This window comes from Barbus barbus (genome assembly GCF_936440315.1).
Source record: "Barbus barbus genome assembly, chromosome: 1".
Taxonomy (NCBI): Eukaryota; Metazoa; Chordata; class Actinopteri; order Cypriniformes; family Cyprinidae; genus Barbus; species Barbus barbus.
The window spans coordinates 44,328,135-44,400,223 of record NC_136729.1 but is presented as its reverse complement, the minus strand read 5'-3'; the positions used below and the strand labels follow the sequence as shown (position 1 = coordinate 44,400,223).

The 72,089-nt window shown below is 38.7% G+C and overlaps 1 protein-coding gene across 1 annotated transcript; it reads left to right on the top strand.

The window, feature by feature from the left end:
• The first annotated feature begins 26,378 nt into the window (after window positions 1-26,378).
• LOC306868788 (peroxisome proliferator-activated receptor gamma coactivator 1-alpha-like) lies at window positions 26,379-65,046 on the top strand. Its single transcript, XM_079415160.1, has 13 exons — window positions 26,379-26,542; window positions 29,814-29,993; window positions 45,892-46,086; window positions 47,023-47,145; window positions 47,854-48,190; window positions 49,843-49,888; window positions 50,065-50,138; window positions 52,892-53,930; window positions 54,998-55,090; window positions 56,214-56,334; window positions 59,658-59,779; window positions 61,357-61,508; window positions 64,043-65,046. Exons 1-13 carry the CDS (start codon window positions 26,495-26,497, stop codon window positions 64,144-64,146), a joined length of 2,634 nt encoding a protein of 877 aa, XP_079271286.1. The 5' UTR covers window positions 26,379-26,494; the 3' UTR covers window positions 64,147-65,046.
• Window positions 65,047-72,089: the final 7,043 nt, after the last annotated feature.

The window sequence follows — 72,089 nt, the reverse complement described above, 5'->3', positions numbered from 1 at the left end:
TACAAAGAAATGAACGTGATTCAAACTACTTACTGGAATTTCTCGAGATTTCAAGCAAAAGCTACTGAAATGGACTACACTTCCCAGAACTGTGTTTTTGCAAAGCTGCTTTAATCCTTGGTAGTGGTTCTTAGAACCTATGCAGAGCGAATTCCTGATTGAAAAGTTAATGTGTTAAATGTGTTAAAGTTAATTTGCTTGAGATGTGCGTTTGATTGAAATGTGAAGTTATTAAAAATATTATATATAGTTTTCACTATATTTAAAAGGCTAGTTTAGAAAAGAATTGTCATGGTTTCATCACCACTGTAAAAAGGAATTGACAACAAAAGCTAATGATTAACTGCAAGTTAAGTTTTAATGATCCAATAAACAGCTTTAATGAGTAATTAAGAGTGCCATGTTAAAGCGTTAAAATATAAGAGGCAGAAACTTTGTTCTTGCGATCCATGCAGAAGTTGGCGTCTCAACACGGTGTTGCTTTTCTCACCAATTACTCAGCCTTTATCATTAGCAATGGCTTGTTTGAAACTCAGGAACCAGAGTATTAGAAGTCATTATTAGGAGCGTCTGGGCTGGTGTGTGGTCATGACACCGTCTAGGAGATACAGAAGATGAGGTGTCATCCGTCCCAAGTATCAAACAGTAGCTAATGGGGATGATCTGAGGGTGGTCTCAGGCAAATGGGGCTCTGAGAACCAGATCTTCCCCAGTTTTCCTTCTCATAGCCAAAACTCTTCTTCAAATGGCCAATGTTGCATTGCTACAACACAGCAAACATAAATCTGAGGCCAAAGACAAGCGTTGGAGAATTGCATTAGGTATATACTGTAACTATCCCATGCCATAGAAGAACCATTTCTGTTTCCTCAAAGAACCTTTCAGTGAACAGTATAAGACCTTTATCATATTAGATGATTTTAAGAATCTTAAGAACTTCTTTCCACTATAACGAACTTTATTTATTTTTATTTTTATTTTTTTCTGCAATGGAAAGATTCCATTGATGTTAAAGCCTCTTCATGGAACCATAAATGCCAATGAAGAACCTTTATTTTAAGAGTGTAGTATTATGTAGTATTATGAACTAGTGAATGAACTAGCACATAGTCCACACTTTATCTTTTTACAAGATGCCAGTTCTGTTTTAGCCCTCATTTCCATTTCTGTGTCCAAATGACTTCAGATTTTTTTTTTAATCAGTTCTAACAATCATTCATTTCACATTCTTTCCGACTTCTGACAATGCACTGATTGTGAGTTGGCATGGTGTTGTGCATAAATAATTAATCTGCTGTTACAATGGCAGTGTTTTCCTTGTTTAAAATGGTATGCATACTTGTATTGCATGTTCCCTTATAGTGTACTTCAAATCTTAAAAGTATATATATATATATATATATATATATATATATATAAAATAAAATAAAATAAAAATGTACTTGCAGACTTTCATGGATATGTTTCTTAAAAAACTTAAGTATGCTTAAAAGGTGCACTTTGTAAGTTTTACTTTGAAGTACATTTTACATCATTGTGTTTTAATATGTGTTGTGTTTTAAAGAAGTACACTAATTTTGATGCATTAACTAACATACTAAAGCACATGTAAAGTACTTAATTCTAATATTAACTGCAGTGTGTTATTCAATATTACATTTAAAGTTAATATATTTTAAAGTTGCAACTTGATCATTGCAAATGTGTCATTTCAAATATATTTAAATATGAAGCTTCAACAGAAATTACATTAATATACAGTATATAAATATATATATTTTTTTGTTACACAAATGCTCGTCAGTACATTCAGCAGTACTTCAACCACATTTCAAAGACAATAGAATTATGAAATTACATACATCCTACTTAAGTGGATCAAAAAAAGTAGTCTAAAGTTCAGCTAACTGCATTTAATAACAATTAAATGTATGATACATTTTGCAGATAAAATGTAGTTAAATGTCCAAAGACATTATATTCAGTCCACAATTAAGTATATTCTTTTAAAGTATATTATTTCTGTAACAAGTACTCATTTTAAAAGTATGCTAAAGTGTACTTCTTTTTCACAAGGTTTGGCACAGTGCATTGAAGGCAAGGAGCCATAAGTCACATCGAAATCAAAGCCGGGATTCATTAATCTTTGTATATTAACAAATTTCCTATTGCACTTGTAAAACCACTCATGTGCAGGCTTCACATGACGGCTCCAAATAAGTTATTCAGACAAACCTCTAAACCAGTGCAATCATTTAAGCTCTCTATGTGCAAACCCAGCTCTCAGAAATATATGAAGGATGTTCCAAGTGCAATGCTATCAAATCCAAATCTGATAGCGTGGCATAGGCCAGAGTTTCAGGTCAGTGCTCAGGCTAAACTGTACAAACAAACGGCTCTCGCCTACACTGGATCATTACTCATGAAAAATATGTGCATGTGACATTTTCTTCATTGATGGGGGAGGGGAAGCCATGCAAATATGGTGCATGCGGGCCATCAATTGCATTGCGTGTAAAAGGGCTTTCACTTCAAGCACATTAAATCTGTTGTGTATGAAAGACTGAGTTATGTGGACATGATGCCTACAAAGCTCTGAATCATGATGTCTGTATGAATGTTTTCATTGCATTTGACTGGAAGTGCAACATGCAACATCAGACGTTTGCTGCTCATGTGGAATATTTCAGCCTGTTTGTGTGTCAGAAAAGACAGGAAGCGAAAGGGACATTGCATAAACTGTTTTGACATAAACTCATATCACTGTTTTCCACAATCTTTCTTCTCTTGGCCGTTGCCAAGACAGACTGAAGCTCACCTTACAGATGCAAGTTCAAGGAAGCCATATTGTGACATTAACAATTAGTGTTGCTGCTTAAGGCTAATAAAAGAAGTCCCACTCGACCTTGAAATGTCAAGTTTCTAGATTAATTTGTGTGAAAGCGACACACTATGAGTCACTGTGAGAACAAAAAACGCCTTGACTGTTTTTGTAAAATAAGCATGTTAAACGCATTTGCTGGAGTAACTTAATCTTGGTGGCATGAAATGGTGTTTTGGGGATAGGAAGCAAGGCAATTTGCATGTCAGAATGATGCGTTTAATAGGGACTGTAAATGAGGTTACTTGATATTGGACAAGTCCGCAAATCTGGTTTCCTAGCAATCTTGCATGAAAAAGCATGCACGACTTAAAATAGCCAGTGGAGAGCCAATCATAATACTTTATTTTGAGAATGTAATTTTCTCAAGCCTCGCCAGTAATTAACCTCACTACAAAAAAGGTATTGGAAGCATCGCACTCGCAATTCCAGCTTCGGCACAGTAAAGGAGTGGCCATATGATAGGGAGGAATGAGAGGGAGACAAAGCGAGTGAAAAGGGCTCTGGATTCGGCTTTATCTGTGAATGTCGGCTCTTTTTTGCTCCGATTTTATTTAAAACTTATTTCTTTGGCTTTGCTGAATTGGGGGTTTTGTTCAGCGTTAATTCACTTCCAGCTCATTCTAAGCCTTCTCCGAGCTGCTGGGATCGCTTATAATGACGGCGGTCAAACACCTCGGCAGATAATTGACTGCAAGTGGTCCGACTTGTTTTGCGAAGGCCTAACAATGGAGACAAAGACTATTGAGGGGTAAAAGAGAGAAGATCTGAATCTTGAAGCTCATTGCACAGGCAAAGTGAGAAGAATGTGCCCACCTGTGCCAAATTGCCTCCTTTTGCTCGGTGCCAAACTAGAGATCTGTTCCAAAACCCAGTGAGCTGCTCACTGCCTAACAAAGGAATCATCCTAACTGGCACAAAACTTAGAAGTGAACACTCTCACCACACAAACGTTCTAAGAAGAAAACCTGAGAAAATGTTGGTAGACTTTAACATGAGCTTGTCACCAAATGCTGCAATAATCATTGACTTAAATATTAAATATTGTAAAAGATAATTGACAAAATTCTGTATAATTATTTTATAATGTGTAAAGCATCCTAAAATACTACTAGTAGTATAATTTTAAGTGTACTAATTTGATACTTCTTTGGGTTGAACTGGCTCACTTTTTAAACTATAGTTTTCTTTAAGAGAACTTCACATTATACTTCTAGTTTACTCACATCGTGGAAGAATTGTCAATAAAAACAGCCAAATGTTTACCTGTTTCTGTGTGGGTTGAACACTTGCGTACAAAAAAGATCAGGTTCATTTCTATGTTTACTCCAAGATATTACAGCTCAAAGCTGACTTGTTGCTATAAACTTGAACATGTAAGTATATAAATGAAACATATTCTGTAGTACTACCAAAAAAAAAGCAATTTTAAAGTATTTAATAGGCCATACTTGTACAAGTAGGCTTTGCTGTATACATAATTTTATTATCTCTGAAAAGTACATAAAAAGTAGACTGAAAGTGTACATATTATATTTAGCACACTTGAAAAAACTTGAATAAACGTTTTTTAAGGGGTTAAAATATTCATGTGCATGTATGAATATATATTGCAAAGAATCCTCAATTTTTTTTTACCAAACCAAAGAAAAAGCCAAATACAAAACTAGCAGCCTTTCTGGTTAACAGTTGCAAATCATAACAATCTGTCTTTCTAAGAAGGCTTTGCTTGGCATATCCATATTGCATAAGTGTATTCAACTTTACTTTAATAAATAATCAAGTGAACAGCAATGCTACTGAATGTTATGACAGTAAGCTTCCATTTGAATGAGATAACATGTTTCTGGAATCCTAGTCCCACTTATTTCTTTCTGAACAGACACTGTTCTGAACTGCTGCTCAAATGTTCCCAGAATTATCATCCTCAGAGTTTGCAGATATAAACGGGTTCAGACGCAGTGCTGTGAGAGTTAGACAGTGACCTGATGGCAGACTGATCTCACAGTGGGCAGCCAGCCACTATCTGGAATCTAATGTTGTACTCTTTATACAGCAAGGGTTATTTTTAATGGCCAGCATGCCTCACGGTCTCCTGATGTGGCATCACTGAGTGTTGGCTCATTGGGAGTCACACCGCTGCCATTTAAACCGAGGGAATTCGGTGGTCTAAGCATACTAACCTTCCATACTAAGGGTTACTAGAGTTAGGTAAAACTAAAACCATAGAAAAAACAAAACAAAACAAAAAACATTGTTGTTACTTAAAATTAAATATGTTAATTGAAATTAAAAAAATAACAATAATAATAATAAACACTTTTATTTCAGACAATTCACATGTAATTCACAATTCTGATTAACTTGAGATAAGGTAATTGCCTAGGAAACATCTAATTTTGATAAATATGTATGAATAATTTAGTATATTTAAGTTTAGTGTATATCTCCTGTACATTGATGCAAAAAACAAACAAAACATTAACCATATTTCAAAAACAATTTAAGTCATCATTATGTAATTACACAAAGTACATGCGTAACCTTTTACTTATTTCCAATTATGCAGTTGTGTCCACAAAATTTAAATTCAGTGCACTTTAGTATATTATTTTAAATTACATTAATTCCATAATAAGCACAAAATATATGCTAAAGTGTATTTGTGTTACATGTTGGGTTTTTTTGTGACTGTTCCATGTCGGGTTTTCTGTTTTCCCCTGTGTCCTAGTTCAGTTTAATTAGTCATTGTGTGCACCTGTCCATCCTCGTTATCTGTCCCTTTATAAGTTCCTGTGTTAGTATGTCTGATTGTCGGTTATTGTTTCTGTTATGTTGTGTGTGCACTCCTGTGTCTGTATCTGCTCCTGGATCTCTGATTAAAAGAGAAGGTAATTGTTTATACTTGTCGTGTGTTCGTTGTTCCGCACAGCACCGTAACATAATAACCGACCAAAACAGCAAGTTCGCGGCGTTTTCCCCCCGTTTTATTTTCCCGGTTTTTGACAAGTTTTTTATTTTTTATTATGGATCCCGCTGCCCTCGTCATCCTGCTGGAGCAGGGGGACCGCTCTCTCGAGGACCACACCGAGGATTTTTTGTTCCTGGCCAATTTAACACACTTCCCGGACTACTGCCTCTGCTCGTTCTACAAAGCTGGACTGAACAACACCACACGTGGGCAGTTGTCCGGGGACGGTCCTCGAGAGAGCCTCGCCGCCTTTATCGAGTGGGTGCTGGTGTCTTGCAAATCGCAACTCACCGTGGACCTCGCAGAGAATGACACCAGCCCCACTCGGGACCCAGCGCCCAGTCCACTACCACCCCGCAGCGCGGAGCTGCCCGAGCCCACCGCAGACGGAGAGCCAGAGCCTGCCGCGGTCGTTGAGCCATCGCCATCAGGAGCGACAGAGCTGCCGATCGTCCCGGAGCCCGAGCCCCAAACGTCTGACCAGGTGCGAGAGCCGGCAGTGCATCCGACGGTGGAGAAAGTTGTGGAGATCGCGGGGGCTATGGAGCGCCCCGCCCACGGCGCCACCGCTGAGGGTGAGCATGAACTGGACCTGGGTAACCTCATTGACTTCCACTCTGACACGATCATCCTTAAGCCAGCTCCTGTATTGAACTTCTGGGAAATTATGCCACCCGACCTCCCTCTCCCACCGCCTCTCATTGATCTAGTTCCTACTCCAACACCCTCATCACTGGAGTTCGTCAGCCCCTCTGCTCACCCTCAGCACACCATCTGTGGCGTGGGCTCGCCGCGGGTCTGCCGACCTCCAGCTCTGTTGGCGTTGAGTCTGGAGGATCCCTCGTCTCCGCCCTCAGCCTCCGAGACCCAGACTCCGCCTCAGTCCGGCGACCCTGCGGCTCCACCATGCCTTCAAGCTCCCTCGGCTCCACCGGATCCCGTCTGTCCACCAGCTCCACCGGGCTCCCTCGTCCTTCCGGCTCCGCATTGGTCAGTCGTCCCCCTACCTGCACCTCAGGACTACTCTCCTTGGGCTGCGCCCCGTCCCTTCGTCCCTCCGGCTCCGTTGGGCTCCTCCTTCCCTCCTGCTCCACCTAGGTCCTCTGTCGCTCCGGCTCCGCCGCGGCCTTCCGGATCTCCGCCTGCGCCGAGGTCGCCGAAGACATCTGCTCCGCCTTGGACCTCCGGATCTTCGGCGTCACCCTGGCTCTTCGGCTCTCCGTCTCCACCTCGGGCTCCACCTCCACCTGCTCCGCCGCCGTGGGTCGGTCCCATGGAGTCGGCGGTCACTCCTCCACCATGGCTCCTCCCTCCGTCGGCTCCCCCGTGGACCACCATCCTGACTGTGGCCTGGGTCGTCATCTGGCTCCTCCTGTTCCTGGCTCCCCCTTGGCTCCTCCCACCCTCCACTCCCCCATGGACTTATTGTTTGGACTCCATGTCTTGTCTCTGTCACCCTCCTGTTCCACATCCTCCTCCAGAACCCCCACCCGCCCTCCTCAGTTGTTACGGTACGGCGTGAGGCCACGCCTTGCGGGGAGGGGGCGATATGTTACATGTTGGGTTTTTTTGTGACTGTTCCATGTCGGGTTTTCTGTTTTCCCCTGTGTCCTAGTTCAGTTTAATTAGTCATTGTGTGCACCTGTCCATCCTCGTTATCTGTCCCTTTATAAGTTCCTGTGTTAGTATGTCTGATTGTCGGTTATTGTTTCTGTTATGTTGTGTGTGCACTCCTGTGTCTGTATCTGCTCCTGGATCTCTGATTAAAAGAGAAGGTAATTGTTTATACTTGTCGTGTGTTCGTTGTTCCGCACAGCACCGTAACAATTTGTTTATTTTTTTATATTTATTTCAAATTGCATTTTCTGTATACATTAAACATTTTAGTCTATGGATGTAATGTAAGGGTGGCATTGGTCCCAGTGAATTAATTTCATAAGGTTAACTTGTTTCTGCTTTATATATATATATATATAAATAAACAACTTAACTAGTGTCACACTTGTGTTCATGCTTATAGTTGCAGTACTGAACAACAACAGTCACATTACTCTGTAATGTTTAAGTGCAAAGAACATTCAGTGCGACAACAGTTTTGACATCACACAAACCGTGTCCTCTTTTCTGTGACTGTATTTAGGCAGTTTTGCTATTTCTGGTTGGGGGAAGAGTACAGTGGCTGCATATGACTCATAAGCCAATGAGCAAACTCTTTTTTTCCCCCCAGTCACTAAACTGTGAAACGATGAATCATACTCATTTCTGAGGCAGGCGGAGGATATTAGCGTATTATCGTGGTATCACACTGGCGTGCTGTTTTTACAGTCATTTTCAATGGGGAATGCAAACATAATTAGCAAGCGAAGGCCTCGAGAAGATCGGCAAGGCAAAGAATAGTAGCAGCTTGTCGCCGGGTGTATTTGAATTATTCCTTTCTCCTGTATGACAAAATACGATATCCCACACCCTCCCTTTCTTCTGGCTCCTAAAAGGGAAGTTACTTCCCTAAAAACTTCCATTTACATTGACCTATTTATGGCACGGTGTAAGAGGAGGACAATGGTGGGCTGGTATATCTGACAGTTTTCAAGGCTGCGTGCCGTCACAAGGTTGCCTTAGTTGAAAGGCAACATTCCATCCTTTGCCCTTTCGCTGAGCCCACCTGTTGGAGTCATAAGTGGGTGTCAGGAGAGGCTGCGTTCAGACCGGCCCTGGCGTTTAGTGCACTAGTGAGAATGTCACAATGAGCCCACAAACAGTTGTTGTTTTATGGCCATTAAGAGTCACAATGAATAATATTGTTGGCAGGATGAATATGTAATAATGACAGCCTAGAGGTTTTAACGGGATGAGGGCCTGAAAGAAGTAATTAAGGTATCAACCAGGGAAAAGAAGAAAGACATTTAAGAGTCTGAGGAGGGAGTGAAGCTGAATGATTGGAGCACATTTGCGAGCGGAAGAGTAGATTTAGTTGATATATTAGCTTTGTGCTGCAAATACATTTAATTTTACATTTATGTGGGATAGTCAGTGTAAATTTAATATCACAGAGTTTTTATTAATAATTTGCGTTTGGTTTTAATGTAATATTTTCTGTTTTCGCTTTCATTTTTGTTGTGTTTTGTCAATTTCTCCACCAATACCGATAGCGATTATTCAGAATGATATATGCCGATATCGATAGTTAGATTTTTCTAAGGGAAAAAAAAAAGTCTTTCCTAACAAATGCTGTAAACCAGGGGTAGGCAACATCGGTCCTGGTGTCACGAATCTGGTCTGTGGACTTCCGCTTACTCACCACCAGAGGTCACTCCTCCATCACATTGACTTTTGCAGCACACTACTGTTGCTCTTCACCCACGAACTACAATTCCCATCATCCATTGCACTGACGACACAGCTGTCACCAATCTCGCATTGCTCTGATCACACAGCTGATTGCACCGATTACACAGCTTTATAAGCCTTGAACTTCCTCTCTGTCTTTGCTGAGTATTGTTCTGCGTATAACACGCTCCTAGTGTTAGCTGCCTTACTGAGCCATTCTGTGTTTTCTAAGTTTAGTTTGTTTGGTTTATAGTCTCGTTTCCTGTTTCCCGCCCTTGTATCGTGGATTTACCCTTGTCTCACCATTTTGGACCCTGTGTATACCTCGTTTGGATTATTGCTCAGGTTATCAGACTACCCCTCTTCTCAAGCCCTCTGGATATTGTTCGCCGATCGAGGACCCACACATGCCCTTGGATTACTCTTGTGTCTTGCCCGTGCCATACCCATTTGCTAGTGTTTTGACCCTGCCTGTTATTTTTCTATGTTTATTAATAAAAGCTTGCAAATGGATCCGCAAGTCTCACGTCTCATTCACCCCGTTACACCTGGAGTGCCGGTGTCCTGCAGAGTTTAGCTCCAACCCTGAAAAAAAACTCACCTGCCTGTAGCCCTAGTACTTCTGAAGACCTTGATTAGCTTGTTCAGGTGTATTTGATTAGGGTTGGAGCTAAACTCTACAAGACAGCGGAACCCCCGGACTATAGTTTCCTACCCCTGCTGTAAACTATATAAGGAGCCCTCTCAATCGGTACATTATTATATTTTTAGAGGTTAAAATGAACAACAAAACTATTATACTCAGCTGCTATTATTGCTATATTTTTATTTAACTGCTACATTTTCAGATATAATAGTCACACTCAAATAAAAACTGAAGTGTTTAATTAAAAGTGAATAAGCTCTTCTTCAGTGTTTTTGTTATAGCCAACTAACCAACTGTGAACACTGGATAACTTTCCTCAGGTAAAACATCAACATACCTTCTGATGTTCATTCATGTTTTTTCATGCTACATTTTTTTATTAAAGTGGAAGAAAAACTGCAGCTTGAACTGAGGTGCTACAGCAATATGTTACCTTATATTTAAAAGCGTCAACATGCCATTTATTGTTTAAATGTTGTGATGGAATGGACAAGATTTGAAAAAAAACTTTGTTTCTTATCAGAAGTAACAAAGCACAAAGCTCTTTGAGATTATTGGATGGGAGGCATGCTACAAATGATGTTTGGTGTAGAGGGAAAACCATGGATCTGGCAACCCTGTCTTGAACTACGGTTGATTTTTAGGGTCAAACTGTTATTGTGTTATTGTTATTTTAACTTCAACAGCCCAAAATTCACCATGAGATTTCTGCACACTCTGTATGAGTAGGATATAATTGGCTGTTTTTGAACATCGGACAATGACCGATAGTGAACATAATTGCTTTTATTGGCTGATACCGATTATTGGTCGATACATTGGCGCATCCCTAAAAGGTAATTTATTAATATTATATCATTTGTCAGTACAGTTTTTTTTTGTTTGTTTGTTTTTTACTTTAAGGATCTGAAGTACACTACAACTGAACATTAAATACACTTGTTTTTCACAAGGGAATACAAAAATAAATAGCAACAATGTGCAAGTAAGCTGAAGTTATCTTTGTTAAACTTCTTGCCTTTTCTACACGATTATCCAGCTGATAGGTTGGAAGGCAAGCATGACCCATGGCAATGATGTATGCGTTGTCGATTATTTCCTTGTCCTGGCTGTTTGAATGAGCTCAGATATGGAACAGAGAGTTCAGATTTGAGCCCAGTCCAATTGTATTATCAATGCTTCGCACAGAAATGGAAGATGGAAAAGTGTTGTTTCTGAAGGCGCAATTGCTGAACTTTATGCCGGTGATATCTAATAACAGGCTAAATGAACTTTCAGGCATCCAAAATATTAAACTGACAATCTATTCTGTCACTCTCTCACATTAGCCATTTCTTTTAATTGCCAATCACTTTATACGCACAACACCGTGTCCAGCCCAGAAAGGCTTAATGTGGCTGTTTTCATTGCCTGGGTTTATAGACTGTACAAGGCAAAGATCACTAAATAGAACAATCACTCAAGGCACTGGTATTTTTATAATGGGGTTTGAAGCTGCCAGGTAACTCTCATATAGGTTAAGGTTCTGTTCCCCACAGGTTTTTAGTGACTGGCACAGAATGAGATGCCAGCTGGCTCCCACATCACGTGGGTCAAGTATACTGGCATGCCCAGTAAAGCTCTGCTGGCCATGCAGTGCCTCTTCATATGCACCGCAACGTTTCAATGGAAAGAATCTGTCTGTCTCGATTTGCAATATGTCACTACACACACGTGATATTCCTTCATTTTCCTAAGGACAACACTTCACGTAATCATTATGATATGGATGACATGATGGCCCTCATGGACATTAGTGGCATGTGTTTTGTAGTGAAACTGGTACAGATTGAGTGCTCGTGATTTTCTGCTTTCTTTGTCTGGAAATGGCTGCTGTTTGATGAACAGAAAATAAATTTCCGCCATGAAGTTTTCAAAAGCAGCTTTTCAAATATAGATGCAAAGTACAAACATACAGGTGCATCTCAATAAATTAGAATGTCATGGAAAAGTTTTATTTCAGTAATTCAACTCAAATTGTGAAACTCGTGTATTAAATTAATTCAATGCAAACAGACTGAAGTAGTCTTTGGTTCTTTTAATTGTGATGATTTAGGCTCACGTTTAAAAAAAAACACCAATTCACTCTCAACAAATGGCCTCCTGGAAAGTATGTTCATTTACTGTATATGTACTCAATACTTGGTAGGGGCTTCTTTTGCTTTAATTACTGCCTCAATTCGGCTTGGCTTGGAGGTGAACAGTTTGTTGCACTGCTGAGGTGGTATAAGCCCAGGTTGCTTTTCTCTACGGGGTTCAGGTCAGGCGACTTTGCTGGCCAATCAAGCACAGTAACACCATGGTCATTGAACCAGCTTTTGGTACTTTTGGCAGTGTGGGCAGATACCAAGTCCTGCTGGAAAATGAAGTCAGCATCTCCATAAAGCTTGTCAGCAGAAGGAAGCATGAAGTGCTCTAACATTTCCTGGTACATGGCTGCGTTGACTGTGGACTTCAGAAAACACAGTGGACCAACACCAGCCCAAATCATCACTGACTGTGGAAACTTCACACTGGACTTCAAGCAACATGAATTCTGTGCCTCTCCAGTCTTCCTCCAGACTCTGGGACCTTGATTTCCAAATGAAATGCAAAATTTACTTTCATCTGAAAAGAGGACTTTGGACCACTGAGCAACAGTCTGGTTCTTTTTCTCCACAGCCCAGGTAAGACGCTTCTGAAGTTGTTTCTGTTTCAGAAGTGGCTTGGTAGCCCTTTTCCTGAAGACGTCTGAGCGTGGTGACTCTTGATGCACTGACTCCAGCTTCAGTCCACTCCTTGTGAAGCTCTCACAAGTGTTTGAATCAGCTTTGCTTGACAGTATTCTCAAGCTTGCGGTCATCCCTGTTGCTTGTGCACCTTTTCCTACCCAAATTCTTCCTTCCAGTCAACTTTGAATGTAATATGCTTTGATACAGCACTCAGTAAACAGCCACACCTTTCAGTAATGACCCTCTGTGAGTTACCCTCTTTGTGGAGGGCGTCAATGTTCGTCTTCTGGATCATTGCCAAGTCATCAGTCTTCTCCATTATTGTGGTTTCAAAGAACAAGAGATACCCTGAATTTATACTGTAGGGATGGTCATTAATTGAAACTCAAATGTAAATATTCTAATGTTTTGAGATACAGATTTTTGACTTTCATGAGCTGTAAGCTCTAATCATCAAAATTTAAAAAAAAAAAAAAAACTGTTTTACGTTACATGCAATGAATCTAAAATATATGAAAATTTCACTTTTTTAAATAATTTACAAGAAAAAAAATAACTTTTTCACGACATTCTAATTTATTGAGATGCACCTGTACTTTATAGGGGAAAAGTGCACTTAATTGTATTGAATGTGCACTTGTAGTGTACTTCGATTCTTAAAAGTTATTTTTTATTTTTTTTAAAGCGTACATGCAGATAAAATTAATTTAATAAAAGGCCACTTAAGTGTATACTTAAAGAGTGTATCACTTTAAAAAAGTGTACTTTACAATTATCAAAAGTTTAACTTTAAAGTACATTTTAGGTCATCTTGTTTTAATAATCCGGTCATACTTTAAAGAAGTACACTTATTTTGAAATGTTGACTAATATACTAAAGCACATATAAAGCACTTTATTATAATTTGAACTCTAGTCTTTAATAGAATACTTATCGCAGCTTGTTTCAGTGATGGGATAAAAAATTTATAAAATAAAGTAATTTCAACTTTTAATGCTGTGACTTTTTTGTGAATTTAAATATCGCAATTCTGAATTTTTCTCACAATTCTGATGGACAAAAATCAGAATTGGGAGACATAAAGTCAGAATTGCAAAATAAAATGAGAAAAGTTGGAATTGTGAGATGTAAAAATTACTGCAATTACCTTTTTTCATTTTTTTTTATTCCATAAAACAGCATTCAGCATACATGTCGCAATTCTGAATTCTCACAATTTTGAGGAAAACTGTCAGAATTAAGATTTATAAAGTCAGAATTACAAGATATAATAAGCAAAGTCAGAACTGTGAAATAAAAAGTCATATTATTTTTTATTCCGTTGCAGAAACAAGAAATAGCATTGTGTGAGGAAAAAAAAAAAAGATTTGCGAGATGTAAATTCATAATTCTCAGAATTCTGACATTTGTTCTAAGAATTGTAAGTTTATATCTCGCAGTTAATATAAGATATATGATGAAAAATATGATTCTGAATTGAGATATAAAATAAACTTTTTTTTTTTTTTTTTTTTATCCCGTGGCAGAAACAGACTGCCATAGCTACTATATATGAAGTTAATATACTGTATATTGGAAAATCAGCTGACGGTCAGCAGTAGAAGTCAAAAAGACCCAACGCGTCCACTGGCTCAGAATATGTATGGACCCTGCTGACGTCCAAATGAATTAGGCAGCATTAACATAAAAGAGTTTAGTAAAGAAAGTGGCCCCATGATGGCTGAAATCTGCATATTGCTCTTATATTCACCTTTTTTGTCTTGTCACCATCCTCTGAATCAGAACCATTGTATAGTCTAGAGATATTTTCGCTGGCTTTGCATTTACTATTCATTTCAAAATGACTGTATCCTGAATAGGAGATTAACTTAAGATTCAGCCTTCAACATGACAGGCGTTCAAATCTCTCCACTATTATTTGATAGTATTTCTTGAATAGGGATGACTTTCTATCAACTCTCTCTCACTTTATCTTTATTTATTTAATTGTGACAAGTTAAAGCACTCTAAAAGTGTACATTTTCAGCTTGAACCTTTCACAAGAAATTAGGTTATTTGATCCTTCGACTTCAAAAGGAGTGTATGTGTGAGTGTTACATCCACTGAATTATAACACTATCCTGTGTAGCTCAGAAGAAAAAAATCCCATAAATATATTGTATTATGAATTATTTAAGGACTCATTGATGATGTCCTGTGAGGGTGGATGGGGAGCTTGATTTTTTTGTTGCTAACTAATGTCTATATGCTTATAAGGTGTAATAAAAATCCAATTACGTAAAATACCTGTGTCATTAACCTAACAGTGTTCATACAGGAGTCAGCGGGAATTAATAAACAAACGCAGTAGTGCCTTCCACATGTGGGCTTATTAAAAATGTGCCATCATTATTTTAGCAGCACACCACTTTTTAATGCAATACATAGGGGGCCTTTTGTGGGAGGAAAATGGTATAAGTTTGTTATTGTAATATAGTTTTTAACTGAGCCCACATAAAATTCAGTTGAAATTATTAACTCTTTTGATTATGCCTTTAGATACTAATATGAGTAAAATAAGCTCAGCCCAGTTTTACATATTTAAATCCATTCCATGTATTATTCTACATTCTGAAACAAATCTGCAGCTTCCGTCTGGATTTATGCCATTTTATTGACAGCCTTTTCTTCTAACCAACACATCTCCATCACTATCGTACAAATATATACACTTTCTTTGCCTGTAAATGGTAGTAGCTGCTATTTGATGAACAGAAAACAACTGTGAACTGTGAAAAAAATAAAATAAAATAAAAATTCCTGAGGCTATTTTTGAAGAAGAGTTCAAAAGCAGCTTTTGAGTGCATACATCCCTTGTGAAATAGAAGTGTGCTTAATTGTATTGAATGTGTACTTGTATAGTGTACTTCAAATCTTAAACTATATATTATTTTATATGTACTTGCAGTAAATATAATATTAATGAAATAAAAGCCCACTTATATGTCTTAAGAAACATAGTCATGAAAATGTACTCTCTTTAACACACTTTTAAAAAGTGCACTTTGTAATATTCTGAATAATTTAGCATTTTTAGCTGTTCTTGATGATAAACTTAAAATAAAAGGCCACTTAAGTGCACTTTTAAAAAGTGCACTTATGTGATGTCAATTAAAAAAGACTTTTACTTTAAAGTACATTTTAAGTCATCATTTTTTAATATTCTTGCTTTAAAGTGTTATTGAAGTGTAATTTGATATCACATCGTTAATATATTTTAAATGTACTAAATTGCAATATAATGTGTATTTACAAACATATTTAAATACATGACAAGTTTCAGTAGAAATTAAATTAAAGTAGTCTACCATAAATGCATGTCAGTACATTTGCAAGAACACTTTATTCATATTATCCTTAAAAGACAATTGGCATAATTATGAAATTACATATAAAGATACACTTAAGTCCTACTTAAGTGAGTAAAAAAAATCTAATTGCATTTAATATTTTAAACTATAGTACAGTTTCATTTAATTACAATTGATATTACGTGTCTGAAAACCTTACATTCAGTTTGCCCTTAAGTATACTGCTTTACAGTATATGATTTACATAATAAATACTCTTTTTTTAAAGTATACTAGTGTACTTCCTTATCACCAGGGATCCACTGAACTTGCAAGACCTTTTACAGACCTGATGGTATCAAGTGACAGTCAGTGAAAGGGAAAACTTTGGACTCAGGCGAGGGTGAGATGAGGGGATCACGAGAGTTTGTGATGCCATTGAAGAGGAACATGGCATGATTCCATGCATGGCATGACAGATTCTCCCAAAGATATGATGCGTCTAGCTGCTAAAAATAGCCAGGAAAAATGCCCTCGCGTAAGGTATTTATTTTTCCACGCTGTCAAGGAATGACGACACGGTTTCCATATGCACAGACAAAAAGATATAATGTCCCTTGGGTAGATTCACAAGCTTCATTTCACTTCACCTTTAAATTACGGTTCCTCGCCTGGAATTGGGTGGAATTCATTTATCGTTCCAGTTTAACATTCTAATGCTAAATAAATATGCCGAAATAGAAAGGAAAAGTGAAATGGGATGTTTTGCGTCGCAATGCTTCCAGTAAATATCAAGAAGCCCTGACCTAGTTTGTCCCTCACCAGCACATATGCATACACACTTTTTTTCTAGGTCTCTCTCGCACTGACTCACGCACCGCTATCTCTTTCCCCCTCACACGCACAAACCCAACCACTGATGGGCTCTGAGTAAAGAATTATTCCTTCTTTTCCCTTCCCCCTCGTCTTCTGCCGTCTCACACTGCAAGGTTAAAAAGCGGCCCTGAAACCAAGTATTCTTTCGCTCTTAATCCCCAAACTCCCTGCTTTCCATCCTTCTCTTGACTGATGTAATGAAAAAAACAACCGGCCTATCTCTGCCAGCCATTTACCGCACCATCACGACTATGTGGCCTGCGCCCCAGCACGTCCCTGGACCTCCGCTGTGATGGGGAACCCGGTGCAAATTACCCCGTCGCTATCATAGGTTATCAGCACCTCACAACGATGACCCCCTTCCCGAAAATCTGCCCTGAGCCTCCAGAGTTCTGTTGTCCAGGCTTTGCTGCTTTGGCTTCAGTGAAGTAGGAACACTTTTTAAATTTTTCCCTCAGACTGTCTGAGTATTTCTCAGATCTGTTTGATCCAGGGCTCACCTTTTGACTCCCTCGAGAGAACAGAACAGGATCTGACCTAAAACATAGTCCTAGTAATGCTAGGGTGATATATATTATATAGCAAATCTCAACTGCTTGGTTGCTTGTAGCATTGCAAATAGTGAACTATATTATCAATCAGCTCTGTTTTCTTAAATGCAACTATAAGGCTTGTAAATAAATAGATATTTTACATTTTAGATATTGTAAAATTGCTAATGTTTTTTTTTTTACTTGTTTAATTTACTGTAAAGCTGCTTTGAATCAATGCATATTGTGAAAAGTGCTTTGTGCTTTCAATGCATATTTGTGAAAAAAATAATAATTAAAATGTGTACACTAAGCAATATGTAAATAAAATATGATATTGCTTTTTACACTTATCTTATTGACCCAGATGCTTTGAATTAAAGTAAATAAATAAGTTACACAAAGCTGTCACCTGAGCTGTTAGCATGATGTTTCAAAGTTGTCAACAAAACAAAGATTACCGAAAAATGTTTAAATAATAATTTAAATTTTTATACTTCAAAATTTATGTTTAAGTAATTGAGTAACTTGCTGTTTCTTGCAATTTTGCAAAAAACTAGCAATTTCTGAGCAATTTCTTTTTTTTTTTTTTTTTCTTCAGTGTATTTCATGTACAATAAAATGTGACTATAAATGTCCAGAGCTGTGTAGCTGGTGCCCTATGGTCGGTTTTTCCTGATTAACACCATGTTCACAGTCAGACTGAACCGCTTGTGGCTCTACTCTTATATGCTAATTCACTGTCGCACCCCTTGCCCTCAACTGGAGGCCATCTGAGGTTTGCTCTAATGAACTATTGTTTTAAGAGCCGTATGAGCCACGAGGCACGAGGGGACGTGGCTAAATAAGTGGGTAAATAACTAAGCTGGCAATTAAGAATACCCAACAAGTTACTGCAAGGAAAAGTGTCATTTAGTATGCAAATTAGAGCACAAGTAAGTGACCAGGAGCGTAAGTGAATTAGAATGGAAATAGATGAAGAGATAAATGAATAAAAATGTTATGTAAGTGGGTTTGTATGTAAATGGGTGCACAATTGTGCAGGGGGGAGTAAATAAATAGCTTAGTATGTAAATAAATGAATAAATGTATGGGACAGAGCCAGAGAGGGAGCGAGTGAATGAGTAATGAGCGAGTGAATGAGTTATAAGATGAACTACTTATTGCATTTCAAAGGAGTGAGAGATTACCGATTAGTTCTAGACCCAACAGCTTTGAAATGAATCAAGCAAAACAAACTAGAGTTCACATTTTTGGAAGAAAATGTAAGTGCTCGCCCATGCAAAACACGCTGCTACGATACTATATGGTTGCTGAAGTGTTTCGAGAGGTTTTTAGCAGTTACTTAATTGTCCTGAAAACATCTCCATCTGGAACATTTTTGCACTTTAAAAGTAACACTTTCTAATAAGCTTTCTGTGTTATATATAACATACTGCTCATTGACGTTAACAAATTGCATTGATGTTAACAAATCTGACCTGTTAAAGCGCTACCATTGTTTTCTGTGTTCGCTAGTCATTGTAACTGTTTTTGCATATCTTTGCTGAACATATATCATCTTTCCTCGTGTCCAGATGATGTGCCAATTACTCTCTAATTACATGCGTCATCTGGCTGATAAATCCTGTTTACCGTACTGACAAGCCTCCCGGTGGTTGCAGCAGTCTCTGGAGAGAAGGATGAAGTGATGGACCTCCACAAAGAGGACGGCGAGAATTGGAGATCAAGCAGGGGCTGTTTCTGAATATAGCACTTACCAAGCCAATGACTGCATCTGAATGATTACTAACAGAGTTTGATATTGTGTTAAGGGCTGGGTAAACAATATTCACAGTTCACTGGCATACAGCTTATCTGAAAAGCCTAAATATGGATCTTAGATGTCTTCTTTTTGAGCTCTTTATCAAAATAGGCCATTAGCTCTAAATCCTTCCTTACCAGTTCTTACATGTCAGTATTTATCTTCTCTTTAGGCAGCTGATATTGGTCAAAGATGGCATAGGGTGGGTCTGCACATACTATAGCTTTTTCACATTTCTCTATTTCAGTACATTCTTAAAAATAAATGTTCTAAAAGCGATGCCATAGAAACAGCATTTTGGATTCCAAAAAGAACCTTTCAGTGAAAAGTTCTTAGAAAATAACCTTTTTTTCTACACTTTAAAAAAAAACGTTTTTTGTTGGCATCTGTGGTTCCATGAAGATCCTTGAACATCCATGGAACCTTTCTATTTCACAAAAGGCTCTTCAGTCTTAAAAATCAGTGTTGGGGGTAATGTATTAATGTATTGTGAGTTACATAATCAGAAGTAACTAGTAAAATTGCGTATTACATTTAAATTTACAACATCACAATTAGTTACTTTTTATGGAGTAACACAATATTGTTGGTGGTTCAGAGAACCATACTTAAAAGAACCATTTTTTTCTTAGTGTGCAGCACATTTTAATAATTCAAAGAACCGTCAATTCCAATAAAAAAAAATATATTTTTAAGACTGAAGTGTCTTTGTGGAATGATAAGGTTCCATGGATGTTAAAAGTTCTTCAATTAACCTTAAATGCCAATCCAGAATGTTCTAAAAATTGATAAATAAAATTGAACCACATATAGCATTGTTGATGCTATGCATTTACTGACAATTTACTGCACTTAAGGCAAGACATATTTTTCTAAACCACGTCAGCTCATGCTTAGGTAGCAGTCTGAGCCCACATTAAGACTAAAATCCTTAAATCACCTCTGAAGAAGACTATTTATTAAAATAATGCCTTGCTGTTCAAAGCATTGTTTCATATGGTCAGACATGTGATAGATTTTCATCTTAGAGCTGTGATCATTTTCTGACCAGAATCGGTATATAGCCAATCTAAATCCTAAAGAAGCCTCGCTACTTTCAGGCACTTTGAGGCAGATTACACATTTGGGTATCAAATGTCAGTTATTGGATCACAGAAGTGCTATATTAAGAACATTTCCCGGGTTTATCCATTCATTTAAGCTCCCTTCATTGTGTCAGCTCTAAAAATTCACTGAAAACCACTACCATTGAATCACCCAACCATCTCTACCTTAATTACACAGGAATTGTAGAGCTGGCACTTTACTGCATGGCTGCTTTTGAGGCCAACTGGGCCACTACTCTTTCCTCCACTACTTTAATGTACCAAACTATCCTCCATAGACTTCATGTGTCACAACATTAGTGGCTTGCCTAAGAGATATTCGTTAACCAAGGCATGGGAACTGCTGTGTAGAACGAAACTGAAGTCAAAGAAACTCCATCTCACCATGAAAACGGTTCTTGTGGTTAACCACTTGGGGAAAGATTTAACATTAACCACAGGCTCATGTAGTAATTCATACATGCATTCTACAACCTAGAATGGTTAGTGTTTTTAACACCATTGCTTGAAATCTCAACAATTGCTCATCTAATTAAACGCACTAATGATATATCTTCACAGGAATATAATGTAAATGAATAAGAGCAAATATGTATAAAAAAAAATACATTTTAATACATGACATACAATATTGACCTTAAAATTATGTTTTAAGTTACCATAAATGCAGCAGTACTTTAATCATATTTCAAAGACAATAGAATTAGGACATTACTTATAAAGATGAGTTCGACTTAAGTCGGACAAAAAACATTCTAAGGTTCAGTTAATTGCATTTAATATGAACTATAATACATTTTTATTTAATTGCAATTAGCATTCCATTAAATGTCCAAAAATTACATTCAGTTTCCCCTAAGTATATATTTATTTATTTATTTTTTCGCAATTAAGCACTTTTTTTATTATGCTAAACTGTGTGTGTTTTTTTATTTTTTGGAAAGCAGGTTTGCAGGATTTCTAATAAGTTAGACTCAACAAGTGGACTAATTTGTTCATGACACTGGTGCAGAACCAGTTTTCCAGCCCAGAACAGTCTTTTCTGTGATGGACGCAGAACAGTTTGAGAATCAGCAACCCTGCAATTTAATTTCAATACAAAAGCAGCATCAGAATTTTTGTTCAATCCACTGTTTGGCTGTGATGCCACCCGTTCCCAGACATCTTCTCATCCATCTCTCTCTCTCGTGGCCATCTATGAATTCATGTCATTTTCTGTCTCAATGATCTATCTATGCATATTAAGAAGCACTAAATCTGCATGTCCCCACTCGCAGCCCAGGTACGCTACAGTAATTTGGGGGAAGGGGTGGCATATAGGAGAAATTCCCTCTGTAAGGGGGAAGATGATGATACACTCTTTTTTATGATGCCGTAAGGGCTTTAACCTGTATGCAATCCAACAACTCACATGTAATTTTCCCTCTCTCCTTACGTGTTCTAAGAGCAATTAGACCGGTCACGAGCAGCGTGCTGCATCTCGATAACATTTCTAAAACGTTCTACCTGTGCACCTCCCCTCCCCCATTTTTCACCATTTCATGGTACGATTTTAACATGGAGTTTCTTGCCGGTGCACCACTCAAATAGTGACCTAATTCTTCCCAAGCATGGCGACGCTGCTGAGAGAGCAAAGAGAGGCAAACTCATCTTCTCTAACAAAGGGAGTTGGAGTTCTAATCATACCAGGACTACATAAGAACGCCCGCTAATGCATTTCAACTGCTCCGTTTTAATGCCGATAACAAGTATGACCGTTTTGATGTTGTGGCTTCAATCAGTTAAATTCCACTCATTCGAGAACAGTCCTTCGCATTCTATCACGAGAAAGTCATAAAAATATCTTGCCCGCATGCGAACGCATGTCATTCGGAGCTTGTAAACACATCCCTGCTAGTGCTGGTTTTCTTGCCAGACTCATGTTTTTCTCCATGCATCTTTCATGACTGCATAGTGATTCTAACGTGCCGTAATAACAGCCTCAGATGGGGAGCTTTTTCCGCATATGCTGCTCTGACAAGTAACTGGAGCCAGTTTTTTTTCCTGCTTGACCGTAGTATTATTGTCCACAGGAGGCTTCGGTGCATCAAGCTTTCTCTTCGAAAAAATATCACAGGTCTTTCCCACTGAGCCCATACTTCTCTCTTGAGTTATGTCCTTGGTGTGGATATGCTGTTGTGTCCCGCCATTGTTATTTCCAATTTCATAGCCGAGTCCTGGCTAGCACGCCCCAGCCTCGCTATGCCATTTACTGCAATAATACACAACGGGCCCTCCAAGGTAGCAATCGGCCACACTCCAAACCTCCTGTGAAATGGTTGAATTCGTCAATAGAAAGCCTTTTGTTCTGATAGACTAGGCTGAATAGCTTTCTTTGATTCCTCTCTCAAGATGACTTCCTTTCAGAGGAACTGTCTTCCATTTGCTGCTATTATTTTGGGGTTTATTGTATCCGTGGTACGTTGTGTGGTGAGGTGATGCATCTTAAGTGTTAAGTGTATTTCAGAGGCTCTCGTATTATCTCTCAGGTTGCTTTCATCTGGTTTTCTTATTTTGCAGAGGAGATCTAATGATAAGAACTATAAAAAGCTGGAGTGAACTTGTCATGTGTTCATTTGTTGCTTCGAGATATACCTGCCTACCAGATATGCACTGTGTTTCATCCATCTGTGTCTACCAGCATATATGAACACTAAGGTATATTATAATTCAAAAGTATCATCATAAAACAAAATAATCTTATATATGAAGAAAATAGTTGGATGCACGAATTTGTTTTGTTTTGCCATGTTTAAATCGAATTTGAAACACTGGGGAAGTATATATCCACAAAATAGCTTTGCAAATATAAGCGCAGATGCCTTCGAACTGCAAGGTAAGCTCCCAGGGCTTTGCCCCAAATCTGCCGCAGAGTCCACGTTAATAAATGTTTTACAGAGCTGGTGTGTCTAAGCCGTATCCAACATAGCTGTAATGTACATTCCAATACAGTATGTCTAAAGAATAATAAAACAGTGATTTAAAGTGTGCTCTGAAGTAAAACTTTTAATTTGACGTTATTACAAAGTGCACTTTTTAAGAGCCAAGTGAAAGTGCAAAATCTATTTTTTTCTCTTTTGAAGTACCGTACACTTAAATGGCCTTTTATTTAATTGATCTGTAAGTATTTTTTTAATATACTTCTAAAATTTAAAGTGCACTACAAATGCAATACATTCGGTTTGGCTGAATGTTTCTGTTTGACATTTGTTCCTTGCCAGTTTGGCTGTTCATTTACGTTCAAAGCACGCTGTTTATTTACATATTTCATGCCACCATGAACTACAGACTCGTGACAGGTTGTACACTAGTTCTATCTGGAATTGAATATCTCCTGCTCTCGGAAATGTTCAGCTTCTAGCATGAGGAAGAAAAACGAAAACAAATCAAAATTAATTTAAGAGGAAATCATAACAGAGCCATATTTTTAGCTCGCCATTTCTTAATTGCCATAAAGAGAACAATCAGATAAGGCTTGCAGCTCATCTGTGTGAGTGAGTGAGTAAGAGAGAGAGAGGAAGCAGAAAGCAAAGGGACAGAGAGGGAGTCACGTGCCTTTACTGCCATACAAAGAGCAACCAACTATTTTCATCCCTCCAGCTCCAGCCTTGATTACAAGATGGCATAAATGTGTCATCTGTGTGTTGCATTAGTATTGTGTTTACGCTTCCATGTACGAACCATCTGAGAAAAGAGTGATCACCTGTGGATAGAGCACATGACTTCATTACACTGACATGGGATCAGCTTTCTGAAATACGCACACACACAAAACATACAAAATACAGCCTAATTTTTGCACTAGGGTTCTGTTCATTACAAGCGAGTATTGCAAACCACTATTTGTTCATACCTCACCAACCACATGCAGTGGTGGCCAAAATTGTACACTTGGCATATTTAAGAGGTTTCAGTCATTTTTGTTGAATTGTCCATTACAATGCCCATAAAACAAACTATTGACAGAACTACCTGCGACAGAAGGAATCTGCTGGAGCATTGAAAATGATGGACTGGCCCCTCAAAGTTCAGACCTCAACCCCATCGATCAATTTGGGGCGAGTTGGAAAATAAACTGGATAGATCTATTGTACATTAAAAGAAAAGTCTTTGGCTTGAGTTGCAGAAGGCATGGGATAACATTAGTGTTGAAGTTCTAAGGAATATATATTGACACTATGTCAGAGAGATATGTAATTACTGCAAAAAGTGGGCATACCAAATATTAAAGTTAAAAGTGGATAAAAACCAGTAGGATACAACTCACTTCATCTGATATAGTGCTCAGAGCAACCATCTGCGTGTTTCATGAACATTATGAAATGAAATCATGTTTTGAAGGGAAAAAAGGTCAATATTTTCAGATCTGTCAGGTGTTCTAACATTTTTGGCCACCACTGTAACTCTTTTCCTCAATGTTTTGGTCATGAAAACTGAAGAAGCAGCTGATAAACAGTGGGCTTGCTGCTAGCAAATGTGGGCGGTCATCATTGGTCGAGCTGCGTTTTGTTTTGACTGTCTACAAACCTCATGTTTTGCTTTTCTCTATATCTATGTTGCATATACATGAACTGTTGACACTGTACACCTCCTCACCTGCTACTCCCTGGCGTTTGAGGAAGGAAGGAAATTCGTCGTGAGCGCATTACACACTATCTTTCAGCCCTTATGACTCTCCAGAGCAGCAAAGCCGATGATGTTGCTTCGTTTGCGATGCCTCGATGTATGGAAGCATTGCTTGAGAGTATAAATTGTGCGCAAGGGAGAGGGGTGGGGGTGCTAAATGTGACACGACATCCAATGAGCTCGAGATGAAGAAGCCAGTCCCCACTCAGTATTTGACATAGTATTTGAGCTCACAGCAACCCCCTGGCATGCACGCTCCTGACTGGGAGCATTGGAGTAAAGAAAACGCCTCTGGCTATATAGATTCAAAGCATTCTGTGAACCACCACAGTCCTCACAACTTATCGACCGTGTTGTCATATAACCATGCCATTTATCCTGTCTTTATTTACATTATTTTCCGTCCGCATTGCTCGGAGATGAACGATACTGCCGCAGATTTGCTTAATAAAGAGGCCTAGAGCAACTGTTTACTTCGGTGAACGAAAGTAATTAGGATTAAAAGCTTTTCTTAAGCGCACCAATATAATTACATTTGATATGGCGAATGAGAAGCTGTTCGCACGAAAAAATAATAATATAATAGCATATCTGATGGATGCGCTAATGGGTAAAAGTCCCGTCAGAGTGGTAAATGATCCCTCTGACTGCACTGACCCCTGCTATAGGCTATCTAAACAGACAGCATGTATGTTTGTTTTGCTGTTTCCCCTTTTATTTGGGTTTTCTAACTACAGATGAGCTATCTAGGTTACATTGTGTCAGTTCATTCCGAATAGTAACAATCCAGCTTCGATTCCTAAATAAAATACTAAAACCAACAAACAACGAGGGGACTAAATTCATTGCGCACTCCATTCGGCTTTTTAATGGCATGCTACTTGTTTGAACTACAAGCAATCCCAGCTGAAGTTTCACGTTGTTTATTTCGAGTCTGACATAATGAAATAAATCATTCCCGTTGTCAGTAGCCTCTCCGATTGATTCACAATGTTTTGACACTAAAACAGCCGGCGTTTTCGGGAATCGAGCTGCGCTGGTCAGTGTATGCTACGCGCTGTATGTTCAGTAGCAGCTGAAAAGCCAGGGCTGCGTTTCCCAAAACATCGAAAGCCTAAACACATCTTAGACCCTTTGCCACCAATTTTATCTACGATCAACTTATGCTTACGCTGCTTTTGGGAAATGCAGCCTAGATCATTTTAACACAGACTCCCGTATCTTTCGGTGGAAGCATGCACGTTCAATGCAACCAGAAGTCATAAGACCCATTCGGTTCCGGTGATATTTATAAAAACAGCACGGGTTCTTGGTTCCCAACCCTAGCCACTACTAGAGGCATGTTGAGAGGAGCGAGTGGTTTTATAGTTTGGGAAGATTTACTATGCGCGTGCCAAACTCCTCCTTCCTTACAGCACGTCATTGGCGAGTAACAGCGAAGGGGAGTCACTCCCCTGCCTACTTTTAATAGCTTTGTCATGTGATGGAAAGCAGTTGTAAGACAGGTGCCCTCGGTTCATTGTCAGTGAGGGGCGCGAGGGAACGAGTGGATTGTCTCTTTTGCCCGTGATTTCTTTTTATTTTTTCGTACCGTCATTCAGGGGCTGGATGGCGTGGGACAGGTGTAATCAGGATTTGGTGTGGAGAGAACTAGAGGTGAGAACTGATGTGCAACTTATTTTTCCAGGGGAGAAGCACACATTTTTTTTCTTTCTTTTTTTGAGGAGACGGATCGCAGGGTACGTCCAAGACAGGCTTCGCTCGTAGTTCCCGTTATGTTAATTCGACCGATCCTGTAAGATGCGCGGAAGACACGGGAGCTCTGAATGCACGGGAATACACCGGGTTGTGATAAAGTCTAATTTGTTTGCAGAAATTGTATGTGCAGTGATTTATCTGGTGATAGCGTGCGGCTTTTCTCAAGCTGTGTCGGAGTTGAACAGTGACTTAGGATGTCTTGTCGTGGGAAATTGCGTTGACATGCCCGTGGATGGAGTGCGCTCGCTCGCTGTAACGCAGGTGATGATGAGACCGGTATCTGCTTCAGTAAGAGCCTAGTGCCACTGCCGATGTGCTGGAATTACTAATATGTTCTCGCGTCAGGTATTGTGCATTGAAACTTTCCTATTAGAACACAGAGACAGTCTCGGAGAAGGCTATCTGCATGCATGCGGAGCGCTTGCTGGATTTATTATTGGATAATACGTGCTGTAAAGCAAAGAAAAGCTGCTGAAGCTCGTTTACTTTATATTTATCAAGACCTCATCGCAAAGGTTAAGCGTTGCTCCAATGCAATACATTAATAACGATTGCATAGCTGTGCATGGCGTTTATCGTTTATAGCGCGAATCATTGCAATTCGGGACATTTTAGGTTAGTTTAAACGTGTTTGACGTTCACTCGGCGATATGTAAGATATGGATAATAATGTCGCACTTTTATTATTATCATAGATCTATCTATCTATCTATCTATCTATCTATCTATCTATCTATCTATCTATCTATCTATCTATCTATCTATCTATCTATCTATCCGCGTCGTGGTTTTTGCAGTTTTAACCATTTCAGATATTCATAAAGCAGTGTTTCCAGCATGCTTATCTGAAACTTTTACTCACTATATAGAAATATATTGCTGCGCAGTATAGGCACCTGTCTGTGATGCGAGGTGTGCACGTTGCGTTATTGTTATATTCATTTTCAAAGGTCAGTTGAGCGTCTCAGTCGGAGCATAAATCCATCTAAACACAATCAGCAAATTGCTGCTCGGTTCCAATTCTAATCATATAATTTCCAGGTGTCTCTCTCTCTCTCTCTCTCTCTCTCTCTCTCTCTCTCTGCATGTGCTCGTGATTAAACGTGTCCGTATTTTGAGAGGAAAAGGGAGAAGGCTTTCAACAAGATGCAGAGGCATTTGATGCATGTGATTTTATCATTTGCTCAGCATTGTCTATAAATCTGTGACAGCGGAAGGACAGGATTTGTGTCATAAATAGATCTGAACTAAATCAGACACCGGTGATCAAGTTTGACGCGAGATTCTTCGGCACAAACTGTGTCGTGCTGCCATCGAGCAAAGTCTCGCTTTTTTATTTTACTTGTTGTGACATTTCTGTCAATAGTACCGAGAAAAGAGCAGAGTAATAGGATTTGGGCTCGGTATCAGTGGTTAACGCGCGCTGACGGTAACACATTTCATACAATATTTGTACAAAATAAACATTTTACTGTTCTGTGTATCGCTTTTTCACAAAATGCATCACTCTACAGCACCCTCCGCCGTTTGTCAAAACTCTATACACCTGTGCGCACAGTCCGCGAGCTGCTGTTGGTTTTGCTTCTACTTCACCTCTATTTTACTCAAAACATTACTCCGTGATATGAAGTATAGTACCTGACCAACCAGAGGGCGTGGTTGTGGCGCTCCTCCCCACGACGGCCCGCCCCTCCCCTCCTTCAGCCAATCACAGAATTGTTTGTTTTCTGGTTGGTTATGTTGTTGTGGTTTCCTAAATGCAGCAAATGCTATGTGCACAGATGAAGAATATGCAATTGTGTTAGATTTAAGTTCACTTCATTTGGTTGTTAGTATGTTTAATTTGTAACAATGCATCCTAAATTAGTACTAAATTTAGTAGTGAAAGGAGTAGCTTTTAGTCACACAGCTCTCAATTATGTAGCAAAGTTACACTCCCTATGAATCAAATAGAGGAAGAGTTATTGGTTACATCAGTCACACACTGTGCAAATAGACAGGTGCAGCGATTTGAGATATATTGGTGCATGCTGTGGAACAATTTGTCAAAGTTTTGCCTATAAAGACAGCTAAACTGATCAAATTAAATTTGGAAAGTGTTAAATTTCCTAGTTGTTTTATGGAAATATCATATTTTGCTTTCAGTATTTCTCATAGTTCATTTTATCCTTTAAATAGTTCTGCTCAAGGACTCAAAAAATAAAATAAAAAATAAAAATTCTATCTTCCAACTTCCATCTTGAATACCAAACTGCCCCAAATGCCATAGTGCCAAAGGTTTCATTTGTATATTATGTCAGATTTATTAGAAATAATGAAAGCATGCCTATGTTGTTTTAAGAAACTAAGCATTTTGTTAAATATTATGATGCATAGTGTTGTAAAACCTGACAAAGCATCATTTGCCAAGTTTTACTTATGATTAGATTTAAAAAAGGAAAAGCAATAAAAAAAAAAAATATATATATATATATATATATATATATATATATATATATATATAATAATAATAATAATAATAATAAAAAAAAAAAAATAATAAATAAATAAAAAAAAATAAATATATATATATATATATATATATATATATATATATATATATATATATATATATATATATATAGCTATATATGGACTGGTTTAAAACATCTGTAAAAGCAGTTGAAAATAAATAGATTTGAGATGTTTGCCTTATTTTGCCTTTTTAAGTTAGGCATTGGCTTTTTTTTAATCTCACATTTGATTTTATTTGTTATTATTAGAGTGGGCAGGCCTTTTGTTTGCATTAAATAAATGGGTTCACAAGCCCATTCCAGCAACATGTTTATATAGAGACTGCTGTCCATATACAAGGTGTTGTGAAACCTGACCAACGTTAAATTGTTTAATATCTGTTGATCCCACCGTTAACAGTTGATACCGTTTGTGTTTGAGATCACATAGATGATGCAAAGTAAATGTTAACAAATGGTAAAACATGGTGAATTCCATTTGAACAACTCTACTATCAAACAGACCCTTACATTGCATGTCATCATAACTAAATTAAATAATTATGATGCCATTCATGGCTTTTTGAGAAACTGAGTGTTAATTTCTTCACAAACACTGAATGAAGATGTCTAACATCTTGGCAAATATGTGCTCAACCATCTCCTCTCTCTTTCAGTGTGCTGCCTTGGTTGGTGAAGACCAGCCCCTTTGCCCTGACCTGCCTGAGCTTGACCTCTCTGAGCTGGATGTCAGTGATCTCGATGCAGATAGTTTTCTGGGAGGACTCAAGTGGTACAGCGACCAATCAGAAATAATTTCCAGTCAGTATGGCAATGAAGCATCGAACCTGTTTGAGGTAAAGAGGGTCATGCGGTTTTCTTATCTGATTGTGCATGCTTGTATATTGTAAAATTAGATATGATTCCAGCCTCATGCAGTATATTGCGGGAGTGTGGAATTCTTAACAAGCTGGGATAGTCAGTCAGTGCAGTTTATTAGTTAATAACAGAGCTTTACTCTTCAGGAATGAGCATGTATCCATGCTGTCTGATAATTGGGTTGAGGTATTATGATAAGCACCCAACCTTTGTTCAATACTTAAGGTCAGTGTTTGTACCTTTTTCTACAATCTTGGGCTGGAATTTATGGCTGTTTGTCTGCACTTTCTTCCTGATGTTCCCGAGTAATGTTCAGTAATAATACAGAGCAACAGTGTCTGTTCACTTTTTCAGTAGCCTTGGTTCCGGAACTATTTTTCCCCTTCATTAAAAAAATAAATAAATATTAATATAAGAGTTATCAGCATTAAATCAAACCGACCAGCTTTGAAGTGAATCACAAACTTGCAAACTTTGTACTTGGAAATCAGACAAAAAGACTGTGCACTTTATGGCTTTAATGAGAAAAAAAAAAAAAAAACTACAATCCCATGAATCATTGTGAATGACAATAAAAATAAAAAATGATGAAATACAAAACTATTGAACAACATTTAAAATTTATTGAAAATGATACATATTTTGCATACAAAAATTGAAGTAGTTTGAGAGCATAAGTAATGTCTCTACATCATTCGCTGGCGCACTTTTCTTGTTGCAGTTTTCTGATTGGTGGAGATTTCTCTTTTAAAATAGGAATTTTGTTGTTAAACTATCAGTTTAAAAATAAGTTGAAATAATACTGACTGAGGCTTCAACAAAAGCAAATGTCATTGATCAGAAGCCTCGTGATTCACAGTAGGTCTTTCCTTAATGACTTTTAATTATCGTTTAAAATCAATTCCACTATGGAGAAAATGAATGGCATTTTTACTTCTACACTCTGGTGGTAATGGTACTGTTTCCCAGTAGAAAACCCAGTCCTTGAACTCTATTGAACTCACCAGTGCTGTTCTAGTTTATTCTACAACTAGTCTGCATCCTCATCTTGATCTAGTGGGTCCACTTTTAACCGGCTTGTTCCTGCCCAGGGTTGCCATGCTGAAAAAGGGAAGAGGTAAAACTTTAAACTGTTGCACTCGTGCTTCGTCACTGACAGAGAAAGCAAAGTCCAGAGGAAAAGAAATGAGGCGGCTGAAACAAAGCAGCCCTGGCCCTGGCTAGTTCATTGTCTTATCTGGGCAGATAGAGAAGAGAAATGATAATGCCGCTTTGCTTTGAGTGCTGGCAAATATAGTGCAGGGTCTATCACATGATTTGGGGGTTTGTGTCATGGTGTGATAGGGAATTCTTGAAGGACTGTCTGAAACACGAACATAGACCACATGGTGGGAGAATGATTTTATAGGGCCCGCAATTACAAGTGGTAAAAATAATACTGTGTGTGGGTGCATGTTAATTAACAATAATTTACATGCATAACTGCTCATGTGATAGAAGCGTATTTGAAATTCCTATAGATATAGAATATTTCAGACTGTTTTTGTAGACCCCGATTTAAAATTTCAGTTTAAGCACAATTTGCTAAAGCAGCTGATCCTAGTTCAGTGAAATGGGACATGAGGTGTCAATAGTGATGAATGTGTTGTATATGCATTTCCAATACTGGCCTATGTGGGTCAGTGCAGTGCCCAAGAGCAGACTGAAGACAGGTTAATGAATGGCCAGCTCTTGTGTAAAGCTAGTTGGCAGGACTTTATCTTCCTCCCGTTGCACTCATTCAAACCCCTGGCAATGTTTTCTTAACCTGTCTGACTGCAGTGTAGTTAATGGGTGGCCTGGCGAGTCCAGTGATGTCACACAACAAGAAGGCCACACACGGACGCAGAGACTCAACCCTCCTGCGCTGTTTAGGGTCTGGCCATTTTAATAGCTTTTTTAACAGGTTTGCCTTAGAAATTTTTAATTTCATTCTTTGATTTGTACATCATAAAAAGTAGTAAAAACCCATGTTTAACCATTTAAAGCCTGCTCTGACATAATATATATATTATTGAACCATTAGACTAAATCTAAAAAAGAAATGTGCATCTTTTGTTGAGTATCATGTTTGATACATTGCTTTTATTGCTTGTATGATGAGAATATGAAACTCATACTCAAGGAGGAAAAGCAGATACCCAAACTGAGCAAAAATATGCAATTTGCTTTATATTCTGACATTTATATGGTCAAAAACCAAAATGAAATTTTGTCAGTCACTAAAAACTGTATGAACTATCAATCAGACAACAGAAGGCATGTAACAGATTGCGTACAATAGGGTTTAAGAAAAGTTTTTGCTGAAAAACTCATGCTGATCATGCTGATAATTGAGGCCTTAGAAATGTACATATCACATATGAAACAGGCTTATCATGCAAAAAACAGAAAATTACAGCTACAAAAGCATCATCAAATAGGCTTACATATATTTGGATATACACAACAGACATGCGGCTTTCACACACGTGACATGAAGGTTTTTTCACGATTATGATTCATTATTTCATGTCTTACGCTTTCCTGACATTTTGTACATGATGTTCCATTATTGCAGGGCCGTGTGGGGCAAGCCGGCAGGCAGATGAGAGTGAGCGATAGCGGCGGGCAGGGAAACGCAGCCTAGAGATTTCGTGTGACGTGACGGCTTATGCCTTTCAGCGGCATTTCAGCCCTAGTTATCAAGCCCATCTTAGGGGCTAAAATGGATCTCTGGAGGTGGGGGCCGACAGGCAGCTCGCTCTGCCCCAGGGAGATGGCCTGACAGCGCGGTCAGCCTGTCACCGGCAGCCCCTTTCTCGGGAACAGGGCCGTGGGGAGGTTAGAAGCACTCAGACATGTAAAACCATGTTTTGAGTCAAATAGATTTGCTCTATTAGGCACTGGTTGAAAGTGTAGGGCTGCTACATTTGTATTGAGCTGCTTGTATTCCCTTAATGGAGCATTTACTTCTCATGCATAGTGATAAATGTTAAGCAGCGCACAAGTTTTCTAATTTTTTTCACGAAATTCAAAAGCAAACTCAAGTTAGATAGCTCTTTATAGGATATATACAGATTCCTGGGAGAAAAGACAGTCCCTGGGAGATGCTTTTGTATCAGGCTGCTGTGGCAAAAAAGTACTACGGTGGTACAGTGATGGTAGCGGATCATTATGTTAAAGAGAGAGAGAATACGGAGTTCGCACTCGAGGAGGAAAAAAAAAAAACACCTCAATTTTATTCAGAGGCCCAAACTGAGCAAAAATATACAATTTCGTGAAGATGTTGACATTTCTATGGCGGAAACATGCTGAATAGCTTGTGAATCAGTGAGGTCTTTATAACAGTATAGCAGACTACTTACATAAAATGCATATAAATATCAGTTGTCACTCTATGTCTCCTAATAATATGTCTTGGTAAGATGATATTTAAATGCTTAGTTTTGTGATCAAATCTCTGTAGTTTCAAAACATATAGTCTGCAATGTAATTCAATGATGATTGGCAGATGTACAAATAAACATTCCTATACATTATTTTTATTTAACCCTGGCTCATTGGAAAAAAATGTGCCAGTAGCACCATTTCTGCAAAATTATATTATGTTGCTTGTTTTGTGACACTCGTCTTTGACTCGTAGAAGCAAGCTTGTGTTTTAGGGTGCAATGCAGTGCAAGGCTGTATCAGGTGAGCAATCAAGCAAGTTTACTATGTCAGAAATGCAAAATTCTAAATGCATTAGTTTACATATCATGCACTATGTTGAAAGTGTGTTGAAGTCATAACATAATATTGTGCAAAGAATTGCATGATAACCAATAATCTGCCACGTAATCTTTATTTGTGTAAAAAAAGAATAAAAGTTGTTGGTGTTTTACTGCCACTAGTGTTCATTTCTGAAGGAAACTGATAGGTGCATTTTTGCAGTTTCACACGTATTTCCAATGAGCCTATACTGTTTTCATTACTGATAATAAATAGAAAAAGTGAAGTGAAGTGACATACTGCCAAGTATGGGGACCCATACTCGGAATTCGTGCTCTGCATTTAACCCATCCAACGTGCACACACACACACACACACACACTGTGAACACACACCCGGAGCAGTGGGCAGTCATTTATGCTGCAGCGCCCAGGGAGCAGTTGGGGGTTCGGTGCCTTGCTCAAGGGCACCTCAGTCGTGGTATTGAGGGTGGAGAGAGCGCTGGACATTCACTCCCCCCACCTACAATCCCTGCTGGCCCGAGACTCGAACCCGCAACCTTTGGATTACGAGTCCGACTCTCTAACCAAAGATTTTTGTTGAAAAAAGATAAATATGAATTATTTCTATTAATGTATGCAACACAATTCAAAGTATACCATGGTCTAGCATTGCAGCTTTGTAATAGTGCAGAATAGTGAATGAGCAAAAGTAACACAATTGAAGAGAAAACCAAGAATTTGCACTTAGGCATTAAGTTGGCTTGATTAGCAAGTAAAATGGTGTTGGTATATAAAGACAGTGTGTAAAAAATGTGTAGTTGTTTGCAGAAGAACTGATCAATTCTTAGTAATTTGTTCAGTGTAATTCTGCCCAAAACTCCAGCAATCCTGTGACTAAAACATGTTATAGGGCATGTTTTAAGCAGAGGTCTAGTCCTAGATGTAGTCCTGATCGCTCTCTCATTTGATATACATCTAAACAGGTGACTTGAGTGTAACATAATGTCTTTTTGGATGGCATTTAGCTCTGAATCCAGGCTGGAGTTCTCGCTGTTCTCTCCATTGCATGGACGATGTGTGGAATGGAACACTCCCAGACTCCAAGTGATTGCCGCAGCCTTTTATTTTAAGGGCACTTGACACCTAGTCAAAATAACTCCCTGTTAAAGACTGTACTGTATTAGGTCATCCAAGGCTGTTCGGCCGGGTCGTGTGATGTTTATATCCAAACATGAAACTATGCTGCCAGCGAGTGTTTGGAATTACAACTTGTTCGTGGAGTGAAAGCACTGGCTGTGCTTTGTAAGGTGAGTGCAGTTACCGATGACCGGTCAAAACTTTGACCAGACTCTGACCTAGCTATTGGAGATGAGCCAAAGTGTGTATTTGTAGGTGTGTGTGTTTGGAGGCTCGGATGTCGAAGTGTGAAAGCGAGATTAATTGCTGAAATAAATCAGACACACACCCAAGTACACACATTCACACTTACACATAAACACATCCATGTAAACAGGCACTATTTGCTTCTTGCTCGCTTGTTAGTCATTTGTAAATCTACAAACAGAAACCCAGATCAAATCGTCCAAATCTACTGTAGGCCTACGTCTCTCAGAAGACAGAAAAACACTCACAAGCATATCTACGCCGAGACACACGCACATGGTGTTAACGGTGACTGCTGATGGCTTCGCATTTTTAATTTGCAAATTTATGCTGACATTTGAAAACATACCATCAGTTTAGCTGCATAAGTTCAGCTGGGCCAAGCATATTATAATTTTGTGCTGTATAATGTGATTTCCTCAAGTGAACTCTTACACGCACGCGCATTTGTACACACATTGTGTAATCATTATAAATATTTTATTTTATTTCAGGTTTTTTTTTTTTTTTCAGTTACAAAAACTGCAGTTTCTTTCAGTATGGATATTTTAATTTTATTTCAGCTCTATTTCAGTTACCAAAAAATGATGTAATAGTTTTAGAATTAGTTAGGAATAACAACATCAACAATGTTTTGTTGTTACACTTTATTTAAAGCTTTTATGTATAATGCATTATAAAGGGTTATTAAAGGGTATAATACATTATAATTATTTATAATGTGCATTGTAATACATTATATCTTGCTGTAAATAATTTAAAATGCATAGTGTAACAATGAATTGATAAGTGTTATATTGTATGTGGTTACAATTATTAATGAGATTGTACAATGCATTACAAGGCATAATTAATGCATTAAAACTAATTTTATAATGCATTATACAGAAAGGCTCTAAGTAAAGTGTTACCTGTTTTTCTTAATAATTGTTGTTATATTATGTTTACTTGCCTGACAGCTAAATTTAGATATTCTGTTGCTTCAGAGTGAACCTGAATGGTTTAATGAATTTTCATGGTTATATCTCTCATTTTGCTTTAGCTGCAATGTTATCATTATTAATATTTGTATTTAATGTCAGCTTTTTTTAGTTTAAGTATTAGCTGGTTTTGTCATTTTTGTATGATGTTTAGTCACCTGACAACTACAATAATGAGCTTTTCTGTTGCTTCAGAGTGAATCTGAATGCTTAAGTGAATTTCCTTGGTTGTATCTCTCATGTTGCATGAGCTGCAGGTATATTTAGCTGTATGTCACGGCTCCATCCTACTCCCAGAGGGCCTCCTTCCTGCAGAGTTTAGCTCCAACCTCCTCCAACACACCTGCCTGGAGGGTTACAGTAATCCTGACGACCTTGATAAGCTAGTTACGGTGTGTTTAATTAGGGTTGGAGCTGAGCGCTGCAGGATGGTGGCCCTCCAGGAGCAGGACTGGACACCTAGGTAGTAAATAGGTATTTTGAGTAGTGGCATTGGTGCCACCATTGGTCAGTGCAGGTAATTGGTTAGGGTTGTTTCGTCACACATTTGAAGTCTGTTTCTCATATAAAGCGCATCAAAAAGATTTGGGCAATTTCACAACCGTACCAGGTTGAACTCTTAGTTGCAATAGTCTGGAAATGTGACAAGAGTCCTGTCATCAATAAGGAGCCTCTGAAGTTTTGGCGGTGAAGCTTGTCAAACAACCATAGAGAGAGCCTGAAATCCAGCGGGCATAAGCAAATATATTCACTTTGCAATGAAATATGGGGAAAACAGCAAGGGAGTGCGAGGAGGAGGGAAAGAAGAGGGAGGATAACATCACTTGCAGCTGGAAAATAGTCCCCGCAGGGCATGTTTGGAGAAGCACAAGTTAACATAAAGCTTGTTGCTCGGCTTGCTTGCGTACTCTTGCATTCTGCTTCTTTCTCAGGCTCTGGTTTTCTGTCCTGTATTCATTTCCATGCTTCTGTCATCTTTCTCTGTCCACGAAGCAATTTTTTATTCTTTCATGCTTGCTTTCCTATCCCTTGCTGTCTAAAGTGGTAGTTGCATGTGAGATCTTTCTTCGGGGGTCTGTAGCCTCAGCTGATCTTGATTCTTAGCCACCTGATGCTCATCACAGAACCAATTTAACACCCCACACACCCCTGCGGGAGAGAGAGAATGGGGGGAATTTGTTACCAAGGGAATTCAAAGTCTGTGTGTGCAAGAGAAAAAAGAAGGAAAGGATTTTTTTTAAATTACACTGTGCCTGTTATTGGTGTTTATTGACATAAAAAACCTTGTTTGTTAATATTAGTTTTGCATGCATTACATTTCAACAACCTAAAATATTTGACCAGTTATGGAGGGATGAAACAGTGAAGTTTAGTAAATGCTTCTCCAATGGCACATTGTTGCTATTTCAGCATCTATTTCATGCATAATTTTATGTCAATCATTCTCTCAGTTTTGCATTTACCTCTGGAAAGCCATTCATTGTTTGTAGCTCATTAGTCAACTCGAACAAAATACATCAATTTGCTTAATTGATTATTAATTTTCAGTTTCAATGTTTGGGTTAAATGAAAACTTAATTTTCATTTAGGTGAAAACCAAAACTGAAAAGAAAATTTTGGTAATAAAATTGGTAATAAAATTCGCCGGGAACTTGATTAGCAGGCGATCTGACCAATCATAACAAAGAACCTGCCATTTTGTCCGACAAACAAACCAGACAGGAGAGTAGATTAACGTTGGTGGACTAGAACTTGAAAAATGGTGTTTATTGACGTCTTTCCGCAGTTGAAAGAAGATACCTTCTGATGTTCATTCATATTTATTTTGTGCTTTAAGTAAATATGAAAATACGATCGGTTCACGTGCCTTTTAAACTGAGGTGCTACAGTGATCTGATACGGTACATTAAAGAGCCTCAAAACGCTATTTATTGTTTGAATTTATTTTTTTTAACAAAAAGACCATTTTAATGCTGACAGTCTACTCTGTCTTGTTTGTCAGTGTCCTCTTTGCTCCGTAATGTATTTTTCACTGCATGAGAGCATGATGTGAGTGCGCCATGGCTTGTCAGACAGCAACAGTAACTAAGGTGGGTGGGGGCTGGAGGGTCTTTGCGAGGGTCAACTCAGTATATTGTTCAGGGTGTCTTGTTTACAGGTGATAAACCAGCTGTAGTGAAGTTTTTCAGCAACAAACAACTGATTAAGTTTTGCTACTCTAGTTTAATTTTGGTCGTGGGGAATACCAAAATGAATATTAACATTTTATGTCTTGTAGCATATCTGTGTTATCCACGAAATAGATGCTGACAGTCAAAGTCTTAAAATCTAGCTAACTTAATGATTTCAGCCCCCTAAAACTATTTCCGCAAAACCTAAAATCAAATGTTTGGCAGTTTTGTCCAAATGTTTTTGGTTTCTCTGCATCACTAGCTAAAATGTGTTTCCTGTGACCGTTTGTAATCACAGGATTAACGACCGCATACATCCCTTACTGCATCTCTTATATGTTGCAAATGTATGTTGATAACGTGCAAAAAACAGCACGCATTTCCTCACTGAATTTATCTCGCCACAGACTTGCTCAGTTATTTTAGTCGAGTATGAACTGAACCTTGTTTTAGCACAATGCTTGATTGACAGCTGAGTAGGCGGCCTTTTACTGTTATCTGCAGCATATGAGGACAGATTAGCATTTACACTACAAACATAATGTGGTCACATGCATTTCTCGATGCCACAATATTCTTTGAAGTACCATGTGAATATCTTGGTACATGAAGTACCAAAAAGAATTATCTGATGCTGCACTGCAGCCACAATAATCTGGCTGTCATCTTTATGTTGAAGATAATTCTTTACCAAGACTTTATATCTGCTTACAAATCTTATCTAATTCCTTCAAACCACCTGGATGAATTATCTTAAGCTTTGATCTTAACACACATCTCCCATTTGTTTGTGTGGCATGCTGGTACTGTTCAAATGGCTGTAACAAGGTTTAGCATCCTTTACTCTGGGACACACTGTGTTCTGCCAGTTCAGTGTCTGCTGACAGCCGCTACCCAAAACTGAAGCACCACAGGTGGTGTAACACATGAGACCAATTTGCAATTTCAGAGGGCAAGTTACACATAGGGTTTTCCTTGGACATAATGCGCATCCCCTTAAATCATGTTTTATGAGTCTGGCTCAGACCGCTTGTGCTGGAAGTCGCACTGATCTGGTGCCAAATTTCATCTGGGTCGTAATAAATATCCTACATGGACAGTACAACCAGTACTACTCCAGGATTTAATGATTGCTTACATCATGCCTGTATGTTCATGCTTTGAACACAAGCTTTGCATTATTAACTGCATGGATGTGTTCGAGCATCCAAACCCACACGGTACGGTAATATTCAAGTTTTGTAATGTGTCACCAGTTGTAAGTGCGGGATAACCATTCTGGGCTATTTTTAGTCTGGGATGTTAATCTCTTCTAAGAGCCTTTCAGGGCCTGTCTCTTTCTAACCTGGCCGGAAACGCTGAGCCAATAAGCCCCAGGCGTCTGGCTCAACTCTAGGACGGAAGAGAAAGTGAGTCCTGGTACAGGCGATTCCTGGATTATTTAATACTTCAGCATGGCAGGGAGGGGGAGTTTGGATCTCTGAATTCCAGGAACGCTGGTTCTTTTAGGGCTTATGCACTGCAGGGTACAGAGTGTTTCGGACGCAGCTTAGTGGCGTCACGCTGCACGATTTTACGGAGGGGGCAAATTAACAAATAAAATGCTAAATTTTTGCAATGGGGAATGAGCCGATTGGTTGCATTGAAGAAGATAAATTTGATACTTCCATGAGCACTTTTAATAGCTCTGTCTGCCAGGTAAAATGAAACAATGTAACATATATTCCCAAAGTTTTGATTGAGGATAAGTTTTCCAGTTGCAGACAGTCTTATTCCTCCTTCCATCTGTAGTTCATCCCACAACATTTCCATGATATTTATCATAAATAAAAAATGTGAAAATGTTGAGTGTGATATCCACTCTTTGTGTTTCAGTGGTAAAAAGATGTAGTTAAGTGCTGTAAAAATGCACTTTTTTATCACTTAGTTTCTGTCTTTAAGTGAAGACGTGCGTTGCTAAAGCAAATTTAGTTTTAGTTTTGGTTGTTGTTTTAATTTTTAGCCCAGGCCAAGCCAGACCTTGTAAAGTTTTAGGCCTACATGCATGCATAAACACAGTGCCTCCAAAAGTGTGTGCATAAATCCTTATCATTTCTTGGCTTATATGCATTACAGTAATTTGCAATTACTTTACAACACCAGCAATATGTTTTTCTTTTTGATTACATAATTATGGCAATATATACACGTAACATCCAGGCAAGCCTCTTTGGCAGCTGTGATGCCTGACTAATGAATTAAATTTGATCCAGATTTCTTTTTTTCTTTTCTTTTTTAGAGATTATTGGGTCATCACACCTTATACCTTTACTGATTAATTAAGCTTATAATGAATGTGTGTGTGTGTAGAGACTCTGAAATTGCTAGTGAATTTTACAAGTAACACTTTGAATAAAACCTGAAATTTGCTTGAAAGTTTGAAGTAGCAAGACTAAAATAGTGTTTTCTTGATTTGAGAAACTTAATTTGATTTAGAACCAACAGAGAAGTTTAGGAATTATGTATAAACCTCTAGTAAAAAATGTATTTCTAGGTTTTGGATTTATTTATATATTATGTGTATGTGTATGTGTATGTGTATGTGTGTGTGTGTGTGTGTGTGTGTGTGTGTGTGCACCTGGTATTCATCACGTCCTGGGGACCAAATGTCCCCACAAGGATAGTAATACCAGTAAATCTTAATCTTGTGGGGACATTTTTTGGTCCCCATGAGGAAACAAGCTTATAAATCATACAGCATAAAGTTTTTTGAAAATCTAAAAATGCAGCATGTTTCCTGTGAGGGCTAAGTTTAGGTGTAGGGTTGGTGTAGGGCAATAGCACATACAGATTGTACAGTATAAAAACCATTACGCCTATGGGATGTCCCCATAAAACATGGAAACCCAACATGTGTGTGTGTGTGTGTGTGTGTGTGTGTGTGTGTGTGTGTGTGTGTGTGCAAATATGCATTCATAGTTTGTGTAGAAAAGTCATCAAACAAATAAATAAAAAAAAAAAACTGATAAAGCTGATATTGTTTAAACATCTAGCGTGTTTCCAGACTTTACATGCATATAAAAAAGGAGAAGAAAAAAAAACGCTTAATGGGCATTTGAAACCTAATGGGAATAATCGTCTCACAAAGTCAAGGTCTGGTAGATCTTTCCTCACCTACAGGAGATGGAAGTCAAGGTAAAAGATAATGGATTTATTTAGTAATCAGCAAATAGCTTTTATCCATTGGGGTGAGAGCGTTGCAGTGGGGTCTGATAAGATCATTTGCTTTCAGGCGTTTTGCTGGCTACTGTACTCAGCATTGAGTGTAAATTGAATAGCATGACCTTTTGCAGCCGAATCAAATTGACTGCATTTCCACATACATTTGGTGGTTTCAATTACCATACATTTTTTTTATATATATATTGGAGTCTGTAACCTCACTCGTTCCTCATGGATACTTGTACGATAGCAGGTGTTTGTGATAATACACACACACACACGCATGCAGTCATGCAGTCTGTAAGTGCTTTTTTGCCCTCTGCTTTTATACAAACGTATGCTGCCAATTGACCCTTGTGCAGTTATCACGTGCTTTATTAAAGAAAGAGTACTGTAGTTTCGTCTTTCTTCTTTGTTGTCGCTCCTCTGCGTGTTTGGTGCAGTGCTGGTGATGATGTGCCCCGCTGCTGATATCAGGGTGACAAATGACGGGCCACACCACCGGTGTGCTGCTCATAATCCTACCAGACGTTGAAAGGTCAGAGGGGGATCCGGAGGATAACAAAGCACTTTTAACAAGAGAAAAGGGTGACTTTACACGTTTAAACTTTTTATATGTCCACATTTTCTTGTTTCCACATGTATGGCAGTTCCTGCTGCATTGGAACGAAACGGGACTCGGTTTCCTTTCATCCTACCCTTCCTGCTTACTTGTATTTTCTAGCGCATCATAGAATGATCACCATCCTGTATATGTTCGTCACAAAAGATTGCCTACCTCTGCAGATTTGCCACCTCAGGCTTAAGCAAAGTTCTGTTTGCATGCACGTTTCAGAAAGGAATAACGATGTGTGTTTTTCTTTTCTCCGCTGCATTAAAATATTTAGACTCCAGCTCTTTAGGAATCCGAGCACCCTAGTGTCAGCATTATAGGGCGAGTTTCTAAAATAAGCAGTGCATCAATATGTCTGAGCACCGAAAACTAAGTTTATTCTAATTGCATTAGAAACAGAGCTGTGGGCCATCTGTTGCACCACAGCTAAAAAACAGCATGCAGACTCCTCTTCCTCTCTTTTATCATCAGTGCATCCATTTAGATCATGTCAGTTTGTTGCTAGCCTTTTATTTTTTAATTTAGACTCTTTCATTTTGTGCAAGAGAGCAATATTTCTAGGTAGAAATTGTTTGTTTGCAGCTCTGTTTGTGGGCACTTGCATGCACACATTAATTTAGCAATATTCTATTTTAATTTCCCTCTTCACTATGCATTATTCTGATTGTTAGCATGCTAAAATAACTTGTTGCTGATGAGCTTGATTTGCTACCTGTTCAAGCTTCTGGCCAGGGGGGTGGTAATGTTGGTTTGGGTTATAAAAAGTTAATCTTTGCCGTCTCTGTGATCATTGCCTCTGGATCAGGCATGCCTCAGTGCCCAGCGTGCAGGATCATTTGCGGGGGAAATGAGGTTTGAAATAGTGCTGGTGATTCGACTGGCAGAATCCTATTTTTGAGTTTGACATATGACGGCAGTGCCATGTACATGGTTAGGTTTATTGAGGGAGGCTTACATTAGAATGCTTTTGATAATGTGAGGGACAATATCATGGTTTGAGGTCTTTTATTGTGTTATTGGAGTTCTGGATGTTGACATGTATTCTCTCTCGTCCCACCCACAATTCTATGACCAGGCACAGATTGCATGATGCAGGATATCACTTGGATTTGTTAGCTATGGAATTAGATCTCTTTTTTTTGTAAGGCCTATAAACCTTCAAGTTTTTAAAATCTTTTTCAAACCTGTCAGACGAAGCTTTGTCCAGTTAACATGCAACCAACTTGCTTGTTAAAGTTAAAATTGACAGTTTTTCTTAATTCCAATTGTAATAAATCCAATTCTATATAATTTCAATACTGCTATCCAAATTGATTTCAAATTCAGAAGTTGAATTGAAATTTAAAAGGCATTCTCAGTTCAATTCTGAACGGTGTACAAACTTTGTTTGGGTCACAGCTAGAAAAGGTAAAATTACAGACAAATATTGAATAATGCTGTGACCGCTACAAACTCTATTTTGGTTTCAGAGAGAACAAAAAGAGAAAGAAAAATACATAAATCTTCACTTTAACCTTTTTCCACACATTCTAGGTCATTTAATGTCCTCCTTGTGATGGTTCACAAACATTCTTTCATTACCTGTGGGGTATTCGCTCAGATCCTCAAATGATATCGGACCAATTTTGTTCCAGCTGTGAAGTTGGAGCAAAAGAAAAGGACCATGCTACCTGTTATCAGTGGTATAAGTTATATCTCAGAAATACAATGGCTTAGGTGGAACTCAATAAAAGAGTTAATGCAAGGACAATTTCAAAGACAGCCTGTCTGATAACAAAAGAGCGTACATGATAATGAATGACTGGTGAGCGCTGGCGTGCCTCTGAAGTACCGTGGGAGGGAGGGGAGCTAGATGGAGTGTGACTGCCGAGCGCTTGCCAGTGTGTTTTATGGCTAATTGAAGCATTTGTGGTAAAACAGCCATGAATGGCACCCTTTAGAATTAGAGCAGGTTAATATATTGCGATCCCACAATTAGCCCACAATTGTTCAGATCTGTTTAATTCGGTGGGGTCCATTAAGCGGAATGGGAAAGGTCCTATCTATTTTTCTTCCCTTCTTCCTCAGACCGTTTCTCTTCAGAGGCAATCGATGGCTCCGGACACAGCTTCAGAGGTTGCCTGGAAAATCTAGCCACTCTGGCACAGGGTTGGATGTACTTTGCTGGTGTTGGTTACACTTTGAATTATGTGTCTGAATGGAGGACAAAGGTTATTGGCCTGTTTCATAGAATACCGAGAGATAACCGATGTTGTAAGAGGAGTGGGGTTTTTGGCAGAACTTTTGATTGCTGTATAAACCCTGGAGTACCTTCTGTCATGCTAGATAAAGTCTGACCAAGAGTTCACACTTTAGTTTTACTAACTGCTAGTCCTTACTTGGCTGCACGCTGATACTGTGAAAGCTGTTTCCAAAAGGAAAATCCCCAAATGAATAAAAGCTTTCCTCTGTAAATCAAATGATGAGCATCTATGGGAAGTCATCCTAAATAACCAGGATTATAATTAGCTTGAAGGAAATGCTTATTGTTATTGCCCTCCGTTTTAGTAGCTGCCTTGGTTTTTATGAAGTCGCAGAAGACAAATTGCGGGGAGACAGAAAAGGCATAGCTCATTGAAAGGACATTATTAGCCAACCATTAAACAGCAGGCTAAGTCACAGCCTGTGATTTTCTTTCTAGCCGCTTTACGTCACAACTCAGGAGCCCCTGCAAATCTTTTATCTGTTATCAATTCAAACTCAGATTTAGGAAATATGTCCCAAGGAGGGCATTATGAACTCATTTTCCTCCCTGTCAGTGGCTAATCAAACGTTAGCACTATCAGTACCGAAATCTCTTAAATGGAGTGAGATAAGTAAAATGGCCTTGTTTTGATGTCTCAAAAGCAGCTCCCATGAGCATATGAACACACTGGTGTGTAATCGTGGGAAACTATTAATAGAAAAGGGATCAAACGGGGTGATCGTTGCACATGGGACCGGAGGCTAAGCAACGCAACACTTCTATCTAAAGAGGACAGTCCCCCTGCAGCCACCACCATCGTGCCCGAATGCTATCAGCAAGCGATACTAATCCTGTGGTGTGCATAAAAGGATTTGTCCTTGTTGGCCTGCATACGCCACATCCCCCAGCAATTTTGGTGTTTATCTTCTGCAATTGCTTCTGCAAAAAAAAGTCCCGTGGGTTTTGGTGCTGGAACTTCCAGTGCCTGCGACTTTTCCACAGCCACCGCTCCATGGATACTGCTCCTCCTGCGTTACCATCTGTGGAAGATACAGAGACAGGAACATCAAAGAGTTTAGCATTTAGCATTTGATTCTGTAATCACACTTCAGATGCTCAAAAAATTGCATGTATTTCAAGTCACAATAAGGCTCCTTATCTATGGATTTCCATCTTGAATTTGGTTGAGCCATTTGAGACGTCTGAATTAGGGATTGGAGGAACTCCACTTCCCTCTTATTGTTTCTTAACTCTCTCGCTACTTCCCTGGGTAGTTGTTGTGTGTCAGCTCAGTTAATGGGTTTCTTAGGGGATATATTTTGGTCCAGTAAGCTGCATGTTTAATGTATGACTGACAGTGCTGACTCAGTGGCTTAGGCAATTTGTGGTTGAAAGAGATTTTGTGGTATAAAAAATAAAAAATTTGGATGCAGCAAAAAAAATTCCATCCTCTATTAGCGATTATGGAGTGCCGCTCCACCCAGTATGAAAACAGACAAAATCTGCCACTACTACAAACCTATTTTCTTACACTGTTCTTTTTCTTTTCCCTTTTCTTTTTGCCCCCCTCAAGAAGATAGATGAGGAAAATGAGGCCAACTTGCTGGCAGTGCTCACAGAAACCCTGGACAGTATCCCTGTGGACGAAGACGGGTTGCCTTCGTTCGAGGCCCTGGCAGATGGGGACGTGACCAATGCCAGTGATCAGAGCTGTCCTTCCACCCCAGACGGCTCACCACGCACCCCAGAGCCAGAGGAGCCTTCCTTGGTAAGAGACCCTGCCAGCCTGTGCTTCCCCTGTGCCCAATCCTATTTCGCCATGACGCATGGCCCTCTCATTCTGTTTCCTTCCCTCGTTCTCTGGTCCCACTGTGTTTCACTGTGCTCTCTCTGTCTGGTCTTCACTAGCATCAGATAAGGAGATGCTGCAGGCCTGTCACCAAAAATGGGTACAAACTCGCCAGACAGCAGTCTCCTATTGATGTCTGCACAGAGAACATAGTCACGGTGCTGTTGAAACAGCAAATCAAAGTAGATCAGTGTTCCTGAGGTGTTAATTGCATTGTTCATTACTGCAAAAAAGGAAATGCACAACACTGTCAAGCCGAAACAATGAAAAATATGCCAAAATAATTTAATTTAATCAAGTGACTGTTTTAATCTGCACTTTCTCAATAGTATTAACAGCAAAAGTTCATTATTAGTTACAATCTGAGCACCCCAGAAAAATCATTTCACCTGCTCTGCTTGACATGCTGCCAAAGCGTTACTCTGATATATCTGATTCATAGCCTGCAAAATTAAATAAAGTTTAATGTTGCAGCTCACATATTCAGTCATATATTGCAAAAATGTTTTTCAAAACACTCACATGATTCTGCTGTCATCAATAAATGAGTTTGTCAACTTTGAAGATGCTTAGAGAGAGGATTCTCTGAAAACAATACAAGCAAAAATTAGCTTACAAGAGACCATATACAGGAACAACAGAATGTGTTAACATTGCCAAGGTCATGGGTTTGATTCCCAGGAAATGCATAAACTCATAAGCTGTATACCTTGGATACAAAGTAAGTAGCTTTGAATAAAGCATCTGCCAAATGCATAAATGTAAAGTAAATGCAAAAGTATTGCAATATCTTTGCATTTTGTTTTAAATTCATAGCTGTAATCCCCGTGATCTGTTTCTCTGCTCTGTTTGTAGCTGAAGAAGCTCCTCCTGGCGCCTGCTAACTCCCAGCTCAGCTATAATCAATACCCAGGTGGCAAGGCACAGAACCATGCAGCCAGCAACCAACGGATCAGACCAACACCTGCTGTTGCCAAGGTAGCTGCTCGCTGCACTTCTTGCATCAAAGGCCTGGTGTGTGAGCTCATCAGCTAATTCCATGTAATTTTTCCTTTCTGTGAAATTATACAAATAGTCTGCTCCCTCCAGGGAGCTAAAGCTTGATTGAGTTATGTGTGTGATGGAGGTGTCTCAACTGAAGTTGCGTTACCCTTGATGACGTTCAGGACTTCTGAATGGCACCATCTCATTTCCTTGAAAAAGAAAAAGCTGAGATGTCTTGATAGAATTAGCGTTGTTGGTCTCGTTGTGACAAAAACAATGATTTATTACTACAAGCCCAGTCATGTTGTAAACTAGAAGAAAAATTAGTAGTTATTTGAGGTGAACATCATGCATAATTCTCTCCCCTCCACACAAACACACTCACGAACATGCGCAAGCTCTCTTTGAGGAGTTAATTTTCCATAATGACTTTGACTCCTCTGTTTCTGGAGCTTTGCACATGGCAGGGTCCCAGAGGACACTGCTGTCTCCTCCTGCTGCCTGTGTGCAGATCTTCCTGGAGCCATTCCAAGACCGCGTAAATTAAGATGATGGGCAAAGTACACTCACGTTGCCTTTTGGGAGACTAAACCACCTCTGCGCTAACCCCCCGTTCTAATCTCCCTATGTTACATCCCATGCTCATTCTGACCTCTCTCTCTCTCTCTCTCTCTCTCTCTCTCTCTGATTTCTGTTCTTTAGACAGAAAACCCCTGGAACAGCAAACCACGAGGGTCCTGTCCCAACAGGTCCATGAGACGCCCTTGCACTGAGCTGCTCAAGTACCTCACCTCTAGCGACGAGGCCTTCCAGACCAAAGCCAGGGAAGCCAAGAGCACCTGGACAGGTTGCTGCAAGGACAGAGGAGGGGCTTGCACGTCCTCCTGCTCATCTTCTTCCTCTCCATCATCCTCGTCCACCTCCTCTTTCTCCTCCCTGTCGTCCTGCTCCTCTTCCACCGCCTCCAAAAAGAAGACGTCCTCTGCCTCCCCATCATCACAGCAGCAGCAGCAGCAGCTGGCAGTGCAGGCCCAGCGAGGTGAGAGCCAGGCAGCCGGCACGTGTAGTGTGGCTGGTGAGGGGGCGGGGAAGTGGCGGCGGTGTACTCAAGGGGGGAACTCCGCCCCCGTTGTGCTGTCCCATGGAGGCGGCTGTGGCCATGCCTGCTCCGGCGAAGAGGGGAGGCCGCCAGGCCTGCAGCCAGGTGTTGACCCAGGCAGCTTGGCCGCTGCCCGCTTTATTAGGTACATGCACTCTTACTCTCTCCCGCCTAGAGAGACGGGTCATGCAGGCAGCTGTGGTCATTGCCTTGAGGCGGGTGGCTTGGCTGAGGCTGGCTGTGCTAATAGGCACGTCACGGTGACCATTAGGAAAAGGAGGCAAGAGCTAGAGCACCCCATGCTCAGTCAGCTGCTCACCTCCAGGCCCAGGCCAGCCCGTTACCGGGCTCACCTGCAGTTCCCCCAGAATAAAGGGCGAGACCTACCAGACACGGCTTCTAGAGTCCAAGAGAGCCACAGACACTTAGAGCGAGCTAGTCGTGAGCGCCCTAGAGAGGCACCTAGCTTACACAAGCAGGTATTTAGTGTGGCCGACCAGAGCAATCTTGAGTGTTCGGCAGAGCTTAAATTAGACCTAGAGAGCTGGTTGAGCATGCCAGAACAGGTGACAGGAGACAGCTTGCATGATCTGGTGGGCCAAGCCGGGGAGGATATTTTTGATGATGTCATAGGCAGCCCCATGTCATTCTCACAGGGCCTGCCAAGCCCATTGTTCCCAGACTCTTTAGTTCCAGAGCTCACGCCCTCCGACTCACAAAAACAGGCACTCCGCAGGCACCTCGATGACCAAGTCCCACCAATGTTAGGTAATCATTGCTGCATCCCTGCCCTCTCTCCTTTGCCTCTCCTCCTTTAACCGCTTTCCAGTTTGACCACACTAACCACCGCGCTAACCAAAACCTAACATTTACTTGGAAGCAAAAACCGATGCGGCTCCAAAGCGTAAACCTCTAAATTGGCACAAACCTTTGTCTGTAGATTAATTATAAATGAAAGACGGGGAACGCCTGCAACACTTTGAACTATCACGTCGCCCAATTTCAAACTCAGATCTGTGCTGAAAAGCTTATTTCTCATGCTGCCGTAATATAGCTGTCTAACTCAGAGATACTCCCTAGCTGCAGTTGGAGATGGTCGCAGCCTCAGGCAAATGCACACGCTTCCTTGACTCTTCTTCCTCTGCTTTGGTTTCAATTGCATGCAAAACATCTTGTTAAGAGTTAATTTTAGTACCAGTATGAAACATTTGAGCCGTTCTTTTTCATGTCATAGTGTGTTTTTTTGTTTTTGTTTTTTTTTACGTATTCTACTCATTCTGACTGTTGGAATGTGGTGGATCTTGTATGATGGGCTGGGGAACTGAACACATGCCATCACTCCATCCTGCCTCACAAAGTATGCAGTCAGATAAAGACAAAAACTATGGGGTCAAGTTAGTCCAACTATTGGTTTTTCCCAAAATTTCTGTCTGGCTGGAGTGTCATCTGGCCTTTCAGCACAGGGTTGGATTTGCAACATCATTGCTGTCACTGATTAAGTCTAAGATATTAGTTATAGATGTGGACCTGAAATATCTTGGGTACAGTGTGAACTAGTAAATTAATTACCCATGCTCCTTTGTGTTCTGCAGCCAAACCAACCATCTTGCCACTTCCTTTGACCCCAGAGTCTCCAAAGTAAGTGAGAGAGTTTTTACACAACTTTTGTAGAGAAGACAAAATCTGAACTAAAAAAAAAACAACAACAACGATGAGGCATTTTGTTAATTTCATTTCCATTTGTAAGCTCACACAAACACTTTCAGCACTCCATCCCTGTTTTCATATATTTCTTTTTCTCTTTTGTGTTACAGTGACCACAAGGGATCTCCGTTTGAGAACAAAACCATTGAACACACATTGAGTGTGGAGATCTGTGGAACCCCAGGTAAATAAACACAGAGTTTTTGCTCATAACCAAGAAATTAAAATTAAAATTGTACCTAAAACAGATAGATGAATGGTGCAAAAGCTTCCCCTTTCCTCCGTTTGTCTGGTTGTTGATCTGAAATACCTTGCTGGGTGTCTTTTTATCATTCACTAGTAAAAAATAAAATTTCTTTGGCAAAGGTAAAAGTCTCCTACAAGCGTACTTTGATAGATTAATTAAAGTGAAAGGTTCAAGGTGAACTGATGGAACATGGTCAGAATTTTACACAGTCCTTCATTGATTACTTTTTTCATGCTTTGGCTGATTTATTGGAAAGTTTCACTCTTCTCCTTTGAAGAGTTAATATTCTCTCTTTCTCATTTAGACTTTAATGCTTCTTGACTGGGCAGCTCACTGCTTCAATACATCAGAGATAAATTGTTGTGGCGTTATTATTGTTTTAATTGGCTTTGCCATGCAATTTGGTTTTGCCGATATTATCTGGATCCTTGTTTTTCAGACTGTCTGGGAATTTGATTAGAGACATTTAAGGTAATTTCCTATGTTAATTCTTCTATTTATGAGAAGGGCCTATTTGTGAAATTGAGCCAAAGCATTTTATGTAATTTAAAGGGGAATATATATATATATATATATATATATATATATATTATACACACACACACATATATATAATGTTTTTTTTTTTTTTTTTTACATATTGTTTACCCAAAGTAATTAAACCCAGACGAAGTGTATGTCAGCTGGGGCTGAAACACAGCTCTTCAGCAGTTCTCCCCTTTCTCACTTTCTTTCTCTCAGCATAAATCATGCAGGTAATTATTTCTGTATCCCCCGTGCAGAGATTAATCATTTCAGGTCAATAAAAACAATATGGCTGCCCTTTCCCTCTCACAATGTGTCTTAGTGAATGGGCCATTTGGTATTCACTTACTACAAGGTAATAGCCCTCAGTATACAGATTTGACCTAGCCCGAGGGTACTATGTAACTCTGTGTTTGGTGTTTTTGCTCAAATGTGGATCATGTCATAGCAGTTTAGTGAAGCTGCACGTTTTGAGGAATTTTATGACTTCTACAAGCTATTAGAGTTCTTGATTCCCTATATTAAAGATTTAGGAGTCATGTGAGGTCACCTTTACAGCCTCTTATGCAAGGCTAAAGGGTTCATATATCTTTGTATTTAATGCATGAGTTTGTGCCTACTAACCTGAAGCAAAATCCAGCACTGTTTAATGCAAAACTCAGGAAAGCTACACAATTTTTTTTTTTTTAGCTGAGACCCTCTTTTCAGATTTGGTATTCAATGCTAAGGGATAGTGCTTTGTTGAAGCTCTTTGAGCATTAGTTTACATTCTCCTATAATTTGTCTGCTGTCCTATAGACTACCTTAAACCCTTCTTACTCCTATGTCTTTACTCACGATCATTCCAGATTAACTGATTACAAGTCACTGTAAAGCCAGATGGGACTCCGAAGTCATAAAATAAATTTCCGTTGGGGTTTGTGCCATCATGACAGCAGTCTGAGAAGCCATTTTTATGGTGCTGTTGAATTAGAAAATGCCCAGGCGTTTCACTGCAGAGCAAAACACCTTGACACCTGCAGAATAGCCAGCGCTATGAAAGTGCCAGATTTAATACCGTTCCCTAATCCCCATCCCTCTAATAGATTGACTTGAGCAAGGGTTCCTTTAATTATGGTATCATATGACACCCAGGTCATTCTGTGTTACGCTCCTTGCATGGCATTTTAAGATTACCACAGGGATCAGTTCTGTAAGCTTAAAGTAATAATTCGTTCAGATGTCCCTGCGTAATTCACACCCTGCCAGAAACAGACGAGAGAACCCACTGGTATATGATTAGTGTTTGTATTCATGTGCATTCATCATGGCTGCCTTTGACTGAACAGCACATATTTATGTAATGTAATTTATGTAATCTAATGTAAAGGCGATAATGGTCCTTGGTTTATGACCCTGCTTGCATTGTATGCCCAGATGGTGTTTGATTGGTGCAGCAGAAGTTCCTTTGGCAGTGCATGCTTTCTTTTCATACCTCATTGCATTGGCATAATGATAAATTTAGTCATGGCCACTGTTGTTTTGTATGCCGAATCAGGCTTGTGCCCGCTGAAGTACTGTATCCATTTAATTTAGTGATTGACATAGACAGATTAAGAAAGAAAAAGAGAGAAAAAGTAAGGGGGACATTCTTTCAGCTAACTGAAATATCAGTTTCAGGATATGATCGTAAAAGGAAGTGGTCCTGAAAAATATTCCAAAAATGACTATAGTTTGAAAAGAATTATCGACAGATTACTGTCATAATGTGTGATTGGATCAGGAAAACAGAAATCTGAGAGATGTCAAAATAGAAAGAGAGAGGGAGAAGTTGAATGATAACAGCTCCCGCATCACTGTGCTTTCATCGCAGTCCCAGGTGTACGACATTCATGCATCTGTCGAAAGCACCAGTATTATTATAAAATCTGACTGTTTACTTTCTAATGAATTAGGACTGGAGGAAGTTTAATTGAGTAGCTCTGTCTGTATCATGGTGCAATCTGAGGTCACATAAATCTGTCAGGGTTGCAATAAAATGCGGATAAGGATTAGGTCTATATGAAAGGGAATATTTTAATCAGGCTCAAGAGCGTGCTCGTTCAATCACTTAGAGACAGACCCAGCACTGTTAAGGAACGAGAGGGATCTCGTTTGGTAAATATGTTGTCTCTTCTTCCCTCCAGGTCTAACACCACCTACCACGCCTCCTCACAAAGCCAGTCAAGAGAACCCTTTCAAAGTATCACTCAAAAACAAGCTGTCTTCATGCTCTCCCTCGGCCCTGACAAGCAAAAGGCCCAGGCTGAGCAATGGGGGCTCTTGCTCTCAGCCAACCAGCGGCTCTATTCGGAAGGGCCCAGAGCAAACTGAGCTATATGCCCAGTTGAGCAAGGCCTCCTCCACAATGCCCCTAGGGGGCTTGGAGGAGCGTCGGGGTAAGCGGCCCATGCCCCGCGTCTTTGGCGATCACGACTATTGCCAGTCTACAAGCACAAAACGAGACAGCACCACCATAGCGGCAGTGGTAACTGGGCCAATGGAGGGCCGGCATGTGGAATGTAAAGACTCGAACATGCCGACCTCCTCTACTTCTACATCATTGTTGTCTTCCACCTCCCCTTCGTCTTCCTCCCTGGCCAGGCAGCTTCAGGGCCTTTCCTCCAAAGCTCAGGAGGCTTGTCCGGACACGGATGCTCACGGACAGGACTGCGACTCCACTTTTGGCTCCAAAATGTCAGCGGACGGCAGTTCTGCTGGCAGGAAACTACTTAGGGACCAGGAGATCCGCGAAGAGCTCAACAAGCACTTTGGAAAGCTTCAACAAGCCTTCTATAGTGGGGTAGTGGGAGAGCAGAGGGGCATCCGGCCTCTCGAGGACAGTGACTCTAGGCATGAGTACCCCGGTCTTCTCAATGACTACATACACCCGGGTCTGCCTGACTTTGAGGACCTGGAGGTAGGCCGGGAGCGCCTGCTCTACTTGGGGGAAGGTTCTCCACTCGAGCTGCTCCTTGAATGGTCGCCCTCCAGTTCCCCTTCCAGCAGTTCATTCTCATGGAGCTCTGTCTCGCCTTCTTCCACTCCACTCTCCCCACAGCACCTCCGCTGGCCACGCTTCATCTCCCGCTCCCACTCTCGTTCCTCATCTCACCACAGACGCAGATCCCTCTCCAGGTCTCCGTACTCCCGCCCCGAGTCTCCCGACAGCCATTCTCCCTCTTGGTAAGTTCCGGCGTGAGCCTTCTGCCTGTCTCAGTAACACGTTTACATAGCAATCTTTTTGGACACGAATCCATGTGTCTCAGCAGGAGGGGCTGTAAAGAAGGTAAACATCTTTCTGTGGGCTGTCAATGCGATGAAGCGCGAGTCTGGGTCTCACAGCATGGCCACTGAAGTCGTTACAGCTGATTTTGCACAACCAGAGAAAAATCACATACAATAGACAGTAAGCGTTGGCTTTGAGAAGACACAAGATAAAATGAGCTTGGAAGATAAACAGTATTTAGGTGGTAAATTGCTCATCTACACACTTGCTGTTACATCAAATGAGCCATTCCAAACCTGAGTTCAAACATTTGCTTGCCATTATAGCGGTACTTTTTATAAATTGCAGAAACACCTTCAGAGGCATTTTGGAGTTTCATTTAGAAGCGTTTCATCTCTTATGATTCACAAACAGCACAGATGACAAATAGAGTCCAGCAGAGTCATTTCTTGGGCAAACAAGCTTGTGTCACTTGAGAAACATGAGAGACTTATGGAAGTCTCACATTGTTTCCTCAACGGACTTTCATTCTTTTAGCTTGAATTTTAGATTAATTTCTCTCCAGCGCTCTTTAATGGGGCTCTGTTGTTTTTAGTAGCAGCTGTTGTTTTGCTCGACAGCGTTGCCCGCTCCATCCCCGCGAGATGAAAGAAACGCCCAGCGAGTGAAGTCGTGGACATTTTAAAGTGGGTTACATCCAGACAGCATGCCAGAAATGCAATATTTACAGTGCCTTCTTTTGAGATACATAGCAATTGTACTGATGAAGGAGACCCTAAAACCGAAATACAGAATATTTCTCCAATTGTATACCTGTGTATGATTCTAGTCACATCAGCATTGTTTTCCCCCTTTTTTATTCTAGTTTTATCCTTCATTTATCTTTTTTAACTTATACCTGTTGTTTAAAGTTATACATACATTTCAAATGCCTCTGATCCTTTAGAAGTAAAGGCAATGTTCAGTGTTCAGGCTTGGTTTTGCATTTTTCTAAGAATTGTGTTGTCTTTCTGCTTGTATGCAGGTCTCCTCACAATTTGGACGATAGCACTTTTATTCCCAGGATTTATAGAAGCCCTCAGTCCCAGGCTCATTCTATTTTTGGCCGGAGACCCAGGTTAGTGCTGGCGCATAGCAAATACTTTTCCATTTGTTACTTTTTAATATACTGTGCATGTATTATGTGACATTTGCGCTAGAAAAATTCATATATGCTGATATTATAGACCTGTTCATGAGACAGACTTAAATAAGTGCTGCAAGATAATGTACTGTGTCTGCAATACTTTCAGAGTCTGTCCTTATGCAAAGGAAGCAAGTCACTTGCTGACTCCGTCTAATTGATATGATGAGTTATGATTATACATAATTTCAAGGCCTTAACTTTTCAAACTTTTACAATAAAGCTTTCGTTGGCAAGAGCAGCTTCCATTTGGGACCCACTACCTCCCAGCTACACCTTTTCCCTGATGGTGCTTTAATCTGCTCATATTGTGCTTTTACACCATGTTGCCTCTGTTGCAAATGGCTGTAGAAAAAGTTGCACTTTTTGGACGTAAAGTTCAAACTAAGCAAAAAGTAATGGCATGTGAAGTTGTGCTGACAGACACAGCTGCCAAATTTCTGCCATATTCCCTTAAGAGTCCCACCATTGGGAGCTGTAACCTTTTGCGATGTAATGAGACATCTTATTAATGTGTTTGTTTGTCTTCCACGCTAAGAAGAATGGAAAGCAGTCTGCTCTGATTCCCAAGGCCACTTGAGCAAAACAGCAAGCAATACATCTATGTACTCAGAGAGAAAAATTGTATTGCTCAGTGGTTGCTCTTTCACATAAGACATAATGGAGTTCTCAATTATGTTTCAATTACGTTTCTTCTACAGTTCCTTTGGAAAAAAATAAAAACTGAAGACCTAAAAATATTTTTTGGGAACTCGTAGCTGAGATTATTTAGTTCTTGAAAGATTTGACAAGAGTTCCCACAGAATCCTTTTTATTTGCAGAATTTACATTTTTGAGATATTTTCTGAAACTCAGTAGGAGACACTTGATATTACTGGGGACTTTTTCCCTAGAAAAAGTATCTGAGAAGCAGGGGACCTAAACAGTATCTCCATCTGCTCTCTAATCTCATTTTGGAGAAACAATTCAGATACTAAACATAATCAGTTTTTTTTATAGTTTTGTTTTTAGAACTTGATATGATTTTTTAAATATATTTTTTTATTTTCAACTGCAGGTATGACAGCTATGAGGAATACCAGCATGAGCGTCTGAAGCGGGAAGAGTACCGACGTGACTATGAGAAACGGGAATGTGAGAGGGCTGAACAGAGGGAGAGACAACGGCAAAAGGCACTAGTAAGTGCACCCACCTAAGTACTTTATTTAGTTATTAAATGTTTCTTCAACTATGGACACATTTATATCCCTGGGTTGTTTTTTATTAAAACTTACAGGCTTCAACTATGAATAAAACCGCTGGTTTGTTATATAAAACGCATATAAAACTCAGATTTTCAATCTAAAAAAAAGTTTGGTAACACTTTAGATAAGGGAACACATATTCACTACTAACTAAGAGTTTTCCCTCAATAAACTCCTAATTTGCTGCATATTGCAAGTAAGGTAGTTGTTATGTTTAGGTACATATTAAGGTTAAAGGGATAGTTCACGCAAAAATGGACATTTTGTTATCATTTACTCATCATCAAGTTGTTCCAAACCTATTTGGGTTTCTATTTTAAAGAATGCTGGTAACCAAAAAGTTGCTGGTAGATATTGACTGGCTAGCAGCATTTTTCAAAATATCTTAATTTTTGTTCAACAGAAGATTTATACAGGTTTGGAACGACTTACATGACAGAATTTTCATTTTTGGGTGAACTATCCCTTTAAGGAATCTAGAATATTGTCATTAAGTACTAATAAGGCATTAAGTACTATTAAACAGCCAATATGCTCGTAAAATGCATGTTAATAAGCAACTAATTAATAGAGAATGTTCCCTAATCTAAAGTGTTACCCAATGTTAATTTAAAAACATTGATAAGATTTATTTATTTTTAAATTAAAACGTGGTATTCTGAACAGCAGTAAAATAATTTATTTATTTATTTTCATCCCAGAATGAAATTAATCACAAAAGGAAATGACAATGGGTTGAAAGTGTTTCAGATAAAATGACAGATTTATTTTTTATTTGATTTATTTTTTTCAGAAGTCTGTCCACTGTTGAACATTATTAGTAGACAATTTTAGCAAATGAGTGAGAGTGTGTTTTAAAGCTGTTGATTTTCTAAAAGTCCACAGGGCCAAACATGCCCATAGTTGAAGAAACCCCTATTATGCTTGGAGGTGTTTTTCAGCTGTGGTCTCTCTCCTGCTGGCAAGAATCGTAGATTAGCACAGACGTTATCCTTCTCTCAGACTGTCTCTGCCTCCATCACTGTGTTTGCCTACAGAAAGCTCGAAGCACAGCCATCCCAGTGCTCTCTCTCTCTCGCTCAGAAAGTGAACTCATGCAAAGACGGCGCTCTGAATCATTCAGGCTACATGCGTTTCCTCTTTATCTCCCAGTTGTGTATTTTTAACATCTCCATGACATTTCCGAACTGTCCTGGATTCTATTAATCACACCATGGGCTAAATGCTTTCGACCAGACAAGGGAAAAGTTGAAATAAGACCCCCCCAAATCAAAGGTATGTTAATACTTGGACTCAAAAGGAGCAGTTTAATTTCAAACACTTACATATTTGAATGCAGTTCTCTGAGATGGAATATCAGTTTTGTTCTCTCTCGCTGTGCCTGACCAGACTGTGAAATGAGACGGCTTTCCAACTCAGTTCACTGATAAATGCACACGTCAAATAATGCACGCATGACTCGGCCCCAGCGTACGTTTTTTCCCCCTTTTTTCTCTTTTCTCCTTGTTCTGCGGCAGCGAGACAATTACTAGCAGCGGCGGCTGAGCTGTCAGAAGAGGTTTCGGGGGGGGCAAAGGATGTGAGAGCTTCATATGAAGCGCTAGTCTCAGGGTGTCATCTTTAAAACCTCACCGCATTTATCAGCTGTCAGCAACAAAACCACCAATTCAGCAAACACTTTTGTCTTCTATTGTACATGATGGAGGCGTGAGGGGAGCTTCAGAGGAAACGCAAAAAAGAAACAACCCTCCCAGGTGTTTTGGCTAATTTGTAGGTTTTTGTTGTTGTAGTTGTTGTGACACGGTGACATCATGTACACGAGTGAATTATGAGGGCCAATAGATTTGTATCATAATTTTATGTATGACTTACAAGAGACCTCTGGTTATTGTTGAGGATCATACGTATCACACATAATGGCAGGTACATGAGCATATGAATAAATGATGCCACATAATAAGTCCTGAGGCTTGTGTTTTGTCTCAAGATTAGCAAACTGAATTAAATACCTCCATTTTATGAATTCAGCCTGGTGGGGTCTTTACGTTTTCTCAATCTATGTGTTCTCTCTTGTGCTTCGTTGAATAATGGAACAAAGTAATATTAGCCTGTGGCTAAAATTGATGATAAACGCACACCTGTAACTGCATATTAATTGATTTCTGTTTTAATGCTTGGTGTAAACGCCCTACATTTAGATGTATGAACGATAATATTTGGTAAAAAGAATTGATTGTTATTTTTATTATAAATAAATGTGGCAACATTTTATTTTAAGGACAAATTGTCACTATTGACTAGTTTTGCAAACCTTTGTAATGTGCTATAGTTCATCCTATCCACTTAAAGTGATTCAGAAATCTGATTGTATGATTTGTCATCTCAAAAATGTTCACTGCATTTTTCAGAAATGAGATTTTAGATTTTTAAAATAAAATATAGATTTTTATTTAATATAAAATAATTAATTACATTTTTATTTAATCAAATTTTTGACAATAATAAAAACCATGATATATAAAATATGGAAAACGTCATCAACCTTTATTATTTTTAACTATGTTTAATGATTGATTGATTGATTTCTGCTTGACAATGATGGTTTTTGGTTGAAAAGGTACCCTTTAAATCATTTCACAATGAAAACATAAATATCAAGATTTATATTGAATATATGTCAAAAGACTGTAAAATATTGGGATGATTTTTTAGCTGTAACAGCCAGCTCTGGTTGTAAACCCAGTAGACGATAAAAGATTGATGAAAGTCATCAACCTGCAAGTATAACAAATTCTGCACATACTGTATAAAAAATCTGGACTCTGTTTCTCGATCCAAAGCACGTCTGCGGCATGTATAAAGCTCAAAACAACTCTGGTCATTTTTAGCTTATAAAAATTAGCTATAAAATCAACAGAGACCAAAGTTATATTGTATCATAGCTCTATGGTATGATTCCCTCGTCCAGTTTGCACAATCCCATGGATAGTCCACATTTAAGAGAGAGTCTGACTCTTTTAGTTTAGCTTCTTCTTGTCCACACACACACACACACACACACAAAACAGAGTGAAAAAGATAAAGGAGAGTCCTCCAGCTATTTCCTCCAGACTGTTCTTGGCTTTCCCACAGTGGTGGATGTTAATTACAGTCATGGGGTGAGGTTGAGAGAAGTCAAGGAGAGAGGGAAGTGGGAAAAAGAACAGCAGAAGCACTATGTTAGACTAATCTCTTCTCTCTCGTTCCTTTATGACCAGGAGGAGAGGCGAGTGGTGTATGTGGGACGTCTTCGCACCGACAGCACACGCACAGAGCTCAAACGCCGCTTTGAAGTTTTCGGTGAGATTGAGGAGTGCACAGTCAACCTGAGACATGACGGGTAAGACCGTGGGCCTGCGTCTGTGTATTTTTCTGGATTGTGTGCGTGTCAAATGGTTAAAGGGAGTCAATATTTTCCTTCAGCATAAAAGGAATCGTCTAAATCTAGTTAATGATATACTTGTGGCCATTGGACAGTGATTAGTAAAGCAGACTTCATTGCTTCTCATTGCACATGCAAGTGCGTGTTGGAATACAAATAGAATGATGCTATAACACAAAGCGAGTAGTCGCATATTTAGGGCCACATTTACTAACAGCTTGTGCCAATGCAAACCCTTTCTTGGCATGGCATCCATACTGTCAGGATTTACTAAAGATGCGCTCTGAAACATTAGTGACAGAAAGGCGTAGATGCAGCTATTTTTGCGGCTGACCTTATTGCAGATGCATTTGTAGGAGTTTTCATTTGAAATGCAAAATCTTTGTGTCTTTGGTGATTTGCTTAGGTTTGCATTAGTCATTTTACTGGTAATTTAATGCCCCCAAAAATCATGTTTTAACCCATTTTGTGCCTCCGTTGTTAGTAGATTACATGCATTGATTATCATCAGCTCTTGTTTGTGACCTTACGCTAATCTGCGTTGGTCATTATGGAAATGAACTGACAGCATCTGTGTTCTTTTACTCTTTGGTGCTGTTTGGTTGTTTTTGACTGAGACATTTTACATATTAGTTTTTTTTTAATTTTTTAATTTTATCAGAATGGTACGAAACTTGGTAAAGGTCTTGACACTTGCTATGTGAAAAAAATAAATCATGGACAGGATTAGGAGAAAATTGTCCTGAAAAAAGTCACTTGTATTCTTTGTTGTCAAAAATGACGACTTTGGAAATTAATGGGAAGCAATTCTCATCTAGTGGAAATATTTGATATTGCACCCAAACAAATTAAAAAATGCTAAAAAGTTTTTTTTTTTTTTTTTTTTTGGTTAAACATCCTCAAATTCGGAAGATAACTTGTTTAGATTTGAGTTTTATTTTCACACAGTTTTAGAGTAAAACATGTCTTGCGTGTTTTATGCATTTTTCATAATAATAAACTTAAACCACTATAATTTGTACGATTCACTTTGTTTTTGTTAGTTTTTTTTTGTTGTTGTTGTTATTGTTTTTCACTTCATCAATAATCTGCTGACAAGTTTCTTCTTTAAAAAGAGACCAAACTCCAAAGAATTCAAGATTTATGACAGTTTAAGTTGGAAGGTGATAAATGGATCATAACTATTCTATAAATATAATTAAATATACAAAAAAAAATCATATTTAAATATACAAAATGTAAAAGAAAGAAAGAAAAACTTAAAGTACATTCATTTCATTGAAAAAAAATTTTGACCATCACATGAGAAGCATCAGAGAGTTAATTTGCAGATTGTCAGTGGATCAGTAGATCACCCAGAAAACTTTCCACTCCCATCAGTGCTTTTATCGGACTGCAATATAACACTAATTTGTCCTGTTTAGTAAATCTGGCCCTTACTGATTCCAATTTTGCATTTATATATGACAGCTGATAGAATCACACATTCCTATACTCTCTGCGAATGACACTTCATTTTCTATTTGTCAACCCAGGGATAACTTTGGCTTCATCACCTACCGCTACACTTGTGATGCGCTCGCTGCCCTTGAGAATGGACTCACCTTGCGCAGGTCGAATGAGCCTCACTTTGAGCTCTGCCTTGGTGGACAAAAGCAGTACAGTAAATCGAATTATACAGACTTAGGTAAGTACACAGGCCAGCTGCATTTCTACACAACTGACTAGAGACATGACAGATAAAACCCAACACCTTAATACAGAATGAAAAACTGTTAGGATAGTGGATCAAGTTATGATGCATTGTGGGAATTCTCTATATAGTACTTACCCATGTACATGCATTGGTGCTCTGGACGGTTTATATGAGTTATGAAAACAGTAAGGATGGATAGGAGAGCAAGGTCACGTTCCTCTTCTAAAACGGGCTTCCTTCTGCTGGGATGCTTGCATCAAGACCTCACCATGACACTGAGGAGTGAGCAGCCTACAGAAAGAGATAGACAAAAAAAGAGAAATGAGAGGATGAGCTCAGTCAGCTGTGACTGATTCATAAACCGCTTCATCACCATCCGCCCCAGTCAAGTCCATATTCTGTCCTATTCTAAGCCATGCCATCCATCCATCCATCCATCCATCCATCCATCCATCCATCATATAAAACTGAAATAAAAAAGATAAATAGAAATCTAAATAGAAATAGAAAAAAAATCTAATATCTATATATATATATATATACTCAAAACATTATATGTTGCCTTGGCAACTAACTAAACACATAAACAACAAAAACACATAGCAAAATTACTAAATCACTGAAATGAAAACTAAAACCTAATTCAAAATATTAGTATAAATACAAAATATAAATATCACTATAGTACAAAATACTACTAAAATAACACTGGTCGTCCCTGTCCCATCCTCATGCATTTCTATCTTTCACGCTCATCCCATCACCCTCTTCCCTAAAGGCTTTTAGACACCCATGCCTTCGTTTCATATGCACCAGGCCCTCTGTCCAGGATTACCAAGGTGACAATCTAGATCAGATTGATGCATCTTTGAGTGAGAAATTCTTCTGTAAAATGTTATGGGGCTTTTTTTCTACCCATGATGCCTGCGATAGGATTGTGGCAGTAATAGGCAATCATCATATCCACCCAAAGGGGAAAAGTGTCTTTTGGGGGAAGGGACGAGATAGGAGGCGAAGGAATTGAATCCTGAGGGCAGCACCTATACATGTTGGCAAAGGGGGGATGCAGAAAAATGGGGATGATTATAACAGGAAAAATGGGATGCTGGGGAACGGCATGCACTTCAATATTTAGTCAGTGCTCCGCTTCTGCAAAATATGAGGTCAGGGACGTGTAATGCTCGGGACGCTGGGATGATCCGTCTCGGTGGCGTTGATGGTGCTGCAGGTCAATGGAAAGGAACAAGAGCAGTTTCGCTCAAATAATGAGGACATTAGCATGTATTTCAAAGGCTCAGACTAAGGCCAAAGGTATTCAGATTGTGGACATAATACGCTCTCCAAAGGTGAGCACGGAAGCTTTGGTTAAGGGCCATATAGCAGACTCATTGTATTTGGGAATCTAGCCCTGCCTCGGGGAAGATGGATGGATGACCTTCATTTTCTTGATGCCTTTGGCTAGAGGCTGGGTTTTTACAGTGAGTGTAGACTGAAGCGCAGCGACAGGTTCAGATGAAGAGGGTATGGCGGGAAAAAGAGGCAAGTGACTAGAATAATGCGGCCTCAGAACCTTCCTCTCAATCTTCTGCCTTTCTCTTCCTCTTCCTCCTTGTTTTCCGAGACACCGTCCATTAGTTCTAAGTAGAGCGCAGGGGCATTTTTCATCTTTCAAGGTGCGCAGCATGACACCGTTCTCCCCTTAGCCATAGTATTAGATCACGGCTGGCATCTCCTGCATTCCCATTTCTCACGCGCTCCGACTGCGCCGCTGTGCATGTGGGGCACCATTTGTGAAGCTGTCTGCCACTAGAGATAAGACAGCCATATTTGTTATCCTGGATGTGAATCAAACTGTATGTGTACTGGTCGTTGCTTCTGACTGTTTAAATATTAAACTAGGTGGTTCAAGACAGTTGAGAAGTTTATTACAGCAGAGGTTGAGACAGAGGCCTAGAAGACTGGTTTGTTGGGTTTTAAAGGATGACCTCTGAATTTTAGAGTGTAATATATAATACTGTATAACACTGACCCACAGTGACAAAATCTTCTTTAATCTTCAAAATAATTTACAAATCTGGTTTACAACATATGTGTGAGGTTTTTAGAGATGTGCTCTTTGTTAATGTTGGTTTCATATGGTTTTGGACAATGTTTTGGAGTTCATGATATACAAAATTGATATCTAAAAATCACAATATTTAAAAAATATAAAATAAAATGTTGAAACTGACATTTCAATTGAGATAAAAAGTCAAGATTCTGACGGTAAGTCCAAATTTACAAACAAGAAAATAATGAGATAATGCATAACTGTGACATTAAGAGTCGTCATTATGACACGAGTCAAAATTATGACTTATCTCATAATTGATTTACCAAAGCATGTTTTTTATGCATGTGGCAAGAAATAGGCTTCCATACGAAGCAGCTCTTGCAAAGCGAGTAACACACAGTAGCACCTTTTAGAATGAGGCCAGCGTCCCTGATTTCCACAGATGTTCAAATGTGCCATTTTCTTCCTCCAGATTCCCATTCTGACGACTTTGATCCAGCCTCCACTAAAAGCAAGTACGACTCCATGGATTTTGACAGCTTGTTGCGAGAGGCCCAGTATAGCCTGAGAAGGTAATGAGCTGCACCGCTGCACCGGTTGGCTGCAAAGAGAGGGATTCGCAATACCTCACTGTTGTTTCTGTTCTTTTGAATACAAGACTACAAGACGTTTTACACTTTATCTAAGTGGAAAAGAGTATGTGTGGATGAAAAAGCTCTACGTATATGAAGGGATATATATAAGCAAAGTTTACATGAACCTAGCTGCTGCAACGCTGGGGAGAGACTGGCAATAGCCAGTGAAGTAGCGGACACTACTTTAGTGGACTACACAGATCCATGTGCCGCGTGAGGCTCTGGAAGAGACTCAGATCTTCGTCAGAGTTCACTCCACATGCCGCATCACCCTCGGCACTTTTGAGAGGTGAAGAGTGCAGCTCGTTCGGTCTGTTTTTATTGTTTGGAGTTTATTTTTGTGGGCTTTGTCTGTTCCTTTTTTAATCTGGTGTTTGGACGTGGTGTTACACTGTTGAGACGGGTTTGGGGAAAAATCTCTCGGATGTTCAAGGCAACATTGTCTACATTTACCGAGGGGGGAAAAATGTAGTCGCCTATTTACAAAACAAATATTTTTATTTGATGTGCATATCAGCATTCTTTGTTTGTTACAGCTATGCACTGTAAAATGCAGCCTTTTTAAGATGAAATTTTCTTAATCGAGAATGTTGATCCGTAGTCATTACGATGATGTATAACCTTCATGGCGTTTAGATGACGTGATTTGATTGTAAAAATATGTATGGAGATTTATCGCTCTTTTTTTGGGGGAGCATGCAACAGTTTTTGTCTCAATTTTTCTTTTTGGTTTTTCTTTCATTTTGAAACTCCAGTTTCATCCGATTTTGAAGTTTAATAACTCAGTGTTTTCCATATATACATGCAGCGTGTAAGATAGAGTTTATGTTCACTATTGTATAAAAAAAAAAAAAAAAAATTTAATTAACCCCCGAGATATTTTTTTTATCCTTTACGTCTTGAAGGAACGGATAGCTTTTATTTAATTTCTCTGTGCACACGAATCATTGTTATAGTTCCTGTTTGATAATACACTTTCAAAGAGACGATTACTCTTCTAACACAGAATTACTCATGCTTATTTATGTATTTATCTTGGTATTCTAATCAAAATATTTATGGCAGCCATCTCACGTGATGCGCCTTACAAATTTTGCTATTTATATAATTTGTTATTCAACAATCACTGGAAAGGATGTAAATTTAAATGTTCTAAGAAATATTGTTTTTATATATGCCTTCAGAGATAGAACAAAAACATATTGTATGATCACATTTTAGGCTCATGATGAACTTTGCTGCTCCAAACTCATTTTCTGAAACACTTTCATCCCCCTTTTTCATCTAATTTTTTATTACATGAAGCAATAAAATGATTTTGCAGGTATTTTGTTGTACCACAGAAAATCTGTATCTTTGCTCCTCACTTTTGATTATGTGAATGCCAAACTAAAGTTTACAATTTTTCTTTCCTGAATTTTTTAAAAAGAGGAAAAAAAAGATGTATTTGATGTAAAAAAAAAAATATATATATATATGATGATGCTAATCTTGTCATTACTCACACTAACTCAAAATAATGAAAAGTAATAATGAATATGAAAATGTGAATTAAAAAAAAGCAATAAATTATTTTTCAAATCTGTATTTTAGCTCATGTTGTTGTATGGTTTTAGACATGACAAATTACCCAGACTCTGTTCATTCCAGTGCCTCCACACAGATGGTAAGACCACCGCTGGAAAGAGTATAGGTTGTGAATGCAGCTCGAGTGTGTGAGTGAGTGTGAGAGAAGTAAGAATATAATGCAAGCAGTGACTTTAAGGGTTAAAAAGCCAAAAATCGCATCTGTGAGATCGAGTCTCTTTAAAAAGCGAGAGCTATTTTTGTCTTGGCTGTGGTTTGAAGGTACCTCAGAGGAACTGTAAATAATTCAAATCGCCCAAACACAACAGTCCCTTGTCACTGACACTCAAAGTAACCTTTCTTTGTCTATTAAGGACAGGTTTTGTTGTTGTGCTGATCTGTTTTTGAATGAGAAACCCACCTTGTGTTTCTGCACTTAAAGAGGCATCATTATTTTCTGCACAGAGCTTGGGTATGACGTCATGTCGCGTTCGATATGTGTGGCTTTAATCATGGCAACGTGTCTGTTGCAAATCTGCTTTGTAAATTGCTGTAGCAATATGTTACAACACCTTATGGGGTGTATCTTTTGGAGTGGCAGACTTTTTACCATAGTAAAAACTACTGAAGGATTTGCCACCGGTTTGGATGATTTATTTAATTTAATTAAATTTTTTGGTGTTTCCATGAAGAAGCAGATCTATATAAATGAGGCTGTGTGTGGTTTTGTGTGTGGATTTGATAAGTGTGTGTGTGTGTGTGTGTGTGTGTACTGGGGTGAAGGGGACTGTGTTTGGCTGTTATCTTCTATTTGTCTCCTATTCATGTTGCCTTCTGCTGAGTCCTAACCAATGCCTTTGTAGTTGTACATATTGTACAATCTTTGTTGTGAATTTTCTTTTTTTTATGTGTAGTTTTCATCAGCCTCACCATGCCAATAAAGGGATTTGTGTCTAATTTATTCTGGCCCTCCATTTTCTTGTGCATCTAAACCATATACAATTTGAAGTAGTCGCTCGGATGTGTGTTTCAGCTACAGTATGATTGTACCATATGGTTATGCTCAACAAGGCTGCATTTATGTGCTCAAAAATACAATAAAAACAGTAAAATTGTGAAATATTATTACAATTTAAAATAACTGGTTTCTGTTGTCACATGTTTTAAAATATAATTTATTCCTACACTGTAAAAAAAATTCCGTAAAATTTACGGTAAAAAACTGGCAGCTGTGGTTACCAGAATTCTACCGTAGAAAATACGGTAGCAACGTTTTAGGTTTTAACTTAAATTTACAGTTAAATACCGTAATTTCTTTAGCTGATATAATCTTAATATACCAACCTATTAAAGTACTGAAATCTGTTTTGTTCCTTTGAAATACACTGATATCCACCAAATGCAGGTGATGATGAGAAAGTCACATGATGAGTCAAAGCCCATCACAAGCAACTTTTAAACAATAGAATATACAGAAGGTGCACAGTGTGATTCACACAAGCAATAAACACCATCATGGTGAGACTCATTAAACTGAAATATGCTATAAACATTAATTTAACAACATTAGATGTAACATACAACCCTAATAAACATAACTGATAAGAAAAAACTAAGAAGAAACATAGTTATTTCAAAGAAAAAAACGTCAAATTCAAACAGAATTTGAAATGGAATGCAGGGAATTCTGGGAACGTCAGTTTACGGTTTTTCCCTGTAAATTTTACAGGAACTTTTCGTTAACCATGTAACAGGTTTTTACCGTAGCATTTTCACAGTTTTTTACCGTTAAAATCACAATCATTTTTTACAGTGTATGATTGAAAGCTGTATTTTCAGCATCATTACTCCAGTCTTCAGTGTCACATGATTCTTCAGAAATCATTCTAATCTGCAGATTTCCTGCTCAAGAAGCATTTCCTATTATTGTTAAGGTTGAAAACAGTTGCGCCGCTTCATATTTATGCAGCAACCATAATATACTACCAATCAGATGTTTGTGGTTTAGGGGTTTTTAATAGAAATTAATGTTTTTTTTCAGCAAATATGCATTAAATTGATCAAAAGTGACAGTAAAAACGTATGATGTAACAAAAGATGTTTTCATTAAATATTAAGCAGCAAAAAAAACTGTTTTAACGTTAAAAATCAAAATAATAACTGAGCACCTATAATAATTGAACAGAAAATAAGCATATTAGAATGATTTCTGAAGGATCATGTGACTTGACTGAAGACTGGAGTAATGATGCTTTGAACACAGGAATAAATTATATTTCAAAATATATTCAAATATAAAACAGCTGTTTTAAATTGTGTTCATATTTAACAGTTTCTACCATATTTGCGATCAAATAAATGCAGCCTTGCGCAGAAGAGACTTCATTAAACATTTAAAAATCATAACGTTTCCAAACGTCTGACCAGTACTGCATTGTGACGTTAAAGCGCGCAAGTGAACATCATACGAGCCTGCTGTTTTGTGCACACTATTTTGGATGACTCACTTGCAGACTCAGTTATTTTTGGCGGATGCTCCGCACGAACCTGGAAAATGAGTGATGATAATCCCATGGAGCTTGTTTCTTAATTCCCATAACCTCTTCTGATGGCTTTTGCAAGCACATTCGTGCCTGTAAAGGGGCCGAGAGGGTTTGATGGCACATCTGTCCAGCTGAAATGTAATACTGTATCATTATTATTCAGCCTGTGGTAGAGGAGGTGAATAACCTCTTCTCTTCTGTGAGAGATGTGGCAGGAGTGGACATTAAAGTTTAAAAGAAGAGGATCCAATTGTGGATTTTATTTATTTATTTATCTTTTTCATTAATGCTCGGTTTTAGCCTCGGAGAAAAGAGGCACTTCTTTCATTTTGCCGTCACAATCGTGCAGGCAGGAGGTCTCTCGGCGTCTGCCCTTTTCCACACAATGAAGCTGAGCTTCACTTCACCTCTGTCGTTTTGTGTGATACAGGCACTTACTCCTGCAATCCGTCCTTATCTTTCATTTCACACAGCCATTGCTGAAAATGCCCATGTCTGCAGTTTTTGAGTGTCTATTTCTACCTGCTATCCTAAAATATATGACTGTATTTGAAATAAGGTGTATTTATACACTATAAATGTCTGAATTGCAGTCACTGACCAATTCAAATTCAGTTGAAACAACTGAAATTGCACAAATGTCTTATATTGCAGTAAAAGAATAATATGTAATGATATTATTTTAGCAACTTATATATACACATTGTAATGATTTGCTGTTAAATAAACATTGATCACTTATGTGGATTCAGAACAGCAGTTATTTTAAATTATTATTATTAATTATTTATTATTATTATTATTATTGTTATTATTTAAGAGTTTGTCAATTTTGATCAATAAATTAATTTCTTCAAAAATAAATCTTACTGACCCCAACAGAGTCCTCTTGAAAATACATATTCTAGTTTCAGCTGCATTGAAAACAAATAACGGCAGCAGGAGTAAAGCAACATGAGCTGAATTCACCGTGAGATTTATTAGGATGGAGTTCAGAAGCTGTTATTGATGATGATGAAATAACATCAAAGGAACAGTGAGCTGATACTCAGGATCCCTGAGCTCACCAGTCTGGTATTTTGAGGCGTCATCGACACCGATCCCAGCCTCATGCTCCATCTTCTTCTCTCTGGTTATTTTTAGAGAGCTTTATGAGCGCCACACAATTCCATTGTCTGGAGGTCTATCAGATTTACTTTCTCATGTAGGACAACAGCTGCAAGTCCCCAGACATTCAGCCAATCGCCACCTGTACAAATAAGTATATGAGGAACATGTCGAATGTTTACTCAATATTAACTTTGAAAACTTTTAAATATCACTGAGGAGTGCAAATATGATTTTATTCGGTCTAATCATAATATATAAACCACAGTAAGGGACCAGATTAATGTCAATGTTTTTATAAGAGTTTGATATGGAGCGGAAAAACATTACAGTTGTTTACTATGTTTGAAGTTAAAGTTGGCAAAGTTTTAAAGTAATAAAGAGTGGTTGTGTCTATAGAGGGCAAACCTGTGAGATTGACATTTGCTGCTTTCAAGATTAAAGATTGGTGTATAGAACTTCCACCTTATTTGCATAATTCATCAGTTAACTGGGTGCTTAACACAGACAGTGCAATTCATTTGTAAAGAAATGTTCTTTGACAGTGTTGTTGTTAATTAAAACATTATAAAAAAATTATTATAAATCTTAATTATTTTCATTGATGTAAATGAAGCTGAAATAAAATAAAATATAAAAACTGGATAAAAAAAAAACTTAGAATGTGAAATAAAAATAGGAAAAAGTATAATGAAAAAATACATAAAAAAGGTAAGATGAATTACTAAAATTATTCAAACTAAAAATATTATATAAAAGTATAAAAATTAGCTAATAACTTACATTGACATTAGAAATGAAAAAAAAAATGAAATGGGTAAGTTGAAGTACTAAAATTACTAAAAGATAAAAACAAATATTAAAAATATAATTAATGACAAACATACAGTATATACTATAAAAGCACTAAAATGACTTAAAAAAAATAAAACTAAAAAGAAATATTAAAAAAATAAAATTAAAAAGCTTGACTAGAACGTAAACTAAAATTAAAACTGTTAAAATAAATGCTAAAAAGTCTCATTCAAAATACTGAAAAATATAGCAGTATATGATAGCATACATTATTTAAATAAATAAAAAATAAGCTAAACAGAAATATTAAAATAAGATAATGAAAATGAGAAAACCTTGACTAAAACGTAAAAAAACTATAATACAGTATTTATATTTATATACTAATACAGTATATACACTATAATAGTACTAAAATTAATAAAACTGAAATAAAAAATGTAAAGAAAATGACAAAGCGTCATTAAAATTAAACTAAAATGAAAATAAAAAACTGAGGAAATAAATATAAAACCTAATTCAAAATATTTTAAAATATTATAATAATATATAGTATAACAGTACTAAAATTACTAAAACTGAAATGAAAATGAATTAGCCTATAGCTAAAAATAAATATTTGTAAAAAAAAATAAATAAATAAATAACAGAATCTTGAATAAAACCCAAACTAAAATAAAAATTAAAGAAAACACACTGATAGAGATAGATAGATAGATAGATAGATAGATAGATAGATAGATAGATAGATAGATAGATAGATAGATAGATAGATAGATAGATAGATAGATAGATAGATAGATAGATAGATAGATAGATAGATAGATAGATAGATAGTAGGTCTATATAAACAATCCTTAAATAATGCTGCTTTTAAGTCTACATAAAATATTTTACCAAGTGTGTTAAATAAGCCGATAAAGCGATATGCAAAACCAAACAATTAGTCAAGTAATGAGCAAAAAGCTGAGTGTGAGATTTCTGGCTCTTTCTGCCAGCTGCTCAACAACAGCCGTCCTCCATCTCCATCCACACGCTGCCATCTTCCGCTTTAAAGAGTGATGAGCGACAGAAGGGACGTATTCCTCTTCTCCCAAACTATCAACTTTGGGGACCAAACGTAAACTTTGCTTGATAATTAATGACAGCAGACAAATGGTGGCTGATTGAGCAACTTGCCTTTATTGTCAATCAGCATCTGTTCCGCAGCGACGATGCAACACAGCGCTAATTACCTTGAGTGCGCTTAAGATGCCTTTATTAATAAAAAGTGAAAATAAAAGGGTTTTAGGGATGCTGTGGACTGTGGCGGGGTTTGCAGGCTCTTCTGAGGGAGGTCCCATCATGCACTGAGGCAAACGCAGTCCTTTCAGATTGCTGCGGCGCGCAAGTCTCCGGGACATCAGCAGAAAGTCACGGGCCAAGGGGAGCAGCGCTGACAGAGCGGGTTAGCACGGCGAGAGGTGGATGGGATGTTCTTCTGTCAGTGCTTTACCTTGGGGGGCGATGGGGGATGGATGGATGGATGGGGTGAGGGAGAACGATGAGAACGATAGGACGGGAAGGAGAGATTGACACCATGGTGAGGGAGAAAGAGAAGGAACTCAGGACAGAGCTGTCTAGTGCTATGCAATTATTTTTTTGGGCGGGGGGGGGGGGGGGTCTGAATTGCATTGTGGCTGTGATTTAAAATATTCCAGGTTTGTTGTGTTTGTTTGTTGGGACTTTTTCACTCCAAAATGCATGATTATTAATCATTATATGGCTATAAAATAAGAATAATATAATAGGAGGGATCCAACATGGCAGCACGTTGATCGGACATGTCTATTCACGCTCCTACAGCATTCGGCAATTTCTTTCTTAAACAGTC

Coding starts and splice junctions, on each gene's coding strand:
- LOC306868788 (XM_079415160.1), top strand. CDS start 26,495: ATGGCGTGGGACAGGTGTAATCAGGATTTGGTGTGGAGAGAACTAGAG. Junction 49,889..50,064: donor TTGACCCCAGAGTCTCCAAA/GTAAGTGAGAGA, acceptor TTTGTGTTACAG/TGACCACAAGGGATCTCCGT. Junction 53,931..54,997: donor GACAGCCATTCTCCCTCTTG/GTAAGTTCCGGC, acceptor GCTTGTATGCAG/GTCTCCTCACAATTTGGACG.